This window comes from Panthera pardus, unplaced genomic scaffold, assembly GCF_024362965.1.
Source record: "Panthera pardus isolate Hobbes unplaced genomic scaffold, ASM2436296v1 HiC_scaffold_1, whole genome shotgun sequence".
In the NCBI taxonomy this organism is placed as follows: Eukaryota; Metazoa; Chordata; class Mammalia; order Carnivora; family Felidae; genus Panthera; species Panthera pardus.
Window position 1 is genome coordinate 34,540,351 of NW_026526654.1, and position 72,089 is coordinate 34,612,439.

General features: G+C 34.0%; 1 non-coding gene across 1 annotated transcript; it reads right to left on the minus strand.

Moving 5' to 3' along the window:
* Positions 1-17,857: 17,857 nt before the first annotated feature.
* Positions 17,858-17,964, minus strand: LOC128776633 (U6 spliceosomal RNA). Its single transcript, XR_008421797.1, has one exon. It is a non-coding gene; the product is annotated as a U6 spliceosomal RNA (small nuclear RNA).
* Positions 17,965-72,089: the final 54,125 nt, after the last annotated feature.

Here is a 72,089-nt window from a genome sequence, read left to right on the forward strand (position 1 = left end):
ACATCTTTCTGTGTAGAGGGAAATGCCTCTTTTCTTTCCATTTTCCCTTTTCCCATTCTTTTGGTCAACATCTCATATATTTAAACCTATAATCAGAGAATTTTCTGCTGCCAACACATCTGTGAGGAACAGTTGAAACATGCAAGAAGTATCCAAATTCAAATGCAATTCAAAAGCAAGTCAAGGGGACTACTCAGAATGTGAACATGAGTCATTAGAAAAAACATAAAAGCCTTAATTTAGGCAATTATTCATTATTAGGTATCTATAAAAATAATATTTAAGATAACAATCCCAATAATTTTTCAAAAATAGTACTGTGGCAAACACGTACAGATGCTTTATATTGCACTGACATTGCAGTTTGGTGGAGGAAAGGATGGCTACCTTACTTACATCATATACAAATACACACATATGTGCACACACACACACACACACACACACACACACACACACACATAATGACTGTATGACACCAATTGTTTATGCTTAAAAAGCAAAACTTTAAAACTTTTTTGTGGGGTCCAACAAGGGGATTGAACTACTACTCTGAGATCAAGACCCGAGCTGAGATAAAGAGTTAGACACTAAACTAACTCAGCCATACAAGCACCCCCAAACTTTAAAATTTCTACCACACAATATAGAGTAATATGTTTATCATATTGAAGTATCTTAGAATTTCTTAAGATAGTGTGACTTAAAGGAAAATATCTTACATACAAGTACATTTGAAATGGAATACTTGTATACATCAAAAGTCATCCTGCAGGGGCACATGGGTGGCTCAGTCAGTTGAGTGTCCATCTCTTGATTTTGGCTCAGGTCATGATCTCACAGTTGTGAGATCAAGCCCCACATCAGGCTCCATGCTGGGCATAGAGCCTACTTAAGATTCTCTCTCTCCCTCTCCCTCTGCCCCTTCCTGCTCACACTCTCTGTCTCAAAAAGAAAGTCATCCTACAATGCAAATAGAAGATATTTTCAATATGGAAACTTTTTTTAATGTTTATTTATTTTGAGAGAGAGAGAGAGAGAGAGAGGGAGGGAGAGAACAAGCAAGCTGGGGAGAGGCACAAAGAGAGGGAGAGAGATAATCCCAAGCAGACTCCTGCAGATCATGATGCTGGGCTCGAACTCACAGAAAATGAGATCATGACCTGAGCCTAAATCCAAAGTTGGACACTTAATGAGCTGACCCACTCAGGTGCCCTTAAATATGGAAACTTCTAAAGATAAGAAACTAAAATATATAAACTTCCCTACACATTAAAATGAACAATAAAGCCACAATATGCAATTCATAATGAATTTGAGAAAGAAATGAAGTAGTAAAAAATCATAAAATGTTGCTGAACCTTACTAGAAATAAGAAAGATGCATATTAATACCACAACAAAGTACCACAACATACTCACTACTTGACTTCTGCAAATAGTAATGAAGCTTAAGTGTTTATCGTTCCTTTCTTTTAAAATCTAATTTGTGCTCAGCTTACCATTTAGCAAACTATCTAGATACATTTGTTTATTTGTTTTAGTCACTGCATTGAGCCTACTCCTGAAGGATATAAACTGATATGACTGTGATCAGAAAAAATATTCTTGATATCAGCTCAGGTCCTAATCTCTCAGTTTGTGAGATCAAGCGCTACATTGGGCTCTGCACTGAAAGCACAGTATCTGCTTGAGATTCTCTCTCTCCCACACTCTCTCTCCCTACCCTGTTCATACTCTCTCTCTCAAAATAAATAAATAAATATTAAAAAAAGAAGAGAAAAAATACTCATTGCAAAGTTCATGAAATTTTTCAAGATTCATTATCTGATCCATTAAACAGTCTTTCTTGGTTAATCATCTATGTACACTTTAAAATAATGTATGTTTTGTAGTGGTTGTGAATATCGTATTATAAAAATGATTTAGGTCAATTTGGTTGATAGTCTTCAAATCTATGCCCTTGTTTGTTTATTTATTTGGCATTCAAATACTTTAATGCATATTATTATGTTCATATTTTAGAATATGAAATCAAAACAATGTTTTGCAGTTTATTAAGAACATTTTAATTTATAGGTTTCAAATAACTCAGTTTACCTACAAATGAGAGAGAATAAGGAGGTGGAAGTAAGCTTTTGTCCTCTGGGTTCACTCATGCAGCTACATATCATTAGTCTATAGGCTTAGGGCTGGGCCCAGCTGCATTTATTTATTCTTGGTCTAGTAGTTTCAGAAATTACTGAGAGAGTGATATTAAAGTCTCCAGCTGTGACTATAAATTAGTCTATTTCTCCATTTAGATTTATCAAATTTTGTCTATTTTTAAAGGTCTGATATTATGTACAAATGTATTTAAGACTATTATATGTTTCTGGTGAATCAAATCTTCGCCATTATGAAACGACCTTTTTTGTCTCTGATAATACTCTTTACAGCCACACCAGCTTTCTTCTGCTTTCTCTTCGCATGATATGTTTCCCCCATACTTTTAGCATTTTTGTTTTGAGACATAATAAATTCAGGTTTGCTCTTTTATTCAGCCTGACAACCTTTGTCTTTTTTTTCTTTCTTGGAGTACTTAATACATTTACACTTATGAAACCACAATATAATTGTTTTTTGTTGTTCTATTTCTTTTTAAATCCATTTTTCCCTTATAATTATTTCCTTTGAATTATTTAAATATATTTATCATTCTATTTAGATTTTTTTCTATTTTTCTATCCCAACCTTTGGCCAAAGACATTTTAACCATTGACCATAAAATTAGGTATATCCCCATTGAGACTATGTCTACTCTTTCCTTTCCACCTGCACAGCTTCCACTTCTTTTCCACCTGAGCAATAAATTTCAGCTACTTCAGCAGCCCACATCCTCAACCTCTTCAGTTTACATGTCACCTTCCTCAAGCAAAAGGTTGTGATGTCAGGGTGGCTTGCATTATTTGTTTTCCTTTTCTTAAGGCCAAAGTCTTAAAAAGAATTTTTTTAAGTTTATTTATTGAGAGAGAGAGAGAGAGAGAGAGAGAGAGAGAGAGAGAGAGAAGTGAGAGGAGTAGAGAGAGAAGGACAGAGCCAGATACAGGGCTGGACCCCACACATGACCTGAGCCAAAACCAAGAGTCAGACACTAACCAACTGAGTTACATAGGCACCCCAAAGACTTTTGTTTATAGAGTTTTTTAAAGTTTATTTATTTATTTTGAGAGACAGAGAGACACAGAGAGAGAGAGGGAGAATCCCAAGAAGGGTCCACACTGCTAACACAGAGCCCGATGCAGGGCTCAAACTTGTGAACTGTGAGATCATGCCCTGAGCCAAAATGAAGAGTTGGACGCTTACCAGACTGAGCGACTCAGGCACTCCAGGACCAAAGACTTTTACTTCTCTTTATATGATTGCTTGAAAACAATTAAACCATGTATTTTGTCCAGTTTCACAGACAGATGTTTATAGCAACAGGGCAAGTCAAGTACAAGTTACTATGTTATGGCTGGAAGAAAAACATTCTAGAACCTACTTTTAGAAGGATATTAATTATCAGTAGAAGAGGTTCTGACCCTACCCTGAAACCCAGATATTCACTATAATTATTCCAAGGGTGGGTTTGACAGGGGGTGGGTGGTGGGGAGGAGGCCTGCCAGTTTCCACACAAACTTTTTTTTTTTTTTTTTTTTTTTGCACCAAAGATACTCCTATCCCGTGGAGTATGTGCTACTGTTCGGTAAAAATCAGATGGCAGGGGCGCCTGGGTGGCTCAGTCAGTTAAGCTTCCAACTTCAGCTCAGGTCATGATCTCACCGTTAGTGAGTTTGAGCCCCACGTTAGGCTCTGTGCTGACAGCTCAGAGCCTGGCTCCTGCTTCGGATTCTGTGTCTCCCTCTCTGTGTCCCTTCCACACTTGTGCTTTGTCTCTCAAAAACAAAAGCATTAAAATAAAAAAGAACATGGTGGGATATCTTTCATCACAACTAAGATTTTCTGCAGACACTTTTTTTTTTTTTTTTTTTTTTTTTTTGCTTTCAGGTCACACTGAAGAGTACACAGTCCTTAAGTAATCCAGTAAAGGGATCATGAGAGGATGCCCATATATAGGAAATGTCACTGAAACCAAAGGACACCCATAAATTCTGTGTCTCCTCCTATAGGATGGGAAGTATAAGTGTAGCATCCTGTCTGTCATTTTAATTGAATATGTACTTTATTTAAATTTAACATAATCAATATTCTTAAGATTATTCATTCCAACCTTCTGTTTGCTTTTTATTTTTGGTTCCATTTTCTCATTCTGTCTTGTTTGCTTATTAGATCAATTATATTTCATATTCCACTTTACCTGTTCTATTTGTATTTCAGATAAAATTTTTTGTTTTATTCATTAATATTTTATGGGTTGGCCAGGGGATTAAATATTCATGCTGTCATCCCATCTATGAATATTATATCACTTGCAATATAACGTAGAATATAACCCCCTGATATTCCATTACAACTTGGCCTCTCCTTCTTTTGTGACCCTGACATTTCTATTGATTTCAAAGAAACTATTTCCATTTCAGCATCCCTATCATCATCTCTGAGATACAGAGCATGAGCACTCTAAGAATGTTGCATTCTCCTTACAAAATCATTAGTTTAAAAGCTGGTGAGAAGTTCATTTAGGAATATTTTTAGATGGGTAAGAGAGTTCTATATAATATTTCCATTCCAACAGTCTCATCTCTCTGGGACATCATCTATTTCATGCCAGGGAGAAGCTGACATTTCAAGCTCATTAACTATATGCCATCACTGAGTCCAAGTTCACTTTATCTTTAGCAGATTAGTAAAATTATTTGGCCTTCAACCAAGATATTGAAATTCTAATCCCTTGTAACAACTTCCATATTAATACAATAATCCTATCGGACCTTGATTTTTCATCCTGATATAACATCTTTAGCATATAATCTTATGTGTACTCTCTACTGACATTGTCCGGTTAGAACTTTCTACTCTTTCAGTGTAGTTTTCACCTCCATGAGCGTTCCTTGTAATTCCCATGTGAACTATGTTGAATGCCATAGACTGAATGTCTGTGCCCCTCCCATTCATATGTTGAAATCCTAAACAAAATGTGGTAGTATTCGGAGATAGACCTTTGGGAGATAATTAGGTCACAGGGCAGAATCATCATGAATGAGATTAGTGCCATTATAAAACAGACCTCTTGCTCTTTCTACCATGTGAGCATCCAATGAGAAAAAAAGGAGAAGGGGTTCCTTCAGCAGAATCTGACCATGCTGGTACCGTAATCTCAAACTTCCAGTCTCCAGAACTCTGAGAAATACATTTCTGTTGTTTATAAGCCACATAGACTTTGATGCTTTGTTATAGCAGCCCAAATAGACTAAAACATTGGGTATCCAACTTAATTCATGGAAACAGATGAAACACGTGCTGGTAGGATGTATCTTAAGGAGAATCAGCATCACTGCCTTGAGTATAATGCTTAAAAGATTTAAAGTAGACAAAAGTAATTTCTTTAGATAAGTTTGAAAGAACTTCCTCCCATAGTTACATAATTTGAGATAGATTTGTGGTTATAATTTCTTTGTTTCATCCATATCTACTCTGATGCCTCTATCCCATACTTTATCATCCCACTCCTTCTCCACTAGTATACTTCCTTATCTTGGGAAACCAGGGAAGGGTGAGCATTTATTTTGCACTGAATATATGGAACCCTCAGAATAATTCCACATGTAAATTTTGGTCACCATCACACCTTCTAGCTGCAAGAGGAGAAAGTAGAATGTGAAAAATCATCTGCCTAATGTCTTAATGTTCAGACACAGAAATGCATTAGTTATGTACATATGCATTTGTGAGAACTCATTGACATGCAACAACACTTCAGAGCCAAATAACTAAGAAAATACAGTCTAACTGAGCAAATACATGTAGAGTCCCCACTCTGTTACTCTGGAAGAAGGCAATAACTACCATTTAGTCATGAATGTAATGTATATGGTAAATTCATATAATTTATGGGAATAATACAATCCAAAATCAGGAAAGTGGTTTAATAGTAAGAGGAAAGAAAAGAATAACATTGGAGTTAGAAACACTTGTTGTTTTAGGTGCATTTATATTTCATATTTCATATTTTAAGTGATGTATTAGTTTCCTATCACTGCTGTAGTTACAACAAATTTAGTGGCTTAACACAATACAAATGCATTCTCTTATAGTTCTGGAGGTCTTTAGTCTAAGAAAGATGTGGGCTGTGTTATGTTTCTTTCAGGGGTTGCAGGGGAAGAATTTATTTCCTTCACTTTTGCAGCTTTTAGATATCTTCTAAATGCATTTCTTGGTTCATGACCCTTCTTCTATCATCTAAGTGTATCACTCCAGCCTCTGCTTCTATTGTCCCATCTCCTGCTTTTGTTGTTCTTGCCCCTTATATAGGCCATTCTTATTATATCAAACACACCTGGATAATCCAGGATAACTGTCCTACCTCAAGATTTTTTACTTAATTTCATCTGTAAAAGTCCCTTTTATTATAATAGTAAGATAACACAGTCTTACTTACTGAACACATTTTTATTATGTAAGATAACACATGGGAATTAGCATATAGATATTTAGGGGGACCTATTTTTTGGCCTATCACAATTGGTGTGATCTTTATATATAATTACCTGATCTTGTTATATACCTTCATTACACTGTAACCATAGAGATGTCTTTAAAGGAAAATCTATAAATCAATGATAGCTTTGAAAGAATCCTAAAAAAAAATGAAGAAAGGAAAATAGAAACTAGCATAGTAATATTGATCATGCTGATGTTCAATTAACTCCATCAGATAAATTGTATATACAATATGTAGCTAATTGAAATTAATTTAATTAATTTGCTAAAATTTAACATAAGCAGACTAAACATGATGGCATCTTATAAGAATTCCACCGTTGCCCTAGGGAAATTACCCAAAAAATTATCCAAATCAAGTAATGAAATGAAACCAAAAACTCCATTTTCAGGACAAGTGAGAACAAGCAACTATTCAAGCATTAAAAATTGGTGTGAGGGCAATTTAACTGAGTGTTAAATGAACTTTGGCTTCCTGAATAAAGCACAATTAGTCATGATATATTAAACTTTTTCCAAATATTGTTGGATGCTGTTTGCTAACATTTAATTGGAGGTGTTATATCTATGTTCTTGAATTATATTAAGCTATAGTTAACTTCTTATAGAGTCTTTGATTTGAAAAGCAAGGAATGCTGACCTAAAAAATATCGAGCTGGGCAGCTTTCCCTCCACTTTAATTTTTGGGAAGGTTGTGGGTAGAACTGGTATTATTTCTTTCTTGAGTATTTGCAAGAATGCACAAAGGGAACACAATATGAAGAAATACATGGAGAAGGACATATGGAAATGGGGGATTGGGCTGATGAATTTAGAAGCCAAAGAAGACCAAAGATTTCCAGCAAACTACTAAAAGCTAGCAAGAGTTAAGGAAAGATCCTCTTACAGTTTCAGAGGGAACACCATCCTGCAATACACCTTGATTTTAAATTTCTAGCCTCCAGAACTAGTAAATTTCTGTTGTTTGGAATCACCCCCAGTTTATGGTACTGTTACAATAACCTTAGAAAACTAATACAGAAGGCAAATGATAAAAAAATGAAAAGAAATATGAAAGGAAAGGAAAGCAGTAATATGTTCAAAAGTGGTGCATAATTATCCAAAGAGGAAGTAGAAATATCTCTTAATTATATAAAATAATATGATCAATTTCATTCACAGTAGGACAAATGCAAACTAAAATTGCATTCCATCCCATTTTTTTACTTTCCAGATTGGCAAAAACCTTAATATATCATAGCATGCTTAGTTGGCGAGCATATAGGGAAATAGGCATTCTCGTGGATTCTTGGAGGAATTTTATAACACAAATCCATAGATATCATCTATGGCAATCTGTGCCACCAAAAAAAAAATAAAAATAAAAAAAAATAAAAAGGCCAAACACTTTGATCGAGAAATTCCACTTCCAAGAATTTATTCTACAGCTCTTCTGCACAGATAAAAATGAGTTACTTGCAAATTTTTTGTTTCCAGAAAAATACTGGAAATTATTTTAATGCCTATCAATAGAGGATTTGCTTAATGAGCCACTGTAAATCCTCAAAATGGCATAAGAAAACTCCATATGTATTGAATATAAAATGCTCTCCTAGATTCATATTTAAGAGAAAAAAGCAAGATTGGAATAATGTGGATGGTTTATTATCATTCATATTAAAAATAAGAAAATAGCAGTTTCTACATTTGTAAATATGTTTGTGTATGTATATATGTGTGTGTGTGTGTATATATATATATAGTTTTATTTTATATGTATAAAACTTTTCCATAAGAAAAAAACATTAATGATATTTTTGGCCTACATTAATTTGTGTGGTTGAGGGAGAAGAATATGAAAAAGAATATTGCTTTATCATTTTGTACATTTCAAATTTTGAATATTAATTTTGCTTCCTGAATAAATACAAATTTAGAGAAAAATAAGATTTGATATAATTCAACACAATTTTATTAAGCATGATATCACGTAGAGTTATTTGGTTTAATTTTATTAGTGTAACAAATACTTAAATGGTACTCTCTCTATGCCAGTTACTGTTCTAAGACTTGTGGACTCTTGTGAGTCTGGTGATAGGCAGTCTACCAGAGTCACACAGTGTAGAGATGGGCATTTATCCAAATTGATGTTGAGAATTTGAAAATTAGAGACATTTGTTACTAGCAGCTAATAAGTAGGAGGGATACTGGTTTATTTTAAAGGATTACAAAAGTGATTAAAGTCCAATTTTTACCTTGAAGTTCTCACAACCTAATTTATTACTGAAGTGAACATTTATAACCTTAATTAGTAATGACTACTCTATTCAGATTCTTTTGCTAGGTCTAACTTGTGAAATTGTGGCTTTTGGTTTATCTACTTACAGTAAATTATTAATGTTCAAATTTTGCTGGTTTTGTGAGTCCTCAAGCAACTAATATCCCTGGTCTTATATGTAGTTACCATTGCATAAGATTATAGCTGATGATTCTTGATGAGATTCTTGTGTGTTTATATGTTTTGTTGAAAAGCATTGATGGCTGTATTCTGGACTACTTTTTTCAAAGGTATTCATATAGTAAAAGGACTTGGAAGTTAGAGATATTGTCTTCTTCTGGGATGGAAGGCAGATGGTTTTCTAACCAGGATTATAAAGACAGTATCTTCCTTCAGAGCAAAGGTTGGACAGACAGTTACCCCCTTATAAACAACTACCCCCTTATAACACTGGGGTTTCTTTTGACCAGGATTCCTCACCTGTGACACAAACCACCATGTGTGCAGCATACAGTAGGCGTTCTTCTGCATCTTCCACTATGGGAGCTAGGGGACAAGAGAAAACAGAAGCAAATATTAAGTTCAGACCACCTGCCATGCTGTTACTCTTGACTCAGGAGTCACCAGTCTTCTGCTAACATCTATGAAACTGTGGCAAGCTAAACTGTTTGACTGCAAACTTTTTTTTAGTTGTTTCTAAAGAACTACTCCTACATTTTGTTTGTTTTAGCAAGAGTACTTCTGGATACAAGATATAGACTTCTATTATGACAAATAATTATACACTTTACTTATTTTTCTAACAAAGGATCTAGGCAAACCTTAAAATTTTGTGTATAGTCATAAAAATATTAGAGATGCACATACTACACATGTTAATACTTATTACTTCAAAAAATCATGTGATATCTTTAAAAAGAAATAACATTATTGATGAACTGTACATATGCCTATCTTTCATATGCTCAAGCAACTAAACTAATTTAATTTGAAAAAAAAATGGGTTTAAAGCCAAAGAAACATTTTTGCTTTCCAATCATTTATTTAAAAATTTATAATGCTAAGATTACCGGATTCACTGTATGGATTCTTATTCATAAGTCAACTTGTGAATAAGAATAAAATCATTAAGCTAGTGTGCTTATATTGATGTTATAAATCAAAGCCATGTGTATTATACATGTATTATACATGGTAAATATATAATTTGGGGGAATCTGTATATTTAAAATATTTGCTGGTTTTAAGAAAGAATGTATGTTTCATAATGGAATTCAGCTGTATGCTATAGGAGTTGCAATATATTTTGTTTCTAAGACCTCTGCTTTTAAGAACTGATCTAAGAATATAATTAAAAACAAATAATGATGTAAATAAAGTATTATATATCTGCAACAGGAAAAATTATATAAATTCTGTATATCTCACAATTAAAATATTATAAAAATATACATATTTTAATATCTGATTCTATTGACTAGTATTACTACTAAATTATGTGTGGTTTTTTCAATTTTTCTAACTCATTTCATTACGCTTACATATTGTTTGTATTAATAAAAACAAAACAAAAATAAAAAAAATTATCTCCTGCAAGTCTAGAACATAATATACACAGAATTTTTATAATTTATAGAACAAAGATAATCCTTGGCTAATTTAATTTCTTGTTATAGAAATAGGCAGAGAACTGATAATACTTTAAAACTTCCTAAAAGTATCTAAGAATATAATGAATTCAAATAGGATGAAACAGCCTCAAACTTACATGAAAAAAGTTGATTTATCTGATGGAGTTTATGTTTCTGTGTCCACCTTGCTCAAAGGTAATCTGAGCAAGTCTCTATAGCAAGTCTCCCTAAAAATAGGGATACCAATTAGTATATTTTTCATCCTCATCAAACTGGATGTTAAGAAAATCATAAATGTTTGCCTCCATGCAGAGAAAGGAAGAGAGAATAGCCTGAAGTTAATCCACTTAAGTCTACAAATCCATCATTATATAGTTTCATTTTATGTTATTGGAAGTAAAATGTAATACGCTGAGACTAGAAAATTTAGACTTTAAAACCTTTACAAATGAAGTAGTGGGGAAAAAAAACTGCCATTTATTTTTCCCAGGTTTATTGAGGTATGATGGACAAATAAAAATTGTGTACATTTAAGGTGTTCAACATGATGATTTGATATTCTTATACATACTGAAATAAATACCAGAGTCAAGGTAATTAACATATTCCACATCCATCACTTCACATAGGTACCTGTGTGGGTTTGGGGTGGGGGATGAGAACGCTTAAGGTTTATTCTCAGCAAACTTCAGATACACAATATAGTATTAACTGTAGTCTCCAGGCCATACATCAGATCCCTGGAACTTACTTATTTTATTACCACCACTTAAATTTGAAAGCAGGTTTTTTTTTTTTTTTTTTTTTTTTTTTGAGACAGAGAGAGCATGAACGGGGGAGGGCCAGAGAGAGGGAGACACAGAATCTGAAACAGGCTCCAGGCTCTAAGCTGTCAGCACAGAGCGCAACGCGGGGCTCGAACTCAAGAACCGCGAGATCACGACCTGAGCCAGACGCTTAACCGACTGAGCCACCCAGGCGCCCCTGAAAGCAGGTTTTATCTCTATACTATAAGTAACACACTTCAATTTATTGTAGAAAATTCTTTGTTTTAGAAAATTATCAGAATGGATTCTTTAACTATGGAATGTCTATTCATCAGGTATGAATTTACCCTTAATGTAAATCTGAGGGGGAAAATATGAAACAACAGTCTCAGAAATTCTAGGCTTTAGCATCCAGTTGACAAAGTATGGCATGGATGTGCAGAAAGCCTTTTTCTAAGTAATTCTTTACTGAAACCAAAGCATCTTGTACTTTGAAGTAGATCACATGAGAAGAACCATGGTCTGGGAGACAGGGTGACTTTGTCATGGCATCAAGAAATGATGGCAGGAAGAAACAAAATAAATGGAATATAACAGGAAAACATGGTAGAAAATGCTTGCTAAATTGGATATCGATATAATGGGATTGTTTGTGAATCCTGAAGTGTCTGCTGAGTAAAACTCTAGGGTATTATGTAAGAGCAAGGGGTAAAGGTTTAGTTAATCTACGTTAGTAGAGTCTTTCATAGTATCTTTTTATTTTATTTTACTTATTTATTTTAAAGTTTATTTATTTTGAGATGGAGAGAGAGAGAGAGGGCATGTGTGCTGGGAGGGGCAGAGAGAGAGGGAGAGAGAATCCCAAGCAGGCTTCCCACTGTCAGCACAGAACCAGATGCAGGGCTCAAACTCACAAACCATGAGATCATGACTTGAGCCAAAAATTGAGAGCTAGACGCTCAACAGACTGAGCCACCCAGGTGCCCCACTATCTTTTTATTTTAAAATCTGTACCAACAACTTTAGACTTAAATAGATAGAATAGTACTATGAACTTAAATATATCCATCATCTAGATTCAACACCCATGGATATTTCTCTCTCTCTCTTCCCCCTCCCTCCCTCTTTTTCCCCCCTAAAGTGTCTCAAAAATGAATTCACAGACATCTTGACTTTTTGCAAATATCAAGATCCATCCCTTAGAGATTTAGATTCAATTGATCTGATCAGAGACAATGGGCAGTGATATATATTTTAAAATCTCCTCACATAATTCTAATATTTAACCAGAGTCAGAGTAGTACCCCAATTTTTATCTGTTGTGTGAAGAGAGTATTGGATCTGAATTAAGGAGACCTAGGTTCTAGTGTTGAATAATATTTCTATGAAATTAAATAAATTAAATGACACTTTCCAGCAAGTACTTCATATTTTGGAGGATACATTTCTTTGGATATATATATAAAAAAAGGATGTCTAATACATGGCCCTTGTAATACTCTACACCTTTAAAATTATGATAGTTTTAATCTATGAAGTAAGATCAAAGAACAGTTCCATTTCACAGAGGTTTAATTTCCAGGAACTAAAAAACAAAGAAACGCAATACCCTCTACAATATATTTTGTTAAATTCTCATTCCATAATGTGTGACTATTTAGGTACTAAGTGAAAATAGCAAATATGCTTTTCAAATTTTAGGAATACTTTCTCATTATTTCAGTGTATTAAAATGAAAACTTATTTTGTTCTTGTAAAGTGAAACACATGTACGTCTAGAAGTTTCTTTTTATTAACTTTTTTTTCTTAAATAGACTTGTTATTTAAAAACACTGCCCTTGTTTTAAAAAAACCTGCCCTTGTTTTCCATCTCTCAAATAATTCTAAGTGCTTTACAAATATTAACTCAACTAACTCTTTGAGCACCTCTACAAGGCAGGTACTCTTATCTGCATTTTACAGATAAAAATTCTAAGTCTCAAAGAATCTAATTGCCCAACATCACACTTCTGGTAAAGAGGACATCTTGACTAATACAGGATTGCCAATTTTGGTAATAATGTTTTAATTGTTAGAGCTTCAAATTATATACTATATCATCAGTGGTTTGGTCAAAAGAGTACATATATTTTTTCAAATTGTAAATTTATGAGCATAACAAAACGATCTGGATATTATGCTAATCAATATTAGAATTATTCTTATTTTATCTTAATATATATATTTATTCTGTGGATATAAAATATGTATAATTAAGTTAGAAGTAAGTTACTAAATAAAAATTTCTGGAACACTGTGATCTTCTAACTGCAAAAGATATATCCTTAGAAGTATAAATATATTTTAAAAATTATTTAATAATATAAGAATAATTATCATAATAAATATAGATTTTCTCCAAATATCCTTATTTGAGTTCTAACCATAACAAAGTCAGCATTGTACAAAGTCTCACCAGTAATTCAAAATGACTGAATTCCAAACTTATAATGGACTTCAAGAAGAGCATGTTCTCCACGTAGGAGAAAATGTCGTTAGTTAATATGTTAACCATGAAGAACACTTTTTGTTAACACAAAGCCCTTTATTAGTCCCTTGTTAGAACAAGGGAATTTTGAGTCAGAGAATACCACACAGGAACTGATCTTTTCAGAATGTTTCAGTATAAGCTGATTTGAGACTTTCAAATTACAAGTTTTTTTTTTTTTTTTTTTTTTTTTAAGAAGATATTTTTCATTAGCTTGCTTGGTTCTAAGTTAATTCTTTGTTTCTTCATATGGCTTTAAAGCTTTTATTCTGCCTTTTTAAAAAAAATTTCAGATAGCTATTTAATTGTGTGTAAATGACAAAAATTTCTAAGTGTATTTAGTTAACAAGCTACATTTAGTTGCCTAGAATGTAGTGAATAGTTTATTTTAAAATAATCAGGTCAAAGAGTAAAGAAAAAAAATCAGCGATGACATATGTTACCTGAGTACCTTTACAGGGATACAGGTCTTTAAAGCCACTAATGGAGGATACTCAGTTTAACAAAACCTCTGCCAACTTCTTAGACTGTCTGTTAGGACAGCATTTTCTGTACAGTATTTCCTCATGTTAGACTCATTTGTAGAGGGAATCCTGCTGCTATGCTTCCCTCTAGAATCCTTGACCTTTTATTGAACTTCATTGAGTTACTGCCATCAAATGCCTATTGCTATTTAGAACAAAGCATATAGAGGACACAAGTATGGATCAAGGGAACTCCAAATATGGTATTTCACAATTATATCCGAAGTGAGCTGAAACAATGTAAAATAGCAATTTTATTTTAATAGAGAATATTGTTAGAGAAATTATATTAATTCTGTAATTACACAGTAGTATCATCTATATGCTTTGTGCTTTAAAAATAAAATCGGAATTATATATTCACAAAAGCAAAGATAGCCATTCTAGTAAGTATTAGGAATATAAAAAGACATTTGAAGCTGACCTTGTGTTAAGGAAACACTCTCAGATTTGAGAGTTCTGCTCAGCAAGTTTCCTTGCACCTTGATTTAGTGCTCTTAAGAGATCTGTGACTAGCGGATTGCTCACCACAAGACTCCCTAATTTGTTCCAAATTATCACAATTAAGGAAGGAGCCTTAAAGCTTCCATCATTACACAAAGGCTGCATTTGGTCTCATAGTATTCTGCTTTGGCATTATAATTACATAGTTTTAGGGTGTTTCATTCCCTTTGAAAAATTAAAACTGGAGTAATTGGTCAAGAATTGCAAACCTATATTTAAGACATTATTCTACTCTTGGGTTATCAGAGTTTAGTAATTGTGTCACAAAATTTAAAATAACAATTATTGCATTTCTAAATGGAAACAGCTGATCATAGAACACATTCTATGCTTTAAGTTGAACATAAACCAAACACTAAATAGTATTTACAAATAATTTTTAAAACATAGATTTAGAGAGCAAAGAATGGAAAATTCATCAATAACTTTTAAATGCTTGTTAGTTTATCTCAGAAAATACTCGACCAATAACTGCACTTAAAAGAATTTGTATTAAGAAAATGATCAGAGCAGTACACAGAGGGTGTTCAACATTATATACAAAATGCTCATAAAAGCCTTATTTATAATATGCAAATTGTAGAAATCTAAATGTGCAAAAACAGGTAAATGAAGTTTAATGAACTGTATTACAAAATGCTATAGAGACAATATGAAAAGTAACAATTCAGACTTTGAAGAATATTTTACAGAATAAGAGTTTGCTTCTGTATTTCAAAGGTAGTACAGTATTATCCTAATTAAAAAATATTAAATATTAAATTTATTTTTTTAATATATGAAATTTATTGTTAAATTGGTTTCCATAACAACACCCAGTGCTCATCCCAAAAGATGCCCTCTTCAATACCCATCACCTACCCTCCCCGCCCTCCCACCCCCCATCAACCCTCAGTTTGTTCTCAGTTTTTAAGAGTCTCTTATGCTTTGGCTCTCTCCCACTCTAACCTCTTTTTTTTTTCCTTCCCCTCCCCCATGGGTTTCTGTTAAGTTTCTCAGGATCCACATAAGAGTGAAAACATATGGTATCTGTCTTTCTCTGTATGGCTTATTTCACTTAGCATCACACTCTCCAGTTCCATCCACGTTGCTACAAAGGGCCATATTTCATTCTTTCTCATTGCCACGTAGTACTCCATTGTGTATATAAGGCACAATTTCTTTATCCATTCATCAGTTGATGGACATTTAGGCTCTTTCCATAATTTGGCTATTGTTGAGTGCTGCTATAAACATTGGGCTACAAGTGCCCCTATGCATCAGTACTCCTGTATCCCTTGGGTAAATTCCTAGCAGTGCTACTGCTGGGTCATAGGGTAGGTCTATTTTTAATTTGGGGGGGAACCTCCACACTGTTTTCCAGAGGGGCTGCACCAGTTTGCATTCCCACCAACAGTGCAAGAGGGTTCCCGTTTCTCCACATCCTCTCCAGTATCTATAGTCTCCTGATTTGTTCATTTTGGCCACTCTGACTGGCGTGAGGTGATATCTGAGTGTGGTTTTGATTTGTATTTCCCTGATGAGGAGCGACATTGAGCATCTTTTCATGTGCCTGTTGGCCATCCGGATGTCTTCTTTAGAGAAGTGTCTATTCATGTTTTCTGCCCATTTCTTCACTGGATTATTTGTTTTTCGGGTGTGGAGTTTGGTGAGCTCTTTATAGATTTTGGATACTAGCCCTTTGTCCAATATGTCATTTGCAAATATCTTTTCCCATTCCGTTGGTTGCCTTTTAGTTTTGTTGGTTGTTTCCTTTGCTGTGCAGAAGCTTTTTATCTTCATGAGGTCCCAAGAGTTCATTTTTGCTTTTAATTCCCTTGCCTTTGGGGATGTGTCAAGTAAGAAATTGTTGTGGCTGAGGTCAGAGAGGTCTTTTCCTGCTTTCTCCTCTAGGGTTTTGATGGTTTTCTCTCTCACATTCAGGTCCTTTATGCATTTTGAGTTTATTTTTGTGAATGGTGTAAGAAAGTGGTCTAGTTTCATTCGTCTGCATGTTGCTGTCCAGTTCTCCCAGAACCATTTGTTAAAGAGACTGTCTTTTTTTCCACTGGATGTTCTTTCCTGCTTTGTCAAAGATTAGTTGGCCATACTTTTGTGGGTCTAGTTCTGGGGTTTCTATTCTATTCCATTGGTCTATGTGTCTGTTTTTGTGCCAATACCATGCTGTCTTGATGATTACAGGTTTGTAGTAGAGGCTAAAGTCTGAGATTGTGATGCCTCCTGCTTTGGTCTTCTTCTTCAAAATTACTTTGGCTATTGGGAAGCCTTTTGTGGTTCCATATGAATTTTAGGATTGCTTGTTCTAGCTTTGAGAAGAATGCTGGAGCAATTTTGATTGGGATTGCATTGAATGTGTAGATAGCTTTGGGTAGTATTGACATTTTGACAATATTTATTCTTCCAATCCATGAGCACGGAATGTTTTTCCATTTCTCTATATCTTCTTCAATTTCCTTCATAAGCTTTCTATAGCTTTCAGCATACAGATCTTTTACATCTTTGGTTAGATTTATCCCTAGGTATTTTATGCTTCTTGGGCAGTTGTGAATGGGATCAGTTTCTTTATTTGTCTTTCTGTTGCTTCATTATTAGTGTCTAAGAATGCAACTGATTTCTGTACATTGATTTTGTATCCTGCAACTTTGCTGAGTTCATGTATCAGTTCTAGCAGACTTTTGGTGGAGTCTATCGGATTTTCCATGTATAATATCATGTCATCTGCAAAAAGTGAAAGCTTGACTTCATCTTTGCCACTTTTGATGCTTTTGATTTCCTTTTGTTGTCTGATTGCTGATGCTAGCACTTCCAACACTATGTTAAACAACAGCGGTGAGAGTGGACATCCCTGTCATGTTCCTGATCTCAGGAGGAAAGCTCTTACTTTTTCCCCATTGAGGATGATATTAGCTGTGAGCTTTTCATAAATGGCTTTTATGATCTTTAAGTATGTTCCTTCTATCCCGACTTTCTCAAGGGTTTTTATTAAGAAAGGATGCTGAATTTTGTAAAAATATGAAACGCTTCATGAATTTGCGTGTCATCCTTGCGCAGGGGCCATGCTAATCTTCTCTGTATCGTTCCAATTTTAGTATATGTGCTGCTGAAGCAAGCACTTAAATTTAATACATTTATAGAAACATAAAAGAAACAGAAAAATGATGAACAATTTCTTTGCATTGTGTGATTAATGGATTTTTTTTGTTTTTAGTCTATTTCTTTTCTTCTCTCTCCAAATCTTCAATTAATATTCTTCAATAATTTAAAAATATGCAACTATAAAATGTAGTTTACATTTTACCTTCTCTACTTATATTGTTTTTAAACATAAAAAGAAAAATGGGGTGCCTGTGTGGTCAGTTAGTTGAACATCCAACTCTTAATTTTGGCTCAGGTCATGATCTCACAGTTTTTGAGACTGAGCCACCAGTCATGCCCCCTGCTAACCCTGCTCTCTGCTCCTCCCCCACCCATGCTGTCACTCTCAAAAATGAACTGACAAACAAGCAAACAAACAAACAAAAAGAAAAGTGCTGGGTTTACGCACTAAAAACTTGAATCTATGATTGTTTATATTTATATAAGCAGTCACACCTTTTAGTTTTTAGTGCCTTACTCCTCATATGTTTATGCCACATTTACATTTAGATATTGTCCTTAACTTAATTTGTAAAATCACTGATGGATTAGGATGATGTATCAATGACCACAAGTACCAGATTTTTAATGTCTGAAGTTAGCTATCTCATTTTAATATCAAATTATAAAGTGCAATACATAAATGTTGCTGTCAAAGTAGCTTATATTTCAGATTCCAGTTCTGTCACTTAACATATAATACAGGGAAAATTAAGTGAACTTTACAAAACCTCAGTTTACTTATCTGTAAAATGGGAATAGTTAAGAAACCTACCATACAGTTTGTGTGTTCGTGTGTGTGGGTGTGTATGTGCAATAAAGAGAAAAAAATACATTCATTTTATATATTAGTCAGAGTTCTCCAGAGAAACATAACCAATAGAACATATGTACATATAGAGAGAGTGAGAGAAAAAAAAACATTATTTTAAATAATTGGTTTTCCTGATCATGGAAAGTTTGTGAGTTGAAAATCTGATGGAGGGAAACAAGCAGGCTGGAGAACTCAGGAAAGTGTCCAAAGGCAGAGCAGTTGGAGACCCAGGAAGCGTTAATGTTGCAGGTAAATTCTGAAGACAGTCCTGACAGAACCCGCTCTTGCTCAGGGGAAGGAGTGAATTCTTTCATTCTATTCAGGCTTTCAACTAATTGGACGAGACCTACCAGCATATGGAGGGTGGTCTGTTTCACTCAAACTCCACTGATTTAAATATTAATTTCATCCAAAAACACCCTAGAAGCATCCAGAATATTTGACCACGTATCTAAAGGCACTGTGGCTCAGCCAAGTTGACACATAAAATTAAGCATCACAGTTCATATGTAACATGTTTCTAAGTATATAACTATAGATATTTTTAATATTAGCTTGTCAAACTAACTTGGTAATCAGCTTTATAATTGGACTTGCTTCAGTAACCATCACTAAAATGACATAAAGCTATTTCATAAGTACTAGAAATAGAAGGATATATATCCTTTAAACAAGAAAAAGAAAGAAAGAAAGAAAGAAAGAAAGAAAGAAAGAAAGAAGAAAAGGAGGGAGGGAGGAAGACTAAAGAAATTCACAGTAAAGTGCTTCCTGAGTAGCAGTTTATGAAAGGTAAGTTTTCTGATATTTACAAGCGAAGTTCTTTATTTTGTTTTTCACACTTCTTTTTTAGCTTCCTATGATGTTGAGAATTCCAGTGCAATTCCCATCATTGCTCCATTGTCATTTGTGTTTGCCTCCTCCCCCGCAGCCCACAGATACTTACAGCATCTTATCATCACAGGCATTCTGATATTTTCAATGGGATTTCTTGAAATGGATTTTTTTTTCCTGCAGTGTTCTGAGTTTCTATCAATCTGGAAAAGCATGAGTCTTTTCCTTGGGAAATTTTCTTGTATTATCATAATGAACATTTTTATCTTTCCTTTATCTCTGTCATTCTTTCTGTAAATTCTATCATTATAATGCAGATGTTATGCTTTTGAATCGATCCTACAAGACATGTCTCATTCATCATTCCCTTATATTTCATTTTACTGTCTTGGAGATTTCCTGAGGTTCAGTCTACAATTCTGTTACTAAAGGTCCTTTAATTTCAGTCCTGGACTTTCATGAGGCTTGGGGCAAAAGTAAAAATGGAGACCTAAATACAATATGCCTCAGTATAAAAAACTGTCAGTCATGTTAACATACTCTGAAAAATGTTACGTCCTCCTACCTTAAATATATATATACATATATATGTATATATATATATATATACATGTATACACACACACACACACACACACACACACACATATATATCTTCATGAAACCTGGGTGGCCATATTAAAATTTAGAATTCCAAATTCCTTGGAATTCCATGTCAAGATATAATGGTATATAGGGATAACTCTGTTCCTCCTACCACCTGACCCCCCTCTCTGCATGCACCCACCTGTTTCACACATCGTAGTGCTACACCACATGCATGCAAACATGTCTGCTACCACATCCAGGTTCAATCTATACTTTTTACAAACAGCTGCCCCTGGCCACCCTTGGGCCTAGTGGAGCATACACTGGTATCATGGTCCATACTCAGAAAAAATGTAACAAAGACCTGGAAAGTAGACCCATAGCCATTTGTGCAGGGCATTTCAAAGTCCCAGTTACATGAAAGTTTGGAGTGGGGTCCTGGGTTCTAGATAGGCACAAGTTTGCTCACTGAAAATTGTCATCCTAGAAAGTGTTACAATGAACTAAGGCCAAAACAGAGTCTTCTAAAATATGGGACCAGAATAGGGTGGCCTGGCATTACAGATAACTTTCAAACAATAAAAAAATGTCAGTCAAGTACCATAGAAAAACTTACAGACCTACTACCACCCATGCCAGCCAAAGTCAAATAGGGTATCTATATTTCCACACTCCTGAGGCTCTAAAGATATGGTCCAACACATTACCCTCCTTTAAGGTAGTGTCAGAGGATAGGTAGGAGGCTAGGGATAATGAGCTCCTCGTCCCCAACCTACAATGTTAGTGGGGTCCATGTGGAGAGCTTGGGTTTCCAACCCAACCTAACAATATGAGACTTTCCTCCCATTCCCCACAGGGATAGTGTCAGAGGAAGCCTGGTGAAGAGTCAAAACTTTTACCATCAGCCAGTGATAACGAGGCCACACTGATTATGCTGTGATCCATATAATGAGCTGGAATTTCTACCTCAAAGCCAGGTGAGCAGAAATGAGACCTCCCTCCCCACCACCTGCCACAATGTCAATGGAGGACAAATTGTAAGCTTGAACTTCTGTCTCCACCTGACAGTAACATGGCAGCAATCCTTCCTTTAAAAAATTAATGTTTATTTATTTTTGAGAGAGAAAGACAGAGTGTGAGTAGGGGAGGGCCAGAGAGAGAGAGGGAGACACAGAATCTGAAGCAGGCTCCAGGCTCTGAGCTATCAGCACACTCAAACTCATGGACTGAGAGATTATGACCTGAGCTGAAGTCAGACACCTAACTGACCAAGGAGCCCCTAGCAAACCCCTTTTTACTGCTAGAAGAGAGTCAGAGAAAAGCAGTTAATAAAACAGGTTTAAATAAAATATAGAAAATCAGAATATAAAAGTGTTCAAATTTCAATTAAAAAATTTCATATCAAGAATCAAAATGATTTCAAGTCAAACAAAAAAAAGATAATAGATACAACATCAAGGTGGCAGATTTTGGGAATTTTCTGTCAACCATTTTAAAACACAAATGTAAAAATGTCTAAATAACAATTATGAACATACGTAAAACAAATGAAACAATGGAGACTCAAAAAGCTAATACAACATTTCAGTGAAGAAATAGGAGAAATAAAGAAGAACCAAATGGAAAATCATGTAACTTAAAAATGTACTAACCAAAATAAAAAAGCTCAGATGATTAACTCAACAGCAGAATGAATTATAATGAGGAAAGCATGAGTAACTGGAAGATGAAGCATTATAAATTATGTAATATGAACAGAGAGGGCAAAAAAAAAATAGTTTCAGAGATATGTAGCATCCTTAGTCCATTAGGGCTTCTATAACAGAATACCATGGACTGGGTGGCTTCTAAACAACAGAACTTTATTTCTCACAGTTCTGGAGATTGGGATGTCCATGATCAGGGCACCACCAGATTCAGTGTATAAGCAGAGCTCACTTCCTGGTTTATGGATAGAATTCTTTTCTCTGTGTCCTCACATGACAAAAAGGGTGAGGGAATTCTATGGGGTTTCTTTTATAAGAGTACTAATCACTTCCCAAAATTCCTACCTCCTGATACCATTATGTTGGAGATCAGGATTTCAATATATGAATTTTGGGGGACACACACAATCTATAGCAGGCACTATAAAAAAATCCAACATTTGTGCCATTGCAGCCCTGGGTAGAGAAAATAAAGTGGATAGAACTGAATCCATGCTGAGACATATCATAATAACATTTCTAAAAACTAAAGACAAAGGAATAATCTTTGAAGTGGCCAGAGATAATGACATTTTGCCTATAGAGAAATATTTTTGAATGACAGCATATTTCTCATCAGAAAACACGGAGGGCAGAAAGAAGTGACACAATACATTTCAAGTACTTGAAGAAAATAACAGAAACCTAACTCAGCAAAAATATCCTTCAGAAAGGGAGTGGAAAATTTAAAAATTCTAATATGAAGGAAAAGATAAATTGTTGTCTGCAGATCTGTGCTATAAACAATGGATAAAGGAAGTTTTCTAAACAGCGGGGGAAACAAGAAAGAACCTTAGAAGGGCACCTGGGTGGCTCAGTTAAATATCCGACTCTCAATTTCGGCAGAGATCACATCTCATAGTCATGTGAAAGCTAAATGTGAGACAGGATACCATCAAAATCCTACAGGACACAGCAACCTCTTTGTCCTTGGCTGCAGGAACTTCTTACTAGACATTCTCCAGAGGCATAGGAAGTAAAAGCAAAAATGAAGTACTGGGGCCTCATCAAGATAGAAAGCTCTGCACAGTGAAGGGAACAATCAACAAAACCAAAAGGCAACTTGTGGAATGGGAGAAGATATTTGTAAATAACATATTGGATAAAGAGTTAGTATCCAAAGTCTATAAAGAGTTTATCAAACTCAATAACCACCCCCAAAACAAATAGTTTTTGTTTTTGGGGGTGGGTACAATAATAACAGTCCAGTGAAGAAACAGGCAGAAGACATGAATACTTTTTTGAAGAAGATGTCCAGATGGCTAACAGACACATGAAAAGATGCTCAACGTCACTCATCATCAGAGAAATACAAATCAAAACCACAATGAGATACTGCCTCACATCTGTCAGAAAGGCTAAAATTAACATCTCAGGAAACAGATGTTGGAGAGGATGTGGAGAAAGGGGAACCTCTCCTCTTGCAGTATTGGTGAGAATGCAAGCATGCAGCAACTCTGGAAAACAGTATGGAGGTTCCTCAAAAAATTAAAAATAGAACTACCCTGTGATCCGGCAATTGCACTACTAGTATTTATCCAAAGGATACAAAAATGTTCATTCGAAGGGGCACAAGCACTGCAATATTTACAGCACTGCTATAAACAATAGCCAAATTATGGAAAAAGCCTAAATGTTCATCACCTGATGAATGGATAAGAAGATGTGGTATATTATCTATACACATATATATACACAATGGAATATTACTCAGCAATCAAAAAGAATGAAATCTTGCCATTTGCAACAATGTGGATGGAACTAGAGTGTATTATGCTAAGCGAAATAAGTCATTTAGAGAAAGATAAATATCATATGATTTCATTCATATATAGAATTTAGGAAATAAAACATGAACATTGGGGAAAGTAAGGTAAGGAAAAATCAAATAAGATAAAAACAGAAAGGGAGGCAAACCATAAGAGACTCCTAACTATGGAGAACAAACTGAGTATATGTAGTGTATATACTGTATTCTTAAAGTAAGCTAAAGAAAAGGAAATGTTATTAAGAAAATCATAAGGAAGAGGTAATGCACTTATATTATTGTACCATATTTATTGAAAACGTCCGCAAATAAGTGAACCTGCACAATTCAAAACTGTGTCATTCAAGGATCAACAGTACTAGGTTTATGGATTAGAATACTCAACATAGTAAAGATATAAACTCTCCCTGAGTTGATCTACAGGTTTAAGACGACTCCAGCAAAAACCCAGAAAATTTTCTGATATATGTAGAAAACATTATTCTACAATTTCTATGGAAATTCAAATGAACTAGAATAGTTAAAACAATGCCTACAGAGAATAAAGTGAGAAGAATAAGTCTACCCAATTTTAAGACATAATAAAAGGTACATAATTCATGACTGTGTGATGTTGGTGGAAGGACAGAAATATAGATCAATGAACAGAATACCAGCCAGAAATAATTCCACATAAGTACTTCCTACCAATTTTTGCTAAACATGTCAACACAATGGTGGAAAGATAACATTTTGACAAATGGTGCCATAGAAACTGGATACCTATAGTCAAACACAAAACAAAACGAAACCATTGATCTAAATCTCATACCTTATATAAAAATTAGCTAAAATGGGTCATGTGCTTAAATATAAAATGTAAAATCATAAAAATTTTAAAATGTAAAATCATAAAAATTTTAAAAGAAAACCTAGGAGAAAATAGGGTGTGGGGATAGAAAACAGTTTTTAGAGTTGATACTAAAAGCATGATCCATAAAAGAAAAAAAGAAAAAGAGAGGGAGACAAACCAGAAAACAGACTCTTAGCTATAGAGAACAAACTGAGGGTTGCCAGAGGGGAGGTGGGCAGGGAGGGGGATGGGTTAAATAGCTGATGGAGATTAAGGAAGACACTTGTGATGAGCACCAGATGTTGTATGTAAGTGATGAATCACTAAATTCTACTCCTAAAACTATTATTACAGTATATATTAACTAATTAGAATTTAAATAAAAACTTCAAAAGGAAAAAAAAAAGAAAGAAGATAACATGAACTTTGAAATCTGTTGCTCTTAGAAAACCTTACTAAAAGACCCTATTGGGGCACCTGAGTGGCTCTGTTGGTTAAGAGTCTCACTCTTGATTTCAGCTCAGGTCATGTTTTCATAGTCATAAGATCAGCCCACATCAGACTCTGCACTGGATGTGGAGCTGGCTTAGGATTCTGTCTCCTTCTCCTTCTGCCCCTCACCTGCTTGATCTCTCTCTCTCTCTCTCTCAAAAAAAGGAAAAAAAAATCCTGTTAAGAGAAAGGACAAGCTGCAATGAAGTGAAGATTTATGTTCGCAAAAAAATTAAAAAATTAAAAAAAAATAAACCTGTGTACATGAATGTTTATAGAGGCTTTATTCACAATAACCCCAAACTAGACAACACCCAAATGCTCTTCAACAAATGAATTCATATTAATCTGTATTGTGGAATACTATTCAGTAACAAAAGGAATAGAACACAGATACACACTACAGCTTGGATGACTCTCCAGAGAATTATGCTGAGTGAAAAAAACAACAATAAAAATAAAGATTAGATATTGTATGATTCCATTTATAGTGAATTCCTGAAATGACAAATTATAGAAACGGGGAACAGATTAGTGGTTGCCAGGGGCTAAGTCAAGTCTGGAGGTGGGACAGGTGGATACTGTTCTAAAAGGCCAATGTGAGGGTTCCTTATTACAAAGGACAGTTTTTGCTGTTTTGCAAAATGTTATGATTGGATTTGACAAGTTCTTTATAGATTTTGGATACTAACCCTTTATCTGATATGTCATTTGCAAATATCTTCTCCCATTCTGTTGGTTGCCGTTTAGTTTTGTTGATTGTTTCCTTCGCTCCGCAGAAGGTTTTTATTTTGATGAGGTCCCAATAGTTCATTTTTGCTTTTGTTTCCCTTGCCTCCAGAGACGTGTTGAGTAAGAAATTACTGCGGCCAAGAAGTTACTGTGGCAAAGAGGTTTTTGCCTGCTTTCTCCTCGAGGATTTTGATGGCTTCCTGTCTTACATTGAGGTCTTTCATCCATTTTGAGTTTATTTTTGTGTATGGTGTAAGAAAGTGGTCCAGGTTCATTCTTCTGCATGTTGCTGTCCAGTTTTCCCAGCACCACTTGCTGAAGAGACTGTCTTTATTCCATTGGATATTCTTTCCTGCTTTGTCAAAAATTAGTTGGCCATACATTTGTGGGTCCATTTCTGGGTTCTCTATTCTGTTCCATTGATCTGAGTGTCTATTCTTGTGCCAGTACCATACTGTCTTGGTGATTACAGCTTTGTAGTATAGCTTGAAATTTGGGATTGTGATGCCTCCTGCTTTGGTTTTCTTCTTCAAGATTGCTTTGGCTATTCAGGGTCTTTTCTGGTTCCATACAAATTTTAGGATTATTTGTTCTAGCTCTGTGAAGAATGCTGGTGTTACTTTGATAGGGATTGCATTGAATATGTAGATTGCTTTGGGTAGTATCAACATTTTAACAATGTTTGTTCTTCCTATCCAGGAGTATGGAATCTTTTTCCATTTTATTTTTTTTTGTGTCTTCTTCAATTTCTTTCATAAGCTTTCTATAGTTTTCAGTGTATAGATTTTTCACCTCTTTGGTTAGTCAGAGAAAGACAAATGTCATATGACTTCACTCATATGAAGACTTTAAGACACAGAACAGATGAGCATAAGGGAAGAGAAGCAAAAATAATATAAAAACAGGGGTGGGGACAAAACACAAGAAACTCTTAAATATGGAGAACAGAGAGTTACTGAAGGGGTTGTGGGAGGGGGGATGGGCTAAATGTATACGGGGAATTAAGGAATCTACTCCTGAAATCATTGTTGCACTATATGCTAATTAGGATGTAAATTAAAAAAATAAAATTAATATAAAAAATGTTATGATTGGAAGCAACTTGGTAAAGGACACAATGGATTTCTCTGTATGATTTCTTAAAACAACTACATGCAAATCTAAAGTTACCTCAAAAAAGAGTTCAATTTTAGTAGAATTGTGTGGTAATCGCTTCCCTTCCACTATCTCTTCTCTTCATTGTAGTAGAGTTTCAGAAGGGAAGAAGTTAACATGCTCCAGAAACCTTGCGTGTTTATTTCTTCAAAACTCACAGAATTTCTCTCTTGGTTTTAGAAAAATTTATGCTTCATTGCCTAAATTAATACTTAGAAAAAGTGCAAAATTGATATTTGGAAACTTTATTATAATTGAACCCGGAAGGACTCTTTTTTAAAAATCTCAGAGTGATGTTTTTAGATACAAATTTTCAGTTAGGCCTGCCAAATTGGCCAGATGAATTGAACAGTTAGTAAATCCAACTTCTGTGTGGTGTAGTCTAGCCTTCAGTCCAAACTGAATTAATCCCAACTTACTTTGCAACTGAAAATAATATTTTTATTGTTTGATTTTACAGAATTGTTCCCTGCATTCAAGTTAAAATGCCATAGATCTTCACTAGAAATTACAGAGTTAAACACATCCAACTTCTTGTATTCTTAATGATATGGCAATACACACACATTTTCAAGAAAAGTTAGAGAATTGTTAAAAACATATTTTCTCTCCATTACTAGATGGCTATAAAATTCTTTTTTTTTAAATTTTTTTTTTAACGTTTATTTATTTTTGAGACAGAGAGAGACAGAGCATGAACGGGGGAGGGGCAGAGAGAGAGGGAGACACAGAATCGGAAGCAGGCTCCAGGCTCTGAGCCATCAGCCCAGAGCCCGACGCGGGGCTCGAACTCACGGACCGTGAGATCATGACCTGAGCCGAAGTCGGCCGCTTAACCAACTGAGCCACCCAGGCGCCCCTATAAAATTCTTTTTAAAAAAGTATTTAACATTTATTCATTTATGAGAGATTGAGTGTGAATGGGGGATGGTCAGAGAGAAAGGGAGACACAGAATCTGAAGCAGGCTCCAGGCTCTGAGCTGTCAGCACAGAGCCCTACACAGGGCTCAAATCCACAAACTGTGAAATCATGACCTGAGCTGAAGTCAGATGCTTAACTGACTGAGCTACAAGGCACCTTAAAAATTCTCTTTATAATATAAAATGTTAGAGGAGGAACATTCAAAATGAGAATGAATTTATTCCAAAACTAACAGATAGGAGCAAAAAAGTATCCTGAGCTCACATACTGAATGAAGTCTCCTATTCATTCCCCGCTTTTTATTTAGGTTGCAAGACTACATCTGAAATTATTTAAGGAATATTTTCTCAGTAATGAATATATGCTCAAACGCTCTTTTATTCAATTCCAAACTGAAACATTTAAAAGAAATAAAGTGCTCCAGTAACTTTAAATCATTCCCTATAATACACGGCAATTTGAAACTATTGAAGCATTTTGTAAGGGTTTCTCTTTCAAAGTGTTAAATGTTTAGGGATTATAAAGAGTTATTTATTGCTATACTTTAGATTTATTAGTATCATTTTAAAAGGAGGAGGGTATGATATCTTATAAATCTATCAACTAAAATAGTATAAAGTATATTTAATCAATATAAAGGCCATAAAGAAGCATATGCTGAGTAAAAGAGGAACAGAAATGGAAAACAAGAGCCATAAACAATTTTGAGGTCAGGCTTTCAAGGACCATAAATGAAGGAAAAGGAATAATAAACACATGATAGCTATTTAAAAATCCTATATATCTGGATTTAAAATTAAAAATATAAACAAATCATCCTTAATATAAAGAAAAACAATCCTTAGGCCAATTAAAAGATACATAGAGTTGAATGCCACTTGAAGAATACATGTCGAAATCAGTGAAACACCAGGTGTGAAGCACTTCAACCAAGGCTCCCAGTGATTTCCACTTCCTGGCATACATGGCAATGTGTAACGCCCTGTTCTTGAGTGTGAACTGGATGCAATGACTCATTTCTTAACAATAAAACCTGACAAAGGTGACACTATTTCTAGATTAATATCAAAAAAGACAATGGCTTCCATGTTACCTGCATGTGTTGCTTGATTACCGAAGCAAGCTGCCATGTTGTAAGCTGCACCATGAATTGGCCAAGATAGCATGGAACTGAGATCAATGTCCAATAAGCCACAAAGGACTAAATTCTGCCAGTAACTATGTTGGTGGCTTTGAAGCAGATACTTTCCAGTAATTACTTCAAAAGAGACTGTGTCCCCCGCTACTAGCTGGACAATAACAATAATAACAATAATATAAACTTCGAAATAATGTTTGCTGTTTTCAGCCGTTAAGTGGGTTAATTTGTTAACATCAACAGATAACTAATATACACAGGTAAAGCAATATCACAAGGGAAATAAGTCACTTTAAATATATTTACATGAAAGTAAAAACAAAAAAAATTATATGCACTAAAATGTTCAAATCAAGAGCTGGTAAAAAACAAAGAGTAAACAGAAAAGCAGAAAAATGCAATAATAAAGATATGAGAAGATATAAGTGAAATAAATAGCAAGAAAAATTTGATCAGTAAAGCTGAAAGCTGATACTTTGCAACATATTAGTAATAAAACAGACTAACAAGAAATGTCAGAAAAAAAAGGCATTTAAAATAAAACTGCAGAATAGGAGGGAAACAGTCACAACATTAAAACATGATAAAGGAATATTATAAATATTAATATCCAAATTTTTTGAAAATTTACACAAGATGTATTAATTTATTAAAAATAAAAAAATGCTTAAATTGGTAAAGGAAAAATGAAAAGTGAGTAATCCCATAAACATTAGTGAAATTTTAAATTTTGAAAATATACAGGCCCAGGCAATATTGTGGATATGTTTTACTGAGATTTTGAGGAACAGTATTTTGAGAGTTAATATTTTGTGTACTATCTAACACAAGTAGTTCTGAAACAGAAAAAGGGTTAAAGTTGATTAACTAATATTATGGGGGTAAGAAAAAATTCATTCCCAAACTAGATAAACTAGATAAACAGATTACAAATAAAGATAAGGTATGTCATTTAAAAATATTAAATATTTATTAATCAATAATTATTAAGTTCATACAATAATATTCACTAATTATTATTACAACCATTAATACATATTGATTATATTAGCTATTGCTATATATTAAGATGTTATAATCAATTAATATAATTATTATGTAATTATAAAAAGTTATTATTAAAGTGCATTATGTTTTAGTCCACTGTAATATCAGATATCATCAGTCATTTTTTTGCTTTCTTGGCTTTTTTTTAAAGCACAATTTTCAAATCAAGTTTCTATTAAATATCTGCAAAAATATCAGATTAAAAAAGTTATCAATGAAAAGTAACAAAATGACTTTTTTAAAAATGATTTTTGTAAGGAAGTACCAAGATTATTTTTATATTAGTTAAATTATTAAAGGTCCCTATTAGGAAAAGACACTTTTGAATAAAATGTTACAAGAGCTTTCAAAATGAAAACTAATTTATGCATTAAAACAAAGCAAATATGCTTGCCCTTGGGAATGCTTTGCCTAGATAAATATTTTATTTATTTTTTTACTAAGGAAGGTATAGATATACTTACAAGTGTATATCTTAACAATCTTATAAGGGCATAATATCATAAATGGGAAATCAATTATAAGGTTTCTCTGGGATTTCCAATTAGTTATACTACACATCAACAATTGAAATAAGACTAGATTGGATCTCAATTCTTGGATTAGCTCCAGTTACACAACCTTTCAGATATCTTTTCAGGGATAATGATTGTGAAACTTACCTTAATTATATCCTGAGACACCCAGGGTTCACTCAATGTTCATTATTACCTCTGTATAGATGCTACGGTCATAACATGTGTATGTTATGCCATATATATGACATATGGCATATATAAATTGATCAGGTACATATGGTTCTATGATTGATGTGTAATTTCTCTATTGTTGCTATTTAGATTTCAGAATGAGGAATTATATAGGTATAATTTTAGAAAACTTATCAACATCATATCACATAAGTAAATGGAATATTATCATTCATTACAGAGGTTTTAAATGGCTCTCTATCTACCTTTTCAAAGTTAAGATACATATCTTTAGAATAAAGGTACACAAAAAATAACCTTTGGGAAATAAATAAGTGACCAATAGCTTAAATGTATTTACTATCCATTCAAAAATTATTTATTCAAGAAGTTCAGTGTGCAAGGCATGACTGTACATATTGCAAAATCAGTATTAACAAATAAAAAAGCCCTACCCCTATCATAATGGGAGGAGATAAACAAAAAATACATAAAAATAAGCAAATATACTATATAAAAATAAACATATTGGATGGGGTAATAAATCATAAAAAGGGATTAAGTTCTGTTAAGATAGGGTGTTCAATTTTAAATAGTCAGGTAGGCTTTACTGAAAATGTGGCATTTGGGGGTGCCTGGGTGGCTCAGCTGGTTAAGTGTCAGACTCTTGATCTTGGCTCAGATCATGATGTCACAGTTCGTGAGTTCAAGCCCTATGCTGAGCTCTGCATGGACAGCACAGAGCCTGCTTGAAATTTCTCTCCCTCTCTCTCTGTCCCTCCCTTTCACCCAAAATAAATAAATAAATAAGCTTTAAAAAAAAAAAAAAAAGAAAATGTGGTATTTGAATAAAGACTGAATTTTGAAAAGTACTGAGTAATCTGTGTATTAGGGATATACAGTATTCTAAACATAGTGAAAATACCAGTTTTCTGAGGAAAACTGCCTGATGTGTTTGAGATATTTCAAAAAAAAATCATGGAATATCAAAGATACAAAGCAAGATATAACTAGTAAGGAGTTGCCATTAATTAAGACTGGATACCTGTAGGAGTGGGGTTAGGAAAAAAAAAAAAGATCTAGAACTCTGGAGTTCTTGCCTGGGAGTGTAACTTTAAGTGTTTCAAAATACCAGTTGTGTTGCATTTTGATGGTGTTGATCCAGTCCCCAGACTGGATAACATCTCAAAGACAGTGGGGATAAACAGAGAAGAAAAAGTATTAAGAGTACAGTAGGAAGAAAACCACGGGATTGCTGTGCCCTGAAGTCAAATATAGAAAGTATATCCCAAAGAAAGGAGGGGGAAACAGCAAAAGCTTCTGTGAGGACTCAGTCACTCCTTAACTGGAGCTGCATGGAACCATAGTTGCTTCCAGAGCTGGTGGTAGAAGTTTATATTATCCAACAATATAAATCCTTGAATTTGCAATTAGGTGCAATGTTACATATTTATTTATAATGAGAAAAGAGTTTGCATCAGATAACAGACCTCTTTGGCATATATGACAAATATTACTAAATCCAGAGAAAATAATACAGTGGTTTTATTTTTAAGTAGCTGCTTGATATAAATCTGTAATATATCTTTTCTGTACAATTTTGGCTGCATACTCTTTGTTCACTATCTTTATATCCCAAGAATATTACGGTATTAATTCTGAAGAGAAAGTAAAGACCTCGGTCTTTTCTCCAACTGGTTGGTCTTTATTTTTATCGCTTAGTAAAAAAGTTTTTTCATAAATTTTGACAACAAAATTCATAGTTTCTGTGGACATATATAAGAGTTTGGCATTGAAGTTTCTGCCAGTCTTCTTTCTTTTTTTATATTTTTTATTTTTTATTAGTAATATGTGAATCTGTCCAATAATTCTTATATTAATTTGAAATTAAGGGAGAAAACAATTCAAATAAAGTTGTCACTATAGTCTATCAAGTAACCTAATTTTTAATTAAATTAATTTTATGCAATGTGCATTGAGTTATTGATAAATATTTGAAGTTTTATTCCTGGAATACTTATTTTTTCAGGCAATATTACTGCAGGGTAGAGCCACAATACTGTTTGTTTAGGGTATGATGTGTTAGATAGACTCAGATTCAATCCAGTAAGTAGAGATTCATTAAAATTTTACCTCACATACAGATGTATTTACTGTTTATGTTATGGCCCTACAAACATAGTTTCTGATGAATTCTGTTTTCACAATTCACATAGGGAAAAGAAAATGCAGTGTATATACACTTGTTTGTACTACATCATCAAGTGTATTCCTGACAGGTGAGAACATTCATTTTGACTAGGTATCCGTAAGAACTAAAACACTGCTTGCAATGATCCACATTTGATGACTGGATAAAATTTCCACAGTCTAGCATCTGGCACCGTATATTTTAAGACTTGTATCTTATATGTTGCCTACATACTTCCAGATACCAGGTGCAGAGCCTGCAATTCACCTGCACCCTTATATCACAACTCCAGGTGACGCATAGTGGGTGAGAAAGTATCCTTTGAAGGTAGTCCTGTACCACTTTTGCCAGAAATAACCCTATGTATACAGAAGTAATTACAAACAATTATAAACAACCCTATTAAACTAAAATTCAATGTTTCTCCAAATCAACTTGCCTTTGGCTGCATTTCCAAAACACTCCGGACATTTGTCCTCAAAATCAAGAAGTATGAAGGAGAAATATCAAAAGGAAGAAGCACTGTTCCTAACTATGTGAGAGAAAATATTTCACCTTTCCAAATGTTATGTAAATATACTTAAACTAGGACCACTCCCAATTAGAGAGATAGAAGTAACCAATGAAAGTGAGGGGTTCCAGACCTTAAGCATAAGGGTCACAGTATATCTATCTTGGTGTGGAGTTTGACTACAATGTTGATAAAAACAATTTGGTGGAATGGTGAGAGGCAAAGCCAAATAGAAATGGGCTGAAGAGAGAATGGGAAGAAGAATTTGGCTGTCATAGAGGAGGAAGGCATTGTAAATAGAATGTAGTACATGAGAGATGCCTTTGAGACAGTTTTTATTCATTTTTTCCTTTGTAACTAAATTCTGGTTGAAAATTAAGTTATATTTTTTTAAATAACATTTAAAATAATATATTTCAGAGAAGATAGAAAATAGTTTGACAGGATAAATTGGAAAGTAATCCACATTTATTCAACAAGTATTCATGAGTACCTACGAAACTAGCAAGCTCTATGGGAGGTACTAGAGATGATGATTAGGTAGGCACGATCTGTGCCCTCCTGATCTAATGTTGTATTGGTTGAGACATGCATACATCAAGTAAACTGGTTCATAACTCATTAAGATATATCAGAAGTTATACTACGGAAGTAAACTATATACTTGGGTAGAGACACAGAATGATTAGTGGTTATAAAGGAGATGACATTAAGTTAGTGATTGAGGTATTATGAAAGACCTTTCTCAGAAGGCAGCATTTAAGCTTAAAGGTGAAGGATGAAAAAGAGCCATCAAAGGGGAAATCCATGAGGCCCCATGTGTAGAACAGAGTAGAAATGCAAAGGTTCCCAAGAGGAGTGTAATTACATTCTCAGAAAGATATGAAACACAAGCATGCTATAACCAGAAACTAATAGTCATATTATAAAATTAAAATTAAGATAAATATAATAATTGAATTCCTTAGTTTTGCTAGTTTCATTTGAAGTTTTTAATAGGCATAGGTGTATAATGGCTATTTTATTAGACAATGTGAGTAAAGAATATTTCTATCTTCCCAGAATGTTTTTCTTGGAGAGCATACTGGTATTTGCTCCCGGTAGTGAGCCATTTTTTCTTCTGGAGTAAATATGGTCAAATTACATTTATGGAATAAAAAAACAATTCTTTTAACACTTGTCATGCAACATATGTGCACTCACCATTCTTTACTCCCTATAGAGATAACTTAAAAAACAGAAATATTTTAATTAATGATAATGTCTTTTTTTCTCTTTGACTAATTGCACACATTGGAACAAATGGTTTTTAAAACATTTCTTGTTCATTGGATATTGCTTTAGGGTTTAGAATAGAGAGATGTCTTCCTATTGATCCTCCTCAGATTAAGCTATACAAGTATTATTGTCCATCCTTTTACACAAACCAGGCAAAAAACGGGGTCAGAGAATGAGAATTTGGTACCTGAGAAGTATCTCATACACTCCCACTACCCCACACACAAAATATAGTTGTGTCTCATGGATGACTGCTTGAACTCTAGGGAAAGGAATAGGATTGAACCCAACAAATATAATATTGATTATTACCTATGAATACTCAGAGAATGAAGGAACAGAAGGAAAATGTTTTAATAGAGAGTGGTTTTAGGTATTATGAAACTCCTATTTCATTGCTTACTATAATACCATACCAAGATCTAGCCCAGAGAAGGAAGTCACTCCTGTTTTAGGCAATGTTCATAATTTTTCTTTCATCTTTCTGTGCTCCATCACAGCCTTAAGGAAGGATCTCCTCATCTTCTTTCTCTAGGCCATTCCATTTGCCACCATTATGCTTTGAAAACTGCCAATTTCACCCCCTTCTACTGTCTTCTGCTGATGTTTCCACTTAGATTAAAACACTTTTATGGCTGTCTATCAACTGAAGTTGCTATCAATATTTAACAGTTCCAGATTTTCTGGTGTATTCCTACATTTCCTACATTGTCCCTGGCTCCAACTGGGTGTTTTTCAATTATTTTCCCACATTTTATCGATGTCTCTGTGTATTTCTAATAACTTTATCCTCCAGTTCTAACGCTGGCTTTACTCATTGTTTGCCAAATGAGCTCCAACATGATCTCTTCTGTGAAGTCCTTGAAACCAGTACCCACCACACCAGTAGCAAGGAAGATCATGGCCTTATTTGTGTTACCAAGGATTCTTTGTGGGGTGGATTTTGTTTTGTTTTGTTTTTGAAGCATGTACTCATTGCACAGTACATAAAATGTATACATATGTATACATACATACAATTTCTGAAAAATACGGTGAACTACAAAACAATGTATTTTAAATTTGAGTTCATTTAAAACTTTTGCCATACATCTAGAAACTGCTCAGTAAATATCTCCTGAAAATATAAATGTATGAAAAAACATACATTTGAGGAATAAGATGAAGGTTGTAGGTTTTTGGAAATGTCATCTGCAAAGCCAAATTAAAAAAAAAAAAAAGAAAAAGAAAAGCCTATCAGCCATATACCTCAGGTGAAAAAAAAAATAAAAAGAGAACAGGCATTTGAGGCAAGTTCCTTTTTTATAGTAGTGTCTGTGTAATGATTTTTCTTTAATGAATTTTACCTTGTCTTTGTCATATAATTATTTGATAAATAAAATACAATAATGAACAAATTGCTCCAATTATTTTCTATACGGGGACAGTCATTTTATATTCATTGATACTACAAATAACTATATTATAGATACAGTATGATTTTTTCTTTGGTTAATACATTTTACATTTTGTCACATTTGTTCAAAATATTCTGTGTGATTTTTAATTAATATGTGTTAATCTATATTATATATACACACATGGCATACTATTACCTTGTTTGAACACATATTTATTTATTTATTTATTTATTTATTTATTTAAAGTTTATTTATTTCAAGAGAATGAGAGAAGGAGCTAGCAGGCATGAGTCAGAGAGGGGCAGAGAGAAAGAGATAGAGAGAGAGAGGGAGGGAGAGAATCCAAGCAGGTTCCATGCTGTCAGCACAGCCTGACACAGGGCTTAATCCCATGACTGTGAGATCATGACCCAAGCTGAAGTCAAGAGTTGGATACTTAAACAACTGAGGCACCCAGGTGCCCCTGAACACAGCATTTAAAAGTCAATATTCTGAAAGCTGAAATAGAAGTCCTTATTCTGAAACCAAATTGTGTCAAATGTTCGTAAACATTATTGTTCTTCCACTGTCAATGAAAGTTGTCAATATAATAATGAAATTAAAAATGAGAAATTCATGGATTTAGACACTAAACAATATAAAAATCACAAGCTGTATATTAACTGACATTTTATTTTTTATTTTTTTTAAATTTTTTTATTTAAAAAAAATTTTTTTTAACGTTTATTTATTTTTGAGACAGAGAGAGACAGAGCATGAACGGGGGAGGGTCCTAGAGAGGGAGACACAGAATCTGAAACAGGTTCCAGGCTCTGAGCTGTCAGCACAGAGACCGACACGGGGCTCGAACTCACAGACCGCGAGATCATGACCTGAGCTGAAGTAGGCCGCTTAACCGACTAAGCCACACAGGCGCCCCTTAACTGACATTTTTAGCTCATTCTGTTGAAATGTCTAGAAGAGCATATTAACAATGAACATTATATGATCAGATTTTTTGTTAATGGCTGCTATTTCAAATAAGCCTTTCACTTTTTATTAGTAATGCTATCTGAAGCGTAGATACTCTGGAATTGTGTCCAACTTACTGGAAGAGGTAACTTATCAATAAATACCAAAATAAAATTTATTAGGCAACTGAAAAGGTGGTCATCATGAACAGATAATAAAAATGCCAAATCAGCAATTTGCTCTTCTTCCTTCCCCTTCAGGATGTCTCCTGCATCTTTATCTTTTCTCTTCCCAAAGGAATAAAAAATATTTTAAAAAGGGATTTTATACTTGTTTTTATCCCCAGTATTTGCTTTAGAATGTAATAAAGTATAGATATTGTACTAGTGTTTATCCCTTCCTCTATTTATCAATCTTGGAGCAATTGGTAAATATAAACATGATAAATTTAAAATGTACAAGTAAGGATGCCTTTGCTTTTGGGTAGATGTCTCAGGATATTCACCTTTAAAAATCTTATCCTACTCTTTGCCTCGGCGATCTACTACTATAATATTTCTGTCTCACATCTTTTCCTAACCAATAATTATACTGATACCAAATCCCAATGTCAAGTGTTCTATTCCATAGAATTAATTTAAGTATCCTCATTGCTAAAACTCTTCAACCCCACCATGATCTCTGATCCTGTGAGGCTGACACATTTTTAATTTCTGTACCTACAAATCTGCCATTCTCATGATTCCCTAGTATACCTGAGTTCATGATCATAGAATTAATTTAAGTATCCTCATTGCTAAAACTCTTCAACCCCACCATGATCTCTGATCCTGTGAGGCTGACACATTTTTAATTTCTGTACCTACAAATCTGCCATTCTCATGATTCCCTAGTATACCTGAGTTCATGATCCATCAAATAATTGGGTAAAATAATTTACCTTATTTAAATTCAACTTTACCTACTTCATTGATGTATCAGAGAAGTTTCTCAAAGCTGAAAGAATTTACACATTCATGTTGACTGGATTCCCTCTACATTTTTAACTACAAATTTTATTTTATTTATTTATTTTTATTATTTATTTTTTCTTTTTTTTCTTTTTTTAAATATGAAATTTATTGTCAAATTGGTTTCCATACAACACCCAGTGCTCACTCCTACAGGTGCCCTCCTCAATACCCATCACCCACCTTCCCCTCCCTCCCACCCCCCATCAACCCTCAGTTTGTTCTCAGTTTTTAACAGTCTCTTATGCTTTGGCTCTCTCCCACTCTAACCTCTTTTTTTTTCCTTCCCCTCCCCCATGGGCTTCTGTTACGTTTCTCAGGATCCACATAAGAGTGAAAACATATGGTATCTGTCTTTCTCTGTATGGCTTATTTCACTTAGCATCACACTCTCCAGTTCCATCCACGTTGCTACAAAGGGCCACATTTCACTCTTTCTCATTGCCACATAGTACTCCACTGTGTATATAAGCCACAATTTCTTTATCCATTCATCAGCTGATGGACATTTAGGCTCTTTCCATAATTTGGCTATTGTCGAAAGTGCTGCTATAAACATTGGGGTACAAGTGCCCCTATGCATCAGTACTCCTGTATCCCTTGGGTAAATTCCTAGCAGTGCTATTGCTGGGTCATAGGGTAGATCTATTTTTAATTTTTTGAGGAATCTCCACACTGTTTTCCAGAGTGGCTGCACCAGTTTGCACTCCCACCAACAGTGCAAGAGGGTTCCCGTTTCTCCACATCCTCTCCAGCATCTATAGTTTCCTGATTTGTTCATTTTGGCCACTCTGACTGGCATGAGATGATATCTGAGTGTGGTTTTAATTTGTATTTCCCTGATGAGGAGCGACGTTGAGCATCTTTTCATGTGCCTGTTGGCCATCCGGACATCTTTTTTTAGAGAAGTGTCTATTCATGTTTTCTGCCCATTTCTTCACTGGATTATTTGTTTTTCGGGTGTGGAGTTTGGTGAGCTCTTTATAGATTTTGGATACTAGCCCTTTGTCCAATATGTCATTTGCAAATATCTTTTCCCATTCCGTTGGTTGCTAACTACAAATTTTAAATAGGAAGCATCTCTGCTACCTAACCTTCTATTATATTTCACTTGGGGATTCATTTTTCAATGTGCTATATATGTGTTCCACATCCCCTCTTCCTCCTTAATTCTTTCTCTACCTTTATTCTATCCTGATTATCTTTTAGTTCACACACACACACACACACACACACACACACACACACATACATATACCCCACAGAATAAATGAGAGGAGGATTATCATTTCCTTCTAAAACTATGTCCAGCTACAACAACACACTGTCTTCTCTCTGGGATACAATGCATTTCTACTCAAAGACAGTGTTCTGGAAATTATTCCCTTCCTCTGTTTTAATTAATGTTCATTTCTATGAGAGCATTTTCATCAAACTAAAAAGCTGCTGCAAAATCTCTTCTTAATTAAAAAAAAAAAACTATCTCCTTTATTACAGTATAAGAAAACAGAAGTGATATACCTATATTACTAAGTCCACTTCACTTATTATTATTCCTTGAATCTACTTCAAAAAGTCTTATGCATCGGTGTCTCTACTGAAAAATGCTCACACTGAGGTTATGGATATAATTTATTTTACCATGACAAATGGTCTTTATCTTTGTTGATTTCCAAGCAATGTCTGATGCAATTGAGCTCAACTTCCTTCTTGAAACATATTCATCTAGATTCTGGGAAATCATAATTTCCTGATACTTATTTTTTTACATAGCTTTCTTCTCTTTTCAGGCTTCTTTGATGAATATGCTTCCTTTTCCTACTTCAAGCCATTTGAGTACTACAGAGCTCAGTTCTGGAAACTCTTCCTTTCACTATGCCTACTGTCATCACCTAGGTAAACCATAATATAACAATAGATTTAAATTCCACTTAAAAGTAGAACAGATCTATTTTTTTCAATCTTCAATCCAAAATTCTTTCAGAAATGCGAGAAAACCAAGCATGAATATCCAACTTGTTCCTTGATATCTTTACATGGAGGCATAGTAGACATCTCAAGCATAACATATCCAAAACTAAACTCTTAATTTCCCTCTCCTAAAACGATTCCATTATCAATGTTCTCATCTTAGCTTTCATCATTCAGTAATTCCTCTCTCCCTAAAAATCTCCACTTTTTGTTACTTATGAGGCATAAATTATTAGAGTTCAATTTGACTACTGATGTTTGGCTTCCCCTCCATACCCAAGCTATAAGGATACAATAAATCCAGATTATCACCATTTCTCAATACCTCTGTGACTACTACTCTGGTCCAAGCCACCCTCAACACTTTCCTGGGATAGTCATAAATAATCTGTTTGCTCTCTAGCCCCTTGTTCATTGTCCTTTTCAACAATTCCTGCTTGAAACAGTATCAGTTCATCTTAATGCCCTAAACAAAACACCTCAAAGGGCTATCTTAGATTTTAAACAAAATGTATGCATCTACCTGGCTTACTGTGATCTACATGGCTGCGTATTACATCTCTTATCTTTATTCTCATTTTAACATGTTCAAGTTATACTTGTCTCCTCGTTAATCCTTGCACATCCTAAGTATGCTCACAACTCAGGGTTATACATTTTTTATTTCTTCTGGAAAGCTTCTTCCTGCATACTTAAATAATTGTATCCTTTACCTTTTTCAGTTGATACCACAGAAAAGCCTTCTCCATTACTATCTAAAATATCACCCCTTATATTTCTATTTTCTTCATCTAATATATGTTCTTTGCCTTCTTCATTGCTCTTATGATTGCCTGGGCTTATATTTCATATTTATTTATTGCCAGTGTCCTGAAACAGACTGTAAACTCCATGAAGGCAGATAATTTATCTCCAGCACAGATAAAAGTAGGTACATAGTAAATGCTCAATAAATAGTCCTAATCAGTGAATGAAAAATTGCTTTCATCTATGAAGAAAATTTTAAATTTATATATCTGGATTTTTTTAAGTTCCATGAGAAGTTGAATTATGGCTTGGATTAGTCAGGGTTGGATTAAAGAAGTGAAATTACTATGAGTAACATTGAATAAAAGGTTATTAAGATTATAATTCTGTAGTTATGAGAGCTTGTTGGTTACCTCTCTTTGTACATCCTCACATCCTCAGGACCTCTGCATGTGTTCTCGGCTAATTTGGGCTTTCTCACAGTAAGGTGGCTTCAGTGAAGTGGACATTTTCTCTTGTCAATTCAGGGTTCCGAAGTAAGAGGCCTACCTAGTGAACCCAACAGAAGTTGCATTATCTTTTATGACATAGCCTCAAACACATTCACCTTCACTTCTGTCACTTTCTGTTGGTTTCAAGTGAGTCATAGGCCAACCCAGATACAAATGGGAAGAGAATAAGACCTCCCTATTAATGGGGCAATGGCAAAGTCACATTGCAGGAGACCTTGGGGCAATAGGTATATTGTTCCACTAATCTTTTGAAAGTATGATTTTTCACCATTCACTCTATAGTCACAATAATTCATATTCTCACGTGCAATACATGTGCATCCTTCCCCCCAAGTCCCTCAAATCTTCATCCTGTTATGGAATCATAATAGGAAGTCTGGAAGTTATCTTCATTTATAAGCTCAGATGAGTATATATTCCTCTGGTATAAGTCTTGCTATATTTGTCTTATTTAGAATATCTGGGAGTTAAATAGAAAAAAATATGTATCTTCCCTGCCAACCCCCACCCCCGTCTCCAAAACATTGAATAATGTCACAGCAATAGAGCAACCACTATGAACATTCTCATTCAAAAAGTGATAAAAGGGAAACAACAGTAGTCAATGTTCACAGCACCTCTGAAATCCAGCAGGACATATGTTGTTAGTTTCTTAATTTGGGTTCTGTCCTATTTGGCGATTTTTATCTTGTTTGTTGGTATGTAGAATCTGCACTTTTGATTCTACTTTGTAGTTTTCATAAAAAAACTGAGTTTGCAACAGAGTTGACTTTGTACTATGTTTCCTGCCATAAAAGTTTGGGAATCCAAAGAAAGGCCTGTTTTCATTTTGTATATTTTTTGTCACTTATAGTTATAACTGTAGGTAACTTCCATCAGGAAAAAAAGTTCTTAAAAATGTGCAGGTTTTTTAACGAATGGTATTAGAATATATTCAATCAGAAAAATGAAGTAACCGAAAATCTGAAACAGATACTTCCCTAATTCAAGCTCTGGGTAAAGCTGATATAGGACAATGTTTTTTAATTTCTTGTAATCCCCATTGTGTAAGAGAAAGGATCTTGAAGGTACACCTTTAGTGTTCACTGAAGGACTTTGGTCTATTTGAAAATGTTTGAGTTACTCGTTTAAATCTTTTTGAACAAAGGATTTTACAATCCCACAGTGGTTTTTATTTTTTGCACTAGGGTTCTTGCTTACTTTCAGAACTCTTTGTTGGCTGAAAAGATTATTCTGAGGCCTTTACATCTCTTCCAAATTCACTCCAATACATAATAACTAATTCTTTAGTATACTGCTCTCCTTACTCATTTTGTTATAAACTATTGGTAGGTGGTATCCTCAACATTCTGCCTAGAATGTCCTTAGTTAAGATAATCAAGTCATTAGGTATATTTTCCTATTTTTCATGTTAGTACAGGCGACAATTTAGCTGCATTTTCTGACACTATAACATGGTTCTCCTTTCTATAACTTCCAAAAATAATTTCCTCACTCTTTGTTTTTTGTTTTTAAACTTAAAAAATTTTTTTTAATGTTTATTTATTTTTGAGAGAGAGAGTGTGTGTGAGTGGGGAAGGGTCAGAGAGAGGGAGACACAGAATCTGAGGCACGCTGTCAGCACAGAGCCTGACATGGGGTCTAACTCATGAACCATGAGATTATGACCTCAGCAGAAGGTGGACACTTAACAGACTGAGCCACCCAGGTTCCCCTCCTCCCTCTTTGTTAATGCCTTGATGACAATGTCTTCAAATGTCTTTAAACTTCTGAATTTACTCTGATTAAAATTTGACCTCCTTCAATGTACCATTTCCTCAAAGGCCTTCGAGCTTTGACCTAACAGTCAGTTCAAAAGCCAATGTCATATTTTTTAGGTTGTTGTTAAGGGTGTGTAAAAACATACCCTCTCCTGTGATTAATTTAGATTTACATATGAGACCCAGATCCTGCCAATGAACTGGAAATCTGCCAGTGGGATATATAGGAAATTGGTGGTTCTTTTTTTTTTTCAATTTTTAAAGGAAAAAAATCATCAGATTTATTATTCTGCTTAATATATTTTAATGGAAAAATAACTGGAACTAAAATATCCTCACTATATTCTGAAGGAAAATTGTTATGTAAAAAGAGAGAAATAATAAGTGTATCTGAATTCTTGATGATGCCTTTGAACTGCTTAATGAATCAATCTTAAAGTAACTACACCTTGAGCGGCTTAGATGAGTTGATGGATATTAAAGAGAAGCAAATCCTGTCTACACTAGTCACAGATCTCTGCTGTACTACATATATAAAAAGAGATAATGATTCCACATAAATAGGTCCTTCATGAGGAATAAATAGAAGCTTTCCTTTCGAATATTATCTGCTTAAAAACTTGCAATTCTCTTTATTTCCTCTAGGAAACATTTGCTTTAACTATAGGTTGAAGATATTTACATTTTCATATGGAATTTGGTCTATCCTGTGGGGAATATTCTTGGTACCTCAGAATAAATAGTTTATGATTCATTCATATTTCAGTAATAAATATATATATACTTTTAAAACTACATGACAAATATGTCACTGTTGATAGTGGGGGAGGCTGCAAGTTTATGGATCGAGGGAATTTGGGATGAGCCAAGCACTAAACAGATGGACCATGGTTAAAAAGAGAGAGAGAGAGAGAGAGAGAGAGAGAGCCTACATTATCACATTATCACATCATCGAAGTCCATAGTTTTTATTTTGTTTCAGTCTCAGTGACATATATTCTACGGATATTGACAAATGTTTAATGACAGGTATCTATAATGCGAGAGAAAGTCAGTGAATAAGGGATATTCTCAAAAATGGCCTTCTCTTCCAGACTTTAGGTGGACTAATGTGAATTTCATCCTACAGCACCCCTTAAAAGATCCCCAGATGGACTGAGAACCAGCTGCCACACTGATGGACCAGCTTGATAACACACTCTTGTATTGACTCTTTCTAATATTTTTCAGTCCTCTACTCCTAGTCCTTGGATTTTTCCAAGTAAGTGATTTGCATAAAAGCCTAGCTTAGGCTTTGAGTTTCTGAGGGAACCCAGGAATAGATGCAGACCAAATGTTTGAGACAGTTTATAGCTTACTGAATCTATTAATGATAAGAATTAATTCACTATTCAAAAAAATAATAACTCATATTTATAAACCCAGAAATATCTCTCTTTCTTTTAACCATGGTCCATCTATTTGGTGCTTGGCTTGTCAGATAAAAATAAGTTTCTTTAGTTTCTGGGCCCACACTGAATTACTACAGCATCTAGATAAACACTATGCCTGTTTGCTCAGTAAGCAGTTTTGGGAGCCCTTCCTAATAAAGATGTTCTTTGCCTTCTCAATTTAGATTGCAAACTGTTGCTGCAAATTAAACTTACTAAAATTCTAGTCTTTTATTTAATGGTATATAGAAGTCATTTGCATATTTTCAAAGAAGGCAAGATAAATTAAAGCTGATTCAGAAAAGAGCAACATCAGTAGTTAAGAAATTAAAAACTGGACATAGAGTAGAGGCAATATTTTATATCCCCAAGACAACAAAGATTGAATAAGGTATAGACTCTTTGTATTTAAGAAATATCATGTGTATCTAAAATGAATGTAATTCAGTTTTTATAAAAGTTTGTTTACAAGTGGGTGATTTCATTAGGTTTTACTGGGAAATAGACTGCAATCTTGTTTTATGGTCACTAATACTCTCAAATTTCAGTTTTTAATTTTAAACCAAAACTTAAACTAAAAAGTTTTTGATAAAAGTATTAATCTGAAGAACATCAACTTTCATAGAAAAATAAAGACAATATTATTGGCAATGTTAAGATAAAATACAGATTGTTATTAAAGCAAGACAAGTGATAGTAAATCTTCAGTGTTTATAATTTTTAAGTGTTAAGGGAAAATGTTGATATTTTTGATGTCTTCTTATTAGACATCAAGACCTTAGTAAAATGCAAAGAAAGATTTATAGTATAACAAATCTAACAACAGAATACTAATTGAACTGCATGGTAACTTCCCCAACTTGTTTATGGAATATTCCATTTAATTCATCTCACAAGTGAAACAGATGAATTGTTTTAAAAATTCAAAAACTAATTGAAACAGAAGCACTTGTCATAAATAATTTGCATCATCATTAAAATATGAGAAATATTACAAAATGAATTAAACTATCAAGGCTCAAATAATACAGCATATAAGTTATCTTTGTCATATATATAAAGGTATTTTATACCATATAAGTCAAATTAATGTGAATTCCAATAAAACAAGAGCAAATTCAAGAATACCCTGAACTAGCAAATACAACAAAAGCTCCATAGTTCTCTTGGCCCAAGAGGGCATTATCATTTACATAATGTGTGACTGAGTCAATAACAAGGGCCATTTTGGTCTCTCAAAGAATGTGAAGAAAAATACGGTAAAGGAATGCTACACAGGAAAATAGAAAAGAACAGCATCCATAAAACAGATTGTGCATTGATCATGGGAATTTCAATTACTGGGAAAATGTCTTATGTGATAGCTCTGGAGTCAATAAAGTAGAATGCATAGTCTTTGGAGGAATGCTGGACGATTTTCACACACTGTTTGTTATGAAACATCCACAGCAAAGTAAAAACAAGAACTCCTGAATTGAATTCTGCTGAACAAAGTAAGTCATCATGAAATTCCTAGAGTCTGGTGATCACTGAACTTTCAAATATTTTCAGCTTCTATTGAAGTAGACAATGTCTGTTGTTTTTAGTAAACTATGCAAACTATCACAGCTTTACTTCTTTGTCTTCTTACTCAGAAGTTTTCAAGTTTTGTTATGTTTTGTTTTGTTTTTTTTAATTTCTTTTATGTTTATTTATTTTTGAGAGAAAGATAGAGTATGAGCAGGGAAGGGGCAGAGAGAGAGGGAGCACGCTCCAGGTTCTGAGAGCTGTCAGCACAGAGCCTGACATGGGGCTCAAACTCACAAACTGTGAGATCATGACCTGAGCTGAAATCGGGCACTTACCTGAGCCAACCAGGTGCCCCAAGTTTTGTTTTCTTTTAAAGCAAAAGTTGTTCTCATGATTCAAATTCAACAATTATAAATAACATGACCCACAACTTTGGATATTTTTTTCTCTGAATGAATTTCCTACAACTATCCTAAGCCTAAATGTGGTGATCATAATTCAAATATCTTTTTGAAACATCCACCTACTAGATAATTTCCATATTTTTCCACTTTAAAGGGTAATTCATAGGACAAGTTTAACATAACATTTTTAAAAGGGAGATTACCATTTAATGTAATTCAAAAAATGAAACAAAAGTGACATACATTTTATTCATGCTAAATCCAAAACTGAGTATTCAACATGCATTAATGTTAGTATAAACAGTTTAGAACTTTTCAAATAGTCACAGCTACCAACTTATTCATGTAAAAACTATTTTTTTGTGTGTGAACCACTGTAATATACCTATGTATATAAATATTTGTTTCACTTCATTTTCAGTGAAGAAAATATAAAATTTTAATTTTCATGGTCTTGTTTTTCAAAATCAAAACCAATCTGAGATATCTCAGCAAATATAAATGACAGAGATGAGAAGAAGAAGAAGGAGAAGAAGCAGAAACAACAGCAGCAAAGGTTAAACATAACTGAATTTTAAATATTGGACTCTGATATAATAAAACCGTATTTTATGTAGAAGAACATTTTTATGATTCTTTTTTTCATGTTTACTTGTTTTGAGAGAGAGAGGGAGGGAGGGAGTGTGAGTGGGGAAGGGGCAGAGACTGAGGGTAGGAGAGAATCCTAAGCAGGCTCTACACTGACAGTGCAGAGTCAGACTCCTGACTCAATCCCATGAATGGTGAGATCATGACCTGATGAGGTCAAGAGTCAGACACTTTACTGACTGAGCCAGCCAGGCGCCCCTATGATTCTTTATACAAGAAACTAAAATCAGACTAACCGTACAATTAATGAATTCAGTGAAAATCAAATTTAAAAAATTTTTAATGTTTATTTATTTTTGAGAAATAGAGATAAAGCATGAGTGGGGGAGGGGTAGAGAAAGGAGGGAGGCACAGAATCCAAAGCACACTCTGGGCTCTGAGCTGTCATCACAGCTCAGAACCTATGAACTGTGAGGTCATGACTTGAGCTGAAGTTGGATGCTTAACTGACTGAGCCACCCAGGTGCCCCAAAATCAAATTTCTTTTTTAACTGAATTACCCGATTGTCTCGGTATAAATGACTGACCTGTAAATAAAATGAGTAAATTAATTATGACTACTATTGGTATTAACATCTATAAATGGAATTATATATTTGAACAGTGATCATTATATATAAAGTTATTTATATCTGAATTACATTTTTGAATACTAAGGGATATGTGCACTAACATTCCCTTATTCTCTTTTTCTGAACACTAATTTTGAGTAGAAAATAATGAACATTGTAGGATACCCATTTTGACATTTTACTGATATTTTTGCATACAGTATTCTAAATTCTGATATAAGGATTGCAGTGAAGATTCAATACAAAACTAATTAAAACCAAACAAAAATTTAGAAAGAAAACATAAGGTGAGATTTGCTGGAACTCAACAATATCAAGTTGTTTATTTTAAAGCTAGATAGGTAAGCAAGTCTATGCTGGACATATTTTTGACTAAATACTAAATAACATTTCTATAAGTGTCATTTTTAGTGAAGAAATACATTATACATTTACCTATCAGAAGATACTTGAAGAGCACATGTTCCAAATAATTGAGCTCTTCAATCTGGCATGGCATCTGTTTTAGGCTCATTCAAGGATGTAACAAGTGAAGGGCCACTTGGACTGAAATTTGTTGTCTTACTAATGAAGAACCTATCTAACTGCAACCCAAGAGACAAATGCATTAACATTACCTTTTTATTCTATTTTCTTTTTGTTATTTTGCTTTTCTTGATTTTTCTTCCTGTTTGTCTATTTCCTCATTTGGTGAATATTTTCTATAATACACATTCTTTGCTTGAGCAATATAAATTATAAACAAAATCACATCATCAAATGGCTGGCTTCTAGTTCCCTTGGAATTCAGTCTAAGAATCTACCTGTCATGCCTTGTCATAGAAGATTTGTGGATATACAGAAACATGTAAAAAGCAAATAAAACAGATCAAAAAAGAATACAGAGAACATCATGAGCCATGAAAGAAGACAGTGGAGCCAGGAGGGTAAGCATTCTGAATGAGTGTTACACCAACATAAAGTTAAAAGCTTCATGCCAATACATGATAGGTAACTATGGGAAAGTTATTTAACCTTTTAAAGTTTCAAATTTTTCATTTAAAAATGTACATATTTCCAAATATACATTATGAAGTCAGAATTACCTTGTTACTAAAACCAGATAAAGACATCACAAAAAGAGAAAACTACAGACCAATATCCCTGCTGAACACAGATACAAAAATCTTCAACAAAACATTAGCAAACCACATTCAACAACACATGAAAAGGATCATTCACCACGATTAACTGGAATTTATTCCAGGGATGCAAAGGTGGTTCAAATATTAACAAATCAATCAATATGATACAAATTAAGACTAAACGTTATGTGACTGTCTCAATAGATGCGGAAACAGCTTTGACAAAATTCAATATCTGCCATAACAAAATCAGCAAAGTGGGTTTAGAGGGGAAATAGCACCAACATAATAAAGGCCACATATGACAAACCCACAGCTAACATAATATTCAATGGTGAAGAACTGAGAGCTTTTCCTTTAAGATCTGAACAAGACAAGGATGTCCACTCCTAACACCTATATTCAACATACGACTGGAAGTCCTAGCCACAGCAAGCAGACAGAAAAAGAAATAAAAGGCATCCAAATTGGTCAGAAAGAAAGAAAACTGTCACTATTTGCAGATGACATGATACTATACACAGAAAACCCTAAAGACTATGAGAAAGCTATTAAAAGTAATAAATTAATTTAGTAAAATTGAAAGATACAGAATTAATATCCAAAATGTATTGTGTTCTCACACTCTAATAAAAAAAGTAGCAGAAGGAGAAATTAAGGAAATAATTCCACTTACAATTGTACCAAAGAGATATTTAGAAATAAACTTAACCAAGGAGGTGAAAACCCATACTCTGAAAGCTATAGAACACTGACAAAAGAAATTAAAGATAACGCACAAAAAAATGGAAAGATATTTCATGCTCATGGATTAGAAGAAACAATATTGTTAAAATGTCTGTACTACTCAAAGCAATGTACAGATTCTATGCAATCTTTACCAAATATTACAACATTTTTCACAGAACTAGAACAAATAATACTAAAAGTTGTATGGAACCACAGAAGACTCCTAACAGCCAAAGAGATCTTGAGAAGGGGAAGAAAGCTAGAGGTATCACAATCCCAGATTTCAAGACATATTATAAAGCTATAATAATGAATGGCAGTATGGCAGTGGCACAAAAATAGATCAATGGAACAAAATAGAGAGTCCAGAAATAAACTTATGCTTATGTGGTCAATTAATCTATGACAAGGAATTAAAGCCCTAACTGTGAGACCTGAGACCATAGGAAATCATAGAAGAAAAGCACAGGCAGGAATATCTTTGACATTGGCCCTAATAACTTTTTTCTAGACACATTTCCTCAGACTAAAATAAACTATTGAGACTGCATGAAAATAAAAAGCTTTTGCACAGCAAAGAAAACCATCAATAAAACAAAAAAGTAGCCTACTGAATGGGAGAAGATATATGTAAATGATATATCCAGTAAGGGGCCAATATCCAAAATATATAAAGAACTTATACAGCTTTATACCAAATTATTATCATCATCATCTAATTAAAAATGGGCAGAAGACATGAACAGACTTTTTCCAAAGAACACATAAGGAAGGCCAACAGAAACATGAAAATATGCTCAACATCACTAATCATCAGGAAAATGAAAATCAAAAGTATAATCAGATATCTTATACCACTCAGAATAGCTAGTATCAAAAAGACAAGGAATAACCAGTGTTGGTGAGGATATGGAGAAAAGGAGACTTCATGCACAGTTAGTGGGAATGCAAGTTGGTAAAGCCACTGTGGAAAATAGTATGAAGGTTCTTCAGGAAATTAAAAATGAAAATACCATAATATCCAGTAATTCTACTTCTGGGTATTTACCCATAGAAAATGAAAACGCTAATTCAGAAAGATACATGCAACTCTGTGCTTATTGCAATATTATTTACAGTGGCAATATACAGAAACAGTCTAAGTGTCCACTGACCGATGAATGAATAAGGAAGAAGTTATTTTATGTAAATCTCATATATATTGTATACGTGTGTATATAATATATATAATGAAATATTACTCAACCATAAAAACAATGAGATCTTGCCATTTGTGACAACATGGTTGTACCTAGAGAGTATTACGCTAAGTGAAATAATTTAGACAGAAAGACAAATACCATATGATGTCACTTATATGTGAAATCTAAAAAATAAAACAAACATGCAAACAAACAAAAGAAAGCAGAAACAGACCCATAAATACAGAGAACTGGTGATTGCCAGGGGAAGGGGGTTGGAAGTGAAAGGATAAGGGAGAATGGGAAGTACAGGTTTCCAAAAAAAAAAAAAAAAAGGGAAAAAAGGAAAAAAATATGTATGATATCAGGTAACAGGACCATATTCATAGGGTTTTATAAATTCTCATAAAACCTCATATGCAATGAGGTAACATATGCAATAATTTTAATATTGAATGTATATTATATGTCAGATGCCATGTTGTTAAATGTTTATGAAAACTTTTTTCAACTGTTGTCCCATCAGGCATCAAATGATGATAAGTCAAAAGATACAAGTTTGAAAATTATTGGGGTAAGAATGGCTATCTGCCAAAAAATGTTAGAAAGGAAGCCCTTAAATCAACTCATCAAAAAGGGTAAGGTTTACATAAGCCAACAGAATAATCAAAAGACAGTGAGAATTCTCACAAAGTTTCATGTATTGTTGCCTCAGATCTCTTACTAAAATAAAGTGCTCATTATTGCCTTGCATTGCAATATAGGCCTTGAGATGCTAAAGAAAATGTAAGTGACTTGATAATATAGTACATGAACATAAAATATCAAGACTTAGGTCTTCTTTGTATCTCAAGAAATACTTAACATAGGTAGAATTACTAAGAACACTAAGGCTGTGCTTTGAACTTCTAGTATGTGAGGAGAAAAAAATCTGCCATGAGAGTTATGAATGGAAGGTATAGGGATCCTGTGTCCTATGTGGGTAAACAGAATCCTGCATTAATTACTTGTCACCTAGAATAATGATGAAAATCTAAAATTACCGAATTTACCACACTTGCTTTGATTATAAATCATTCATAATTATGATGGATCACCACTGAATGAGGTTCAGGTTGTATATTCTCCCTTCAAATATGGTACACAGAAGAAAATAATATTTTTCAGATATAGTCATGTCATCAGACTAGAATTATTAGTTCAATTTTTCAAGACATTACTCTATCATAGAAATTGCCTAAATTCATGTTCACATTACATTGTTGGCTCATAACTGAAATAAATGTTAACCATTTTCCATGGAATTACTTAATCAAACTCCTTCGAGAATCACTATCAATTTTTCATCTGTGATTTCATCTTGCCACCATACCCTCTACCATGTACTTCAGGAAATGAACTTTTTCTCCTCTGTGCTACTAAAGAAATTTGAACACACATATTTTTATAACACATTACAATTTATCGTGGTTTTTTTTTAGCATATATATACTCAGCTAGACTGTGATCATTTTTGGTCAATTCCATGTACCTGGCTCAAAGTTCATGCTTACGGAACAACTGAATATGTATTTAAGTACTGGTTCCCAAGTGCCCAATAATATGCTTGTAGTATGCTTGTAGTCAAGTATAAATGCTTGTAGTAAAATATGTTCAAGTTTTCAGAAAAAAAAATTAGCTATACGAAATTTTAGTTATAGTCTCTTATAAAGATTTTTTTATCTTATATTTTACAGGAACAGTAGGCCTCATAAACATTGTCAAAATATGTCTGTATGTGAACCTTTAATAAAACTAAATAGCTATTTTTTAATATTAATTTTATTGTTGTGTTGTATTTTTTAATTGTATCTATTCAAACTTATAGATACTTTTGGTAATGAAAAACCTAGCTTTTGAGATACCCTATACTAAACTTTTGTCAAAAGTTAATATTGCCAGCTATAATAACATAGTTGGTTATTTACCTTTAGAGACTGTATAAAATATGACTATTGTACAGAATGTAATGTTTTCCTTTTTAGAATTTAGTGGCAGCAGAACTTTTTTGTATGTACCTTTAATTATTAATTTATTATTTAAACCCAGATCTCTGCATTTTCTTCTGTGAAAGCTGGTTTTGGTTCATAAGTTTTCATTACACATGATTACTTCTAGTTAAACTTTTCTTGAGCTTAATATGCTTTTGCAAAGCGTTGTAATATCAATATACATTAAATCCAAATAATTTGGGAAAATTTAAAAATTATGGTTTTTTGATGATTTTATTATGTGATTAAGAATTTCTTTCATAATTTTAAAAATGAAATTAATGAATCTGGAATTCCTATTCCTCAGACTATTAAGATGAATTATATAATCTGTCAGCCACAATGGATCAAATTCTTCATCTTTGCCCAGGCATTAAAAAATGTGCTAAAAGTTCATGATTGATCACAAGTCTTAACGCAGATTTGGGTCCTCACATGATAGGCTGGAGGAATGAACTGTTTGACAGATGTAATAATGTCATGTGAGTTTCCCTGTAGTAGTTATTCCAACAGAAATATTGGTTATGTAAGAAAAAAACACCTTCCCTGACCATTCAATGTTCACAACTTCCACACTGTCCTCCCCATCATTATAATTACTTGGTGCCCAGAGGAATAGGATTTATAGATAATGTTTTTTTTTTTTTAAACGTTTTTTATTTATTTTTGGGACAGAGAGAGACAGAGCATGAACGGGTGAGGGGCAGAGAGAGAGGGAGACACAGAATCGGAAACAGGCTCCAGGCTCTGAGCCATCAGCCCAGAGCCTGACGCGGGGCTCGAACTCACGGACCGCGAGATCGTGACCTGGCTGAAGTCGGACGCTTAACCGACTGCGCCACCCAGGCGCCCCTAGATAATGTTTTTGAAAGAGAAGTTTCCAAATTTCAGGTTAAATTTTGCTTTGGTGTAGGTTGTCTTTTCTGTTGATGAATATGTACTCAATAAGCAAAACATTGTAGCTGAAAAGGAAGAAACCTGTCCAAATCAGTTGCTCTTTCTTAACATTATTATTTTTTTTTAAGTTTATTTTTATAGAGAAAGAGAGCAAGAGCGAGTGAGTGAGCTGGGGAGGGGCACAAAGAGAGGGAGAGAGATAATCCCAGGAGGAGAGAGAGAGAGAGTGAACATGAGTTGGGAAGGGGCAGAGAGTGAAAGAGAGAATCTCCAACAGGCTCCATGCTGTCAGCACAGAGCCCAATTTGCAGCTCCATCTCTGAACTGAGACAAAATTAAGAGTGGGCAACTAACCAACTGAGCAACCCAGGCACCCCTCTTTCTTAACATTATTAAAAAGCAATCTTGTCATTCCGTTCAGCAGAACATATGTGTCTTGCATGTTTGAGCAGATATACAATCATTGAGCGCAACTTCTTATAAATAACAGTAAGTATGGACTAATATTTGACAGTCATCTGTGTTTCACATATGTTTTCCCTCTCAGGTTATAAAATGGTTTTAAAAAGCAATTAAAATGTTGTAATGTGGCTTACAATTAAAAAAATGGTAGGATAAGTGAAAAGTGGGCTAAGGAAATTTTTTAAATGTTAGTTATGGGTTTTTTATTAATAGCATTTTTAAAGTCATTTGCTCAAAAATTACAAAAATAACTGATTTTTAAAAGGATCAAACACAGTTCTGTAATACTTTCAAAATAAAAGAACCAGATTCAAATCTGAATTACCCCCCCAAAATACATGTAGGATAGAATAGTTATTTTCAAAATATTTGGTATTTGAGAACACTATTTAATTTTAGAGGCATTAGTATAATTGTTTTAGTAGGCAAATGTTAGAGTAATTTTGCTTCTCCTGAATAAACAATGCCTGATAGGGATAATAGAGGAGTGGGGTCTATAGGAGTTGGCATTTTTTTTTTTCAGAATTTTAATATATGTCTTGGCTGAAATACAAAACGCCAAATCACAAAGATGATTGAAAATTAAAATTGAAATAACTAAAAATAACAATAAAACCTAATCATGCTATAATTACAAAAAAATAAAAAAAGGATCAGTATAAATTAGTAAAAAAAAACCACAAAAACCTGTTTTTAACCCAATCCATTACTCAACTATTTCAACAGATATTTGTTATCCAGTAATACAAATAACTAGAGACACTTTCAAACAAATATAACCTAGAATCCTAACTAGAATAAATCCTAAACGATGTGACTGAGTTGAGTACAAAGTAATTCTGAGGTGGAAGGTTTTGTCTTTTTATCAATAAAGAATGACCAAGACAAGTCACTGTTCTTGGATAAATATAAAAAATATTTACTATATGTATCAGTGTTTTAGGGCTCCCATGACAAAGTACCATAAACTGGGTGACTTGAAACAATAGAAATTTATTCTTTCACAGTTCTGGAGGCCAGAGGTGTAAAATCAATACGTTAGGGGCACCCTTCCTCTGAAGACTCTGGGGAAGCAAACCCCCTGGCCCCTTCCTGGCCTCTGGTGGTGGCCAGCATCCTTGGTATGCCTTGCCTTGCAGCCACATCACCAATTTCTGCCTCCTTCTTTACACAACTGTCATCCCTGTGTGTGTGACGGTGTCTCTTTGTCTTCTTATGCCAGGTATACTGAATTTAGGGACCACCCCAATCCTTGATGACCTCATCTTACCTAATCACACCTCCAAAGACCCTATTTCTGAATGAGGCTGCATTCACAGGTATCTATTGTTCTTTTTCTTCTAAATTTAATTATTTGCAGATAATATTTTCCAGGTAAAAGTTTAACGCCCATAAAACATGGCACTTACTTTGGCAAATTTACGATCTTCTTAGCTGTGCAGTCTCTAAAATTTGATCTGTCTGCAAGGAGGACTGTTTCTTTACATTAACTAATCTTACCAAAGCTGTCATATAAAAAAAGGGTGCTGGTTTAATTACCAATATGGTAATTATAGCTCCTGTTGGGACTGGATTCTCTGAGTGATACATTATCTACGTGGAGGGCAAATGAAAATTATGAAAGGTTGTTTTATGATCATAAGAGCAAGAGATATTTAGACAACAAAAATGTTCCTTCTCTCTCTGCCTCTGCCTTTTTCCAGCATAGCAAATCAGAAATCTTTTTTTTAAAATTTTTTTTAACATTTATTTATTTTTGAGACAGAGAGAGACAGAGCATGAACGGGGGGAGGGTCACAGAGAGAGGGAGACACAGAATCTGAAACAGGCTCCAGGCTCTGGGCGGTCAGCACAGAGCCTGACGCGGGGCTCGAACCCACGGACCGTGAGATCATGACCTGAGCCGAAGTCGGACGCTTAACTGACGGAGCCACCCAGGCGCCCCGCAAATCAGAAATCTTGAAAGATGTTAGACATCTTCTACAATCACTGACACCTGGAAAACTGATTCATTCCATTTTCACATAGAGTTTTGATATTCAATATAAGATTTACATATTTAAATTGGAGACCTACGTATTCTTTTCAAAACCGCTTAAAAAGTATGTGATAAAGTATATGGTATAAAGCCCATAGCATCCATAAGCATAAATGGATTCAAGAAACCTACTATATCAATATAAAATGGAACTCAAAAATATAGATATGTAATCTTCTATTTACATATACTCTTAAAGCTTTTAGAAGAATTCATTGAAACTACTGGAAATGCGTACCATCCTCTGTAGGAGTTTGTGATTATCTTCATGCTTTATGTATATATAAACATATATGCATATATACACACCACATATATGCATATATATATATGCACACATACTATAGATGCATATATTTTCTCACACACACACACACACACACACACACACACACACACATTCCATCAGGATTTTTTATAGAAAGAAACCGTGTTTTTAACAAACCCAGGAATGTAAACATTACCTCCATTTAAGACCTATTTTACTTTAATATACTGAACTTCTCCAACACCCAAACTATTAATTTATAATGTATGTAGGCACTTCTTTGCTGGTCTTTGGAGGTCTTATTATTTAAGATAGGATTTCTGAATGTGCTTTATTCATATATTTGCTAGTGTTCTGAATTCACTGATAATGATGTAGAGTGGATATTTAAGGATAAATTTACTTGTCAAGAATACATACATTTGTTGGAAGGTTGCGTGATCATGGGTACAGCTATGCTGGGTTATCCATACTAAGTAAATCCAGAGATTGTCTTAAGAATATGTGCTGGTGCTATAGCATGTCATTCTCTTTTGACCCAAAATGCCGATTTTCATTTTATGGAAAAGTCTTCAAAAATAATTGGAAATTTTACTATCTCAGGGCACCTGGATGGCTCAGTCAGTAGAGCGTCTGACTTGAACTCATGACATGATTTCTCAGTTTGTGAGTTAGAGCCCCATGTCAGGCTTGCTGCTGTCAGTGCAGAGCCTGCTTTGGATCCTCTGTCCCCCTGTCTCTGCCCCTCTCTAAAAATAAATAAAACATTGCACTCTCACAAAAATAAATAAAACATTTAAAGAAAAGAACGAAGGGGCACCTAGGTGGCTCAGGCGGTTGAGCATCTGACTTCAGCTCAGGTTCCTGAGTTTGAGCCCCACATCAGGCTGTGTGCTGACAGCTCAGAGCCTAGAGCCTGCTTCAGATTCTGTGTGTCTGTCTCTCACTGCCCCTTCCCTGCTCATGCTCTCTCTCTCTCTCTCTTTCTCAAGTAAATAAACATTAAAAAATTAAAAACAAAACAAAATGAAAATTTGACCATCTCAACCTATATATTTTTTAAGTCCACCAATAATGATAGTAATTACAAATACATACTTGATATGTATAACAGACTGATTAAAACAACTAATGTACATTAAAGAACATCTTCTTGTACAATGAAGTTCTATACCAAGGCATCAGATAATTACATATAATTAATATTGTCCTTGTGTGTGTCTTAGCAATTGGCTATACTGGCAACCAAAATATTAATAAAGTCTAGTTGAGCCACTTTCTGATTACAATTGTATGAAAGCCCCTGAGCCAAAACCAGCTAGCCAAGTCCTTCCCGGATCTCTGACCCATAAAAACTATGATAAGAAATGAAATCATTGTGGTTGTTTTAAGCCACTAAGATTTGGAGTGATTTGTTATGCCTCTGTAGTTAATTAGAATGAATCAGATCCAAACCCAGTGTGGTAAATGCCAGCTTCTACGTTGTAAGAAATCAGCCCATCTTTTTGTTGGTATTATACTTTTGGAGTAAATTACCTGGTTGAAGGTAAAATTTTTTGAGGGTGCCCTCTCTCTGTCTTTCCCTGTCTCACTATCTCTCAGCAAAGGATGCATGGCTGAATTCAGGTTAAGATATAAGGGCATAATGTCCCGCCATTGTATTTTAGTCCTAAGTACCGCATGAGTTAGATAGTAGATATTAGTTATATTAATCATATTTATATGTTAGTAACTGAGGTTGGGTATTGTTGATGAATTTAGAAGTGAAAAACAACATACCTCATGTGCTATGGAGATGGGAATCAATCATGGATCTCTTGCTCCAAATACTGTGTCAGTGTTTTAAGCAAGTTTTTAGGATTTCTCAAATACTAGTCATTTAAACATTTTACTATATATTTTTGCCCTGTTCTAAGTACCACTTGTGCTCTCATTTAATTAGTAATTTTCTTAATGGAATTACTTAAAAAAATTAGTCTGTTCTAAAGCACATCAATGATATTACAAGTTTGATATATTTGTAATAGATGTTATTGGAAAGTAATTAGGAACTTATGCTTCCAAATATAATTGAATAATTAGTATCAGAATGGTTCTCCTCCTGCAAACAACTATAAAGTTTGACAAATAGATGAAGCAACTGTTCTTATGCACTACATGGCAAGCAACCAAAAATGTAATTATTTAAAAAGGGAAATACATGAAGAAGCTCCACATTTTTCCCTGGCTTCTGTGTGAGGGAAGTCTCCTTTCCATAGCACAGAGAGATAAAGTTGTTGCAGAACATAGAGCTCTCAGTGGGCTGAGGAAGCAGGCTTCAAAGTTCATTACTACCCTATAGCTGGATTTGTGGGCCAAGGTCCTGAAGAAAAGAGAGCTAGAGAGCTTCCAGAGCAGGTGACAGACAATACTTGTGAAGGTTCACTGTGGTTTCCCAGATAAAGGCTAAGCTGCACCTTACAAGGCAGACTCTGTGAGACACAGCAGATTCTAATTGCTGCATGGCTGAGATGTGAATGAAGACAGTTATTCAGGGCTAGAGATACAGGGAGCTGGAATTCCAGCCATGCTGGATGACACAGACCTCACTAATATTTTCAGTCATTCATCTGAGAACCCATATAGGCCATCATTTTGGAGTTTATTAACACAACCTAGATAAAGAAGCATGCCCTAGAGCTAAGGATGAAAATGAAATTTATCATGCCTTAAAAAAAATCTTCATATAAATAAATAAAACAAGTATGAAAGGTCAAGAATACCTGCCAGCTGTGTATTTCACTATTGAAACAAAATTCACCACCCTTTAAATGGAGACAACAGGAGCACCTGGGTGGCTCAGTCGGTTAAGTGTCTGAGTCAGCTCAGGTCATGATCTCACAGTTCATGAGTTCGAAGCACGCACAGGGCTCTGTGCTGACAATTCAGATTCTGGAGGCTGCTTTGGATTCTGTGTCTCCCTCTTTCTCTCTGCGCCTCCCCCAATCGCTCTCTCTCTCTCTCTCTCTCTCTCTCAAAAAGAGTAAACATTAAAAGTATTTTCTTAAAAAGTAAATTAAGACAACATAGTTGGGACTTCTTATGACCTTACAATGTATCATCTATCGTGGCCAGCATACAACCAAAAACTGCCAGGCATGGAATTTGTGAACATTTATAAAATTATTACAGAATCAAAGATAACCCAATTTTTGGAATTTGAAAGGGACAAGACAATGGAAATAAATTAGTAATCAAATATGTCAATAAATTTAGAAAATCATCAAATATATTTAAACTAAACAATACTAAATGAGCCATTACCAAAGTTGAAATCACAAAGGAAGTTAAAATGTCTTGTTTGTACTTCCAATGACAGCAAAACATCAAAATTTGAGAGTTGCATCTAAACAGTTCCTAGGATGAAATTAAATCATGGTAAATGGTAATAACAGAGAAGGTGAAGAAGATTGAGATGAAAAAAAGGAAAAATAGAAGGAGAAAAAGGTGAAGGAGAGGAAGAAGAAGAGGAGAGACAGGGGAAGGAGGAAAATGGGAAGGGAGTAAACATTAATTTCATGTCACCTAAAGAAGCAGGAAGAAGAGAGAAAATTACCCAAAACAAGTAGTATGGATTAAATTATAAAAAGAAGAGCAGGAAAACAATCATCTCCCCCCAAAACATGTAATAGAGAAAGTAAAAGCATAAAACAGTTTTGTTGGAAAGATTGAGAACTTGTTAAATTTCTTTTAAGAAAAGTAGGCAAAAACATAGAAAGTATAATCTACCGTATCAGGAATGAAGAGGAAACAATCCATTAGATTTTATAGATATTATAGATAGAATAAAGTACTATTATCAACAGTGTATGCCAGCATATTTGATAAATTAAATATGTAAGATCCTTTAAAAAATAACCTATGTTAATAAAAGGGATAGAAAATGATATATACATCATATATATTACATACAATACAATTTAAATGAATAGAAAACCATTTCCACAAAGTAAAACTTCATATGGTTTCACTGATTTCATATGGTTTCACAAATTTAAGAAAGCAATAATATAAATCTTATAATATGATTACATGACTTTGGTTTTTTTTCAGTTACTGTCATACATTACATTGTTGTTATTGTTTTGATTATAAGTAACTATGAATTTCTGGGATAAACCCCAATTGGTTATGAAGTATTGCCCTTCTTTATTAGCCACTGGATCCAATTTTCTAAGAAGTTTAAAAGACTTCTGCATATATGTTTGTCAGGTATATTCATCTGTCATTTTTTCTTGTATGTTCTTTATCATTTTTATTAAAATGGGTTTTATTAAAATGGGTTATTAAATGGGTTGATACTGGCATGATATGACTCTCCAAAGGGCAGCTATAAAATAAGGTACTATTATAAACAAATAGCTTGGGTAATAAAGATGTTCGATATAATGAGATAAAATATATCTTAAATGAGGTAAGTAGTTTTTCAGATTCCCAGTTTTCCTAAAAACACAGGGTTTCTTTATACTAAAATTTAATAGCATCTGTGTGTATGTAAGTTTGTGTTTATTTAGTTTTCAATAGAACACTTGTGTCATTATTGAATAGTAATGTGACTAATATCAGGGAGTTAAGCGACGTTGCAGATTTGTCCATTTGTCGCTGGCTGTGTAATTGACATTAGTGATAACTATAAAATATAGATTGAAAATAGCTAGTTTTCTTTTTTTTAAGATAGACCAGAGCCTCAGATACATTTACATTTACTTATTTGATATCCATATTAAGCTTTTTCAAAGCAAATTTTTTAAATTCAAATAACATTTGACATTAAAGAAATACAAAGAAGGTCATTCCTGTATATTGTAGCCTAGCAATGACTATCATGTTTTCCATGCTGGGTGCATTTTTATCAACTTAATTCTGAAAATGTCTCCTATATAAAATTATACAATTACCTATTGGATTATATAGATAGAGATTATTTCCCAATTCCCATTTTTGGCCTCTGTGTGGTAGCAAATATTTTTAAAAATCTTCAAGTGAGATATAATAAGAATGTAGCTTTTACAGTTTAAAATACACAGTTAAAAATTCCATTTTTCACAGTTGATATTGCAGCAAAATCACAATTGTAGCAATCGCTAAAATCAAAGGCAATGATAGTTATGTATCATTTTACATATCCCAAATACTTATTTTACTACGTATACATCCAAAGTGAACAAGTATTGAGTGAAAATTTAATTTGCTGCATGAGTAAGTAGAATTTTAAATAATGAACTTTATAACTTTATTGTTTAATTATATTAAATTAATATAAAACCTCAGCAAGTCTTGTGATATAGAAATTTAGTAGCTGAAAGTTCTATAGATACAGGGCCTTTATTTTATTCCAATTAATTGATTGGCTATAAGATTTTATTTCTATGTGGAGGTCTTATAGTTGTATGGTGGCTTATGAAAGGATTTATAAATATATACACATAAATATACATACACATCTCCTGTCTATTTATATGGATGTATATACAAATTATATATCTACATATATATATATGCACAGAGATATATGTATACACATAATTAGATATGTGTATATATATGCATATATTATATATACATATACACAAATATACATGCAGATAAATACATATATACTTAAATATAGATGTGTAGGTTAGCATGGGTTTATGTATATGCATATACTCTGTAGCTCTATCCACTAAGTTGTACTAGAAGCAGTGAAACTGTAGTAGCAATGATCAAAACTATTACCCATATCTTGGTTTCCAAATACTATTTTTCAGTGAAAAGAATCAGGGCTCTTTGAATAGCTAGTTGATTCCAGTGCTGGGGGAAGCAAATAAGGAACAACTTGAATGACAAAATAAACAGCATGGCTTGAGATTAAAACCCAAAGAAACAAATATTCATGAGTCTATGCTGACATAAATAAATAACAGAATAAAGATAAGAGATTATTCCTCCCTATAGAAGAATTTCAATGAATAAATGGAGAATGAATGAGGGAAATAGTAACTTACTGTTTGAGATGTTACATCAGAAATAATTGCTTTTGACAAGATCCACCTTCTACAAAATAACTGATCGGTGCTTTGCAAATATGACAATGTTATAAAAAAAAATAAACAAAAGACTGTCACAGATTGGAGGAGGCATGGCGATTCAATTGGGAATCTGGGTGAAGGGTTTATGGAACTCTCTAGTAGTTTTGCAATCTGCTTTTATATTAAATTATCTCAAAATAAGAAGTTAAAAGAGGCATGCCTGGGTGGCTCAGTTGGGTAAGCATAGGATTCTTGATTTCATTTCATGTCATGAACTCAAGGTTGGTGAGATCGAGCCCCACATTGGGTCTGTCAGCATGGATCCTGCTTGGGATTCTCTCTCCCTCTCTATCTGCCCCTCCCCACCCCTAGCATGTGTGTTCTCTCTCTCGATCAAAATAAATAAATAAACATTAAAAAAATGTTAAAAGAGTAAAATAAATGGAAGCATGAAAATAGTCTTTTTATAACTTTAAATAATTAAACAACATAAATGTTTGATTTTTTAAACATATATTTTAATAATCATATGTTGAGTAACAAAAATAGAGAAAAAGATTGTAATAGTTAATTTTTATTTTTGACAATTAAACAACTACTTTTTAATATTATGTTAGGAATATAAAAATAACGAATTATTGCTGAATCAGAGGAAATGGTTTACCTACACTATCATATTATTTTTAAAGAAATAAATGTCTTTAGTAGCTATTTTTTGTTTGATCCCTCACGTACCCATCTATAATTTATTCTGCATTCTTACTGCAGGAATGGGCATGTGGCCAAGACAGGGTCAAAATAATTACCTAATATTCCTAGCCATAATTAGACCAAAAAGAATCTCTCAATGAAATGACCTTGTAAAGCTGGTGGGCTTTCTAATAGAAGCCTGTATATTGTCAGGCAACAGAAGCAAATTAACAAAAGACACCAGAACTATCTCTACTCCCTACTCTTTTATGTTGGGAGGGTGGAGTGAAAGGTGGCTGGTATTGTAAGCCAATAAGTTCCTCCTTTTATCTCCTTCCTGTTTATGCGAGTTCCACTAATACGGAGTTAGATTTCTGTCCTTTGTTTATTCTGTCTTAATATTATGCTCATATATTAAGCTCAGTTTAGCATGCTAAGAAACTTACTTATTGCTTATAACAGTCTCAATGTTTGTCTAGTTTCCCTGAATAATAGTACCCTTTTCACTCAAAGGTATCCTAGTTAGCTGGATAAATTAATCAATTATGATTTTCATACAATATATGAAGTATGAAATTATCTAGAATTTTAGAATCTTAAATGGCAAGGGCATTTATAAAAGTTATCCCAACATATTTTGAAACTTGCGATTCTGGTGCAGTATTAAGTTTTGGACAGTGATGGTACGCCAGATACTTGAAGTTGTTCCAAATCACTATACTGTGATAACTTTCCCAGATCAATTTGGATATGCCAAGTTGTTATGGTCTGATTTAATTTCTAAATATGCAGGAGGAGGCCATATTTCCAAGCTACGATATGGTTTCCAATAACCTATGACTAGCCAGATTTTCAGGCTGTAATGGTGCCATTTCCAAATACCTTTAGGCATGCCAAAATTGTATACTTTGATTTAATTCCCAAATAGTTAAGAATATGCCAGATTGTTGGACTCTAAAATCATTGTCAGAACAGTTCATTTCTTGGGAGAGAAAAATCTCATATGAGTAGATTACTTTGAAGTTTATAATCTTGTACCATTTATACATTTGTCTTCCCCCCCCCCAAGAAACTCTTATGTCTTTGTGTTTGTTATTACACTGTCAATGTTTTTTAACAATGCCTCAATAACATGAGGGTATATCTACCTAAGTTAATTATAAAGAAAATTTTAAATTAAGAAATTCCAAAATTAATCTATCATTTTTTTACCTCCTACCAAATATGCTCTACTTTACGGCTTTTTAAATTCATAGTAAGACAGTATCCCCCACTTTCCAAAATTTTGTGTTAAGCCACTTCACACTTACAGAATACCTACGTTGTACCTGTTCTCACTAACGGAAGAAGATTTTCACTTTTATGAAAAAAGCCATAGGTCAGAGAGACAGGATTTTGTTTGAATTATTTTTTTTTGCTTGTTTGCTTCTATTATATCCTGGTTACTTCATTTATAATATTTTTCGTTTCCTCAAAAGAAAATTATCCACAAGTATAATTGATTTATTTTGTCTTCTCATAAATTTAAATTATCCTAAACATCAATCCTTTTGCTCTTTTCTTGTACATCTTGGGGAAACTTGTTGGTACCCCTCCACAAAATACTGTTTTTATTTATTTTTTTAGGGATGCTCTTTCAAATTTAATTATAATAAACTTCCCCACCCAATAAACTTACCCTACTAAAATGTTAGCCTCTTTATTATCCTTGCTTATCCTACTCACTTTGTTATTGAAGTATATGCTTCAGACTATTTCCTTATCAATTGGGTCTGCTATTTTATCATCTTTTATCATCAGATATTTGGGTTTTTAGGATTTTTTTTACAATTATGCAAAGCCAACAATAGCTTCTATTTTAAAAACCCTTTAAAATCTTTGCTTTTGCCTCTTATTATAAATATTTTTTCAAGTAAAAGCCCCAATTTTGCCACAAGTTTAATAGTTTACTCATATTGAAGAATGTTTTCAAATTTCCATCATTAAGAAGAAATTGTTCTCACCATTTGAAGAGAAGAAATCTATTTGGGCCACTATCTATAGATTATCAGAATTTAAAGCGGACTGGCTGGTAAGGATAAATGTGTTACAGTGTTCATCTTCTGTCAATTAGATGGCAAGTATAGATGGAACAGTTGATCTTGAACAAATAATTCCTTAATATTTGTTTTTCCTTATGGTGCTTTCAAGGTTTTATATTGACATTTTTTTTCTATCTAGTTTTCATTTGAGTCTGGCTTTTGTTCAAGGTAGAAGTTGTGGCTCTGAGCTGCCTGTCAGCTCAAGGAGAATTGTGCTCTTCTGCATCTCTTTTTGGCTGCAGTTCCTACAGAAACCAGGCACAATCTTCCTGTCTCTGCTTTTGTTTGCTTTTGTTTGTTTTATTTTTCCAATGTCTCTGCTGTTAATGCTACTAACTTGTAGAAAGTAGAGTGTATATAAGCATTAGGTCCCACATGAGCCTTATCATTGGGTATTGACTCCATTACTTGGCTTTCCTGATAGGATTCAGTTATTGGAATTTTTTACCTTCCAAAGTAGTCTCTTCTCAATCTTCAGCAATACTTCCTTTTCCCAGATGAGAGAAGTTTAAGTCCATCTTCTGAGTTTGTCTTCAATCTAGTTTAATCCAATTCCACCTTTAAGATTTTTCTTGAGGCTTCTGGCCTCTGGATGATTCCCTTTCCTAGTTTACATCCTTGCAAAATTTCTCCCTTGTATTAGGTGTTTCATTATTTAAAATGCCTTTGGTTTTAACATTTCTTAGTTATCTCCATGTCTTTTGAGAGACTGTCAACATTTCATTTTCAAAAAGGATACTTGTGGATCTCTGACTTAACATGAGTCAATCAGATTATTTTTTACTGAAATTTGAAACACTCGTTTTAGATACTTCAAATAGCTTGCTAAGAAAAAAAAAATAAAAATAAATAAAAAAACAAAAAAAACCCCAAATAGCTTGCTAAGGGCACTGAATTTTTAAGGTGATATAAATTTGAGGTTAGAGGGGTGTGTTTAACTAAGTCAAGCTCAGTCAATGTGCTTTGTCCAGCATAGGGGTAGAAGGGAACTGACATCCAGAAAGCAGCAATGAGGGTCCTTAATTTTGAACTATCTATTTCCCTGTTGTATAGTGCTATTGGGACCTGAACTTTCTCCTTCCCATTGACCTGAGAGATATTCTTTATCTGTAGAGTATGTGGATACTGTAGATAAAATTAATCCTTGTTAAAAATAAATAGAAATATCTTGAACTAGAGAATTTGGATTTCTGAACTCAACTAACTAGGTTAAATAAACCAATTATGGAGTGCCTAATTCACACTAGAAGTAGTACCAATGGAAAGAGAAGAATGGGAAGATATTTAAGCATGTTTTGGAAAAAGCTCAGGGATTTGTGATGGACTAATTTTGGGGGTTGAGCACATAAAACAAATTAATAAATATTACTAGTTTTTAGCTTGAAAACTGAATGACTGGTGGTACCATCTACTATGAAACAGTGGATGAGGCAAAGCCAGACTGTGGTGATGACTGGTAATTGTTTTTGATTATATTTAGTTTTACATGCTTGTTAGATCCAGGATGTCAGGCAGGGAGGCAATTGCATGAGTCCAGAGAGGTTAATAATAGAAGTATTAATGTCAGAAAAATCAATGTATAGACAGAATGGACAGCTTTAGGAGTGGATAAAATGTCCTAGAGAGAAAGTATACAGGGAATAGAGAAGGAGAAGCCCATGGCTGAGTCATGCAGTCAAGCACATGATGGATATTTTACATACAATGGCCACTAAGATAAGAGAAAAATAATTCAGAAAAGTGTGGGGTCAGAGTAGCCAAAACAGTAAAGTGTGTTAAGAAAGAAATCATGTTTTCCTGTGACAAATACCTGAAGAACAATGCCCAGATGATAAGGACAGAAAAGTGACTTATTTGGCAATAGGAAGACTGTCAGTGACTTCCATCTTGGCATTTAAGTAGAACTGACAAGATTCCACTGAAGGTGGGGATGGGTTATAAAGAAAATTTTTGATTTAAAGGGAACTAGACAAAATGGTCTGATAACTGGAATAAGATGAACCATTGAGGCTTTTGAAATTAAATGCTAGACCATATTTGTAGACTGATGGTAATGATCAATATAGAGAGAAAAATTTTACTTAATAATGTCAGAGATAATGGATAACTACTTAAGTAAAGTCAGTGAGAATGAGAAGGATCTAATAAATCAGAGCATCATTATTGGTGGGGGGCACACCAAGTCCAATGCAACAGAGAAAAGTGGAGAATATGAGTGCAGACACTGGTAGGTCGGTAGATGATTGAAGATGAGTGATTAAATACTTTCAGTATAGGTAGTAAAGAGAAAGCATCGAAAGCCAAACTTTCTTGAATCCAAATCCACCCACTTTACTAAAATCTCATTCAACCTTTCAATCATTTATTGACCATTTATATCTGGTGATCACTCATCTAGTTGATAAAGAAACAGTTGAACAAAAAAGAGAAAGCTTTGGCTCTCAGGTACTTTACATTATATTATCATGGAATGATGAGTTACGGCAAAAAATAGCAATGGGCATGTTGTTATGGATGGGGTAATCAGAAAAAGCTCTCTAATGGAGTCATATCTGAGCCAAGACTTGAATAAATTGAGGAAGCCAAACATGAGAATATGTAGAAAAAAAAGCATTCCTGGCATAGGAAACAATAAATAAAAATGACTGCAATGACAAAATGCCATGCTTGAGAAACTGCAACCAAATGTTTAATAATAATAATAATATAAAATATTGCTGTTATAAAATTTAAGGCTGTTGTAAAGACTAAATTCCATAACATATGCAAAGCCTGTAGCAAATATCTGAATGCAGTAAACATTCAGTAAGTAACAAGTACCACATTATCATTTTATCAACTCACATAGATATTTTACTATGACTAGATAGCCTATAAAGTAGAATGTGGTTTTCTACATATTGTGAATATTTAGAGTCTTTATATTTATTACCAAATTGCTATTATTGCTGAAAATACGGTTAACGTCTGCTTTTGGAATTTCATCCATAGTTTATAAAGTACAAATATCCACATGCTGTGCAATTCTTTCCTCTCTGTTCAAGACTGAACTCAGAAGTCAATTCCTGGAAAATATTTGGTTTATCTCCCTTCCCCAAATGAGAAACTACATCATTTTTTCTGTCTTTCAAAAGTACTTCCATTTTAGAATTTTCTACATTGCTATATATATATATTTTTTTTTTTCCATAAGCCTGTGAAGACTTCTGTGGCATTTATTCCTTCAACAAATAGTTACTAAGCATCTAATATTAGCTAGGCATTGTTTTAAATGTAGGAGACAGCAATGAGTAAGGCAGAGAAGGTCCCTGATCTTATTAGGCTCTTATTCTAGTTTTCAAGGTGATTAATAAATACCAAAGGAACTAATTAAAATTAATATCAAGTAGTGATATGTGCTACTACTATAATAACAGCAAACTCATAGTGTTTTACACTGTGCAAATGCTGTTCTGATTTTAAAAATATGGATTTAATTTTTATGAAGGAATTAAAGCAGAATAGTGTGAGGAATGACTAAAATGAACTTAAGCTATAGGGTAATGTGGGGTGCCTGGGTGGCTCAGTCAGTTAAGCATCTGACTTCAGCTCAGGTTACGATATCCCTGTTTGTGAGTTCAAGTCCCACATCAGGCTCTCTGCTGTCAGCATGTGGAGCCTGCTTTGTAACTTCTGTCCCCCTCTTGCTCTGTCCCTGCCCAACTTGTGCTCTCTCTCTCTCAAAAATAAACAAACGTTAAAAAATTTTTTGAAAAAAAAAAGATATGGGGTAATGTTACCTAATTGCACTTGAACTGTTGGCAAATGATCACTTATGTATAAACATTAACTAAACTTTGGAGAAGGAAGAAAGGAAAAGAGAAAGAGAAGGAAGAAGGAAGGAAGAGACGGAAGAGAAAAGGAGACATGACGGGTTATAATGTTAAGGAAATTTATGTAGCCTGCATTGTAATTAAAGGGAGGTCTGAAAATGTAGGAAACGGTTTTGATCCTATATTGTGGGAGAAGAGTTGTTAGCTAATCCTCAGGCAGAATAGCTAGAGATTTATGAAATTAGTTTCCTTTTATTCCCAGGAAGTTGAGTTACAATATTCATAGTAAGAAAATCCTTATTATCAGTTGCAGAATCATGTGTATTTGAAGGACAATTAATACTAGTTTAAAGTGTCTGCTAGAACATTATATGAGAATGATTGTGTTTGGCTGTGAGCATCTAATCCTGCCCTATTTGGAATATTATAAAGGTATTCAGCCATAAGAATTCAGAAACAACTCAAGAAGAGCCTCAACTAATAATATCCCCTCATAATTCCTCCCCATTTGTCTGTGGGTGATTTGACGTCTATTCTCAGGGAAGAATTGATAGGAGCCTAGCTTTTGGTTTATGAAATCATTTTAAAAGAGTCTTTCTCTGAGCCAGATTTGGAGTCAGTATTTGATTGAATTCAATTGCTTAAGGGTATAATATTTGCTGAAATAAAATCTCTAGATTCTGCTAGCTATATGCTATGTGTCTTCCTTTAATTTTCTCTGGGACTTCAAAAGTGCAATAACTTCTAGGGAATGGCTCATGTTAATCTGTAACAAATCCCCCAACAGTTTTAGAGTCTCCAAATTCGGTAGGACATTAAGCATTTTCAAGAGTCCCTTGTCATCTCTCCCTTTTCCACAAAGTATATTTCAAACTTTTATCATTCTCATCTAACTCGCTATCTCATCACCTGACTCTCTGAAGACCCAACCTTCCATGTCAAGTGGATGATAGAATTTATCAGGAGGATCTATCTGAACTTTTTGCCTCCTTCTACTGTCAATCATCACATGTAAAAATCATCCTGTTGTTTCTCTCTCTCTCTCTCTCTCTCTCCCTCCCTCTCCCTCTCTCTCTCCCTCTCTCCAGCTGCTGTTTTGTCTTATCATAGTCAATACCTGTGGAAGGGGCTGCATCTCTCTATTTGTCATCTGTACCTGTTATCTAGTCCTATGTAACCAACTATCCCAAAATTTAAAGCTTAAAACAACAACCGTTTATTTTGCTTATGATGTTGCAGGTCAGAAATTTGGGCTGGTCTCAGGTGGGTAATTGTTCTTATCAAGGCCCCATCATTCATATATCTGCTGTCAGCTAAAGGGTAATAGCTGGGGCTGGTTGCTTTATGATGTCTTGTCTAGGAAGGCTGGAATAGATGAGGTCTCTCTCATGTGTTATTCTCCAGCTGGCTTGTCTGGTCTTGTTCACAGGGCATCACAGTTCCACAAGCAGCCAGACTGCAAGCTTAGTGCACAAGCAATTTTCAAGGCTATTCTTGCCTCATGTTTGCTATTACTGTCACTTTGGCCAAAGCAAACTTTAAAGCCACCTATATTCAAGGGGTAAGAAAGATTCCACCCCTTAATTGGAGGAGTTAAAAAGTCACATTTCAAGATTAGAGATATAGGGAAAGGAAAAATATCTTCATAGTTTGTCAAAACAGCCCACAACATTTGGGGGCAAGATAAGACCCAACCACACAACCAGACACAGAACAGAGAAGTTCACCTACTCATAAAGGTGGGCTTTGACTATACCTTTGTTTACTTTCAAAACATAGAGTATCCATTCTTTACTGTATATTGGACATTTATCATAAAATTTATCATTGGATTACTTGTTTACTCTTTAGGAATTAAAATAAGTGTTTTGAGGCACCTGGGTGCTTCAGTCAGTCAAGCATCTGACTTCAGCTCAGGTCATGATCTCCCGGTTCATGAGTCATGAGTTCAAGCCCTGCATTAGGCTCCGTGCTGACAGCTCAGAGCCTGGAGCCTGCTTGGGATTCTGTGTCTCCCTCTCTCTGTGCCTCCCCTGCTCCCACTCTCTCTCTTCCTCTAAAAAATAAAAAGTTAAAAAAAATTTTAAAAATGTGTCTTACTCTCCCTGGCTCCTGGTAAAGGGTTGGATACAATGTAGACACTAAAGATAAAACATTCCGTATTTATATTTTATTGAGCAGTATATACAGTCTTACTCTTTTATAATTGTATCATATTTAAACAGTATTTTTCAGCTCAATCTTCCACCCTACTTTCCTATTTCTCTCTGTCTCATCTTTTATTATTTGTAAAAATCAGGCTTCTTTCTCACAGGACAAAAAGTAGAGTGGGAAGATTATGGGTTTAAGGTTAGAGCAGACGTCTGTTCAAATGATAGATTGCATAAGCACTAGTTGTATGTGACTTTGGGAAACTACTTGCTCTCCTTAGAATTATCTTTCACATGCATTAAGTAGGATAATCATACTGACACTTCAGGATTGTTCTAAAGATTAGAAGAATTGGGGAAATATTAATCTTAGGGATATAGAGTAGTGATTCAGGAAGTTTGTGATAATGAAAACTTAAACTGAGAAGCTACAATATAAATGTCATTGATCTTGTTGGAATGTTAAATTACTTGAAGGTTTAGGTTTTAAATAATTTAAGTGGTACTTTAAATTTTATATAAATATATGATTATGTAAGATAGAATTGTTATGGATTTTTATATTAGATATGCTAATATTGTGGTCACTTTTATATTAAATATGCTAACATTATGGATTTTTTATTAGATATGCTAATATTGTGGTCACTTGGGCTAGCTTCCTCAACCATCCTGAAGTATCCTAGCTCTTTTCCCAAAGAAGGGAATTGTTTTAGACAAAACAGAAAGCAGTGATATAAAGCAAATAGCAGCGTCTTGTACAAAATAAACCTATATTTGGATGCTATGATTATTTCCCACCACTCAGACTATTTAAAATAGAGGTCCAGAGGTTGGTTCCAAAAAGTACAGTGCAGAAAACATTTACCCACTTTAAACTTTCAGTCCTTTAATTCCATAGATACTATATTTTCTAAATATATGTTTGAAAGTATTTTAAAAGG